We start from the raw sequence: 60,948 nt of genomic DNA on the forward strand, positions 1-60,948 counted from the left end.
ACAGTTAGTTCATTATTAATTTAGAGGATTCCTCAATTGCTAACACACAAAAGTTCCATATCGTAAACCAAGATGATAAATATTCATACATAACAATGATAACTCATAAAGTCATATTCACCATAAAACATACGTACATGAACAAGATCACACAGTTAGAACTTAACGTAAATATAATATTACTAACCAAGAAGCTTGTCTCGAACGAGATGATGTTGTCTCGAAGGAGATGTATCCTCTGCCGTCGTGACACAAGTAAGGGGTGGAGGTTATTTAGGGTTAGCAACTAATCACCACATAAGTTTACGTATACAATTAGAAAAGGGAGGTTGGGCTGGGCCAAATTATTTCTGTGCGGTGGCCCAAGATATCTATGACCAGTGTGGCAGCCCACATATGTAAGTATGTAACAATTTACAAGGTTAAGATGCATTTAGGTTTAAGCGCATCGGAGTGATACTGGCACAGGATATTCCGCAGTGATACTGGCACAGGATATTCAATGCACTCAAGAGGGATAATTAGAAGTTAAGATCACGAGGTAAAACATCACTAAACTTGAGAGTTCGGGTTGTCACATCATCCCCAACTTGAAAGAAATTTCGTCCCGAAATTTGACAAGTAATCACAGAGGAGTGAGGTGAAAAATCAAGATTGTTGTGAATTTTGCTCAGGTACCACATCATCCCCAACTTGAAAAGGGAATTTCGTCCCGAAATTCGCCAATGATAACAGACGTTGACACAATCGTTTAGATAACTGCGGATCCTAGAGTTTACTCCGACCATTGCGTCCCTACATGAACTCCGTTCTACGCCTTGAGTTCCAACCAACTCTCACAATTGGAATACGACTATGTTAATCGAACGTTGACTTCCTGGTCCATGTGTTCGATAATTTTCTCCAGTGAAGGTATCGCACGTGTTTCATCAGACGTCAGTTAAGCTCGCCACGCTTCCCGAACATCCCACACCCTCCCAGGTTGAGACTTTCAACACGATACGATAGCCTACAGCGATCTTCCAGCGTTTCCCAAGTTTATAAGCTTTCCTGACGGTCACGCGTTGCCGTGAATCGACTCCCGAACTAAACAACCTTCCCAAGAGTTTTGAGTACCAGTCCTGGACCAGTAATTAAGTTGTCCACCATCTCAATCTAACAAGAAGTTTGACATTATTGTCTAGGTAATGTCTCAACAGAGCTGTCTGGTTACCAAGATGATAACTGTCGCAGTAATACACAACCATATGTAAAAGTCCTTCCAACTTGCACCAAAGCCAGTCACACACATGCTCGCAGCATGTCTTCGAGTGCCAGGAGAGCTCGTTTTCCCTGATCGTTTGCCCAATGACGATAAGCAATGCTCTGGTCCTGACGTGAGCCAAGGGTGTTGTGTATTGCCTGACATAAATCATGCATAGATCAAATTCAGAGGTAACAGGAGTTGGTATCTTGTACCTAAAAGCCGCCTCTCTCAGAGGAACATTCACAACTGTGAAGACTCATCAGTCTTCTTGATTACAAGAAAGTGTGCCGGTAACTCGAGTCCATCAATGATCACCCAGGTGATAATGTTTCCGTTTCGAGTTGTAAGTAGACTAGTGACCAAATCCATGGCAGTCTGTTCTCATTTCCATACATGTGTTTCTGGTTGCTAATATCCCACCTTGACTTTCCCACAAGTCAAACATCGATCTCATGCGTTGCTATGTGGGCCTTCAGGCCCGGTCATCCGTACATGGTCTTCAGGTTTTAATTCATCCTATCAAAACTCAAATGAATGGGATATCCAAACCCGTGTGCTTCGCCTGCACCAGTTTCCCAAGGTTGCTGTATAGTGATGTTCATATTCGTTCCATGAAGTAACACATATCGTCCGACCTGCAAAGGTTGCTTCCCCATGCCCCGCATGGGTTAATCTTGAGAACTCTCTTCCCTCAGTTCCTCAGTTTGAGCAAGGCGAGTCTAATCAGGTATGTTAGAGTCGATAGCAGGCTTCAAAGCTCGTGCACGTCCAGGTTTCACGGTCGTATTCATTCAAAAGTTCCATCCAGCGGTGTCGTTACATGTTTAGCTCCTTCGAAACAAGGGTATACGGGAGGCCCTTGTGATCGGTCTAGGTAGTGTATTTGGTACCGTCCAAGTAATGCCTCCAACTTAAATCCAAAGACCAGGGCTTTCACCGCAGGTAGTGACTCGTGCAGTCCTTCCTGTAAGTCCATTACGTAAGTCATCACTTTCTCGTGTTACGTCGGTGTGTAAACATTGCAGAGTTGGGATTCGAAAGCTGGAAAGACGTCCTCCTGTTTTGTCTTTCACGAACACAGCACCCTACTGTGCTAAAGAGATTTAAGCTGCGCGATCTTCGAAAATCCTGTGGTGAATCTACGATAGAGTCTAGTGTGACCAAGAAATTGCTGCATCCTCGAAGGGATCTTTGGTGCCGAACAATATCTAACGAAATGGGTCTTTAGCGAGATCCACGTGTATTCCCACTTCGTTGATCATACGACCAAAAAGGTATCTCTTGAATCCAGAAGTTACCTTTAACAAGACTTCGCGCGGAGTGGCTCCTCCCTCAAGAGCTCTAAAATAAGATACAAATGCCGCCCATGATGTTCCTTCCTCTTGGAAAGGATCCAAAATGTCATCCACAAATACGGTCGATTCATGTGGTCCATAAAGCTGCTGGTGTGTTGATTAGCTCAATGGTCATGGTGTACAAAGTTGCAATGGCCGTACTGCGTTCGATATGCCGTTTCAGGAACATTCTCCTCTTGGTCTTCCGTCAATACATGGTCGAGGCAAACAATTCTTGATTGTCACCTTGCTGAGTTCTAGATAATTAGTACACATACGAAAAGGCTTTATCTTCCCGAATATAGCTGGGGCTCCCCAAAGCGAACAAAAACTATGTCCAACAAAACTCCTGTCCAACCGTTCCCGTAGATAGTCCTTGCAACCCTCCTGGTGCAAGACGGTATGTCGCCCGAGTAATCAGGGCTGCCCTTGTCATGAGATCAAACTGAGATTCTGCCTAACAGTGGTGAAAGTAAATCTGAAAGCTCCTTGGGTAGCACACTGAGAGGAATCACGAACAATTGGTGGATCCTCGATCCTCTTTTCCTTAGCCTCAACATCAATAACGGTTGCTACGTAACGGGGTGATCCTTCCGTAGACACTTCTGGGCCTTCATAGTTGATATGGCGCTAACCTTTGCACCACTCTGTTGCTTTAGAACAAATAAGGGTTCTCCACACAAAATTTTCTCCTCACAAGGTATGTCTGCGCGATTTCTGAATAACCAATCCACACTAACTACTGCATTGTAACCATCAGAGGTAGTAGAGGGAAGGTCGATGTCGAACACCTATCCCCCAAAGTCGAGTTTGCATCCCAGCGAACATATAAGGCTTCAATTGACTTGCATTAGCCGACTCCACAACAGGTTCGGTTTCAAGAAGCATCAGGGTTAAACAGAACAGCGACGAAGCGAATAGCTACCCATCCAAGCTATCGTGTTGCTATTATGCCTGGTATAGCCTATGCCAATACTAAATGTCCTTCCATGAGCTTCATTTTCAGTGCTGTTTTCGTCACGAGAATTTCCAGTACTGCCGTCGTTCCCTTGGTTGTCGTCACCTTGACTTAACACAGTCAATCCTGGTCGAGGTCACCTTCGTTTCCATATTGTAAGCTACGATCACGAGTACCCTAATGTTGCCGCGACTGTTGCCTCTAATATTGTTGCCTGTAACGGTGTCCTGCATCCTTTCACCAACAAGGTCCTTCTTTTCACATTCCGTGCCACATCCTAAGGCACTACTCATGGTGCGGGCGGTTACACAGTCCGCTCTACAGTCAGTCGTCATCGATTTTGTCCTGATTGGTTCGTAAAAGTCGACTCCCATGAGTCGTTGGCTGGGGTTAAGGATTCGATTGGAGTCAAATCGCTGTTGTTCGTTGCCGGTAACTAGGGTCGTTCAAATGCTGAAGTCGGTAAGGTACTACGTTTACCCTCTTGTCCATCATTCTTGCAAGTTGACTGAGTAATACACGGTATGTCGCGAGAGTGTTGCATAAGTGATCGCACTTCGGGGTCTAAGGCGTCAACACGCTAAGTTCCAACAAACAAAGATAAGTGAGGAAAGTATAGTCCAATCATTTGACGCTGAGCCATCCAACTCAGGGACATTCGTACTAGCACCTAATATTCTATGCAGTTCGCTAGGCGTTCAGATGTGTGATCGGGTGATACTCGATAGCATCGAGATTCGTAAGGATTCAGAAAGGGGTGAAAAGATCATGTTCGAGTAGGAGACAATCACTGCTATGACTCCTATAGACTGCAGAGTTCTAACATAACATCAATTAACAGAGTGGAACCCCTCTCACACTCGTTAAGCCTCACTGGGACTCACATGCACCCCACATTATTATTATGTGTGCACCCATAATAATAAGGCAATTTGCATGCTTATCTCAGTGCCTCTTAACTCGCGCTAAAAGGTTCCCCGAATTCGAGCAATAAGACAGATGACGCCACAACATAGATCATGAAAGTTCAAGAAGAGTCGCACTCTTAATACACGTTACATGGGTTGGTAACATAAAAGTTCATACTGCAGTGCTAAGTGTGCATTCACGTGTGATGTTATTCATAAGTAAACACTAGATATACTATGCAATAGTAAATAAGAAACGAACCTTGCAATCTGGAGCTGAGTGTCATGGTCGATTTCAGATCTGTTAGGTTATAGTCTGGTTTTATAAAAAAAACGTTTTAAAACCAAGTTCACTATAACCAGTGGCTCTGATACCAAACTGTCACACCCCCAAACTACCACCTAGGGAGTGTCCCTGATAGGCGTGTGACGTACCAACAATGAGCCACTAACTACATTGAACCCACACATGTTTCAAAATAAAGTTCTCAATTATTAATAAAAATACCATCATCCAGTTTAAGTGAAAACCAAAGTATTCAGCGGAAGCAAAGTTTAACAGTTTCAAAACCAATGTATAGTATCAAGCAAATCAATAACATGAATCCATCCAGTCGACCCATGACCACTCCAGCTACTCCAGACAGCAAGTTCCAATGCAAACAGCTTACGACCTACAAGCATGCAAACAAGTGTGTCAGACAACGCTGGTGAGTTCAAAGTTTTGTTACCGAGTTTAGTTTACCAGATGTATATACGAAACAGTTTACCAAGTTGATTTGATGTTGTTATTAACTCGATTACCGTATGTGGCGACTTAGATGTGAATGCCCAACCCCAATGCCTCCATTTAGGCATTGGTCATGATGCCAAGGTATCAAACAACCTTGGATAGATGTAAGGGGTCTTATATATATACGATGTGAATGCCCAACCCCAATGCCTCTAACTAGGCATTGGTCATGAAGTCCAGGTAATTAGTTCACGCCCGTCCTTTCGGCCCGGTGTGAGGGTGCCAAACCTAATAGCGCTATCAACTAAATACCTCGTTGCTTCTTCAGCAACACGGTAGATGTATGGGGTCTTACATGATTTATACTGTGTTCAATAACCAACATCCCAAATAAACAGTTTACCCAGTATTCCCTTCAGAAACGTTTACCAGATGTCCCAAACCACCGGGACGCATGCTTAGAAAAGTGCAGTGAACTCACCTTTGATTTGCTCGGTGTTTATTTATGTATTCAAGTTGGCCAATCACGTCCTAGCATGGTTAACAAGGCCAATCAGTTTCACATAGACTCATGTCACATAATTTCTTAGTTTTTCAACACAAACAGTACACAAGTATTTCACGTATTATCATACGAGTCACGTTAGCTAGCCATGCCACAAAACAGTCCACTAACTTCCACAAAAATCGAGTGCTCCTGACTTACATCAATCTATACATTTGACATACAGTATGCGGCCCAATCAGCCCACGACCCAACTCAAGGTGTGCGTGTGACCCGCCCCAAGTGTGCAACCAACACATAATATGCAAATATATTCTGTACATCCTACAACACATTTAATAACCACACACAGTGGGTCGGCCCAGCATGAAAGGAGCCTTCGGCCCATACACGGTGTAGTCCACTTGAAGCCCAGTCAAGTAAACTTTTGGGCCCGTTGTGCAGCCCGTTTCTATAAGACCCGCCAAGTGGAATGTGTAAGCCCAAGTACGGCCGGCCCTTACCAGGGTGTGCGCATGTGTGAGTAACCCATGAAAGCCCGGCCCACTCTAAGGGTGCCACTGTCCCAAGCAGCATGCGGCCCAAGTAAGCTGGGTACCTTTGCTGTTTGCACAGCCTAGTAATCATACGAGGCCTAATCCCAGGCAAGTACCCAGAACCCTCAACAATTGATTATTATTTTAATTATCATACTTTACTAATGTTCGACCCACTAACAATTAAGAAATTCCAACTATAAACTTAATAGATAAACACCAAACAGTTTCTAAAAGATGATTAATCATGCTTTCTTTCACAAAAATCCTCAAACCTCCCCATAGTCACGATCAGTATGCAATAAATAAAAAGACTCATGAATTCTACAATCTAATGGTTCATTAATCCCACTCTTGTTTAACAACCAATCACTTAATATAATTAACGATCAAATACTTAGACCCTTGTTATCATTTAATTCTCAATTCAATACTAACTAACCAATTAATTAACCACATAATTCTTAATTCATACATTTGCACAGAACTCTTATAAAAGATACCAAACATGGATTTATAGTTGCAAGTCTTGTTTGGTTCGAATACAACTACCCTAATGATTTTACCACAGTTAGTTCATTATTAATTTAGAGGATTCCTCAATTGCTAACACACAAAAGTTCCATATCGTAAACCAAGATGATAAATATTCATACATAACAATGATAACTCATAAAGTCATATTCACCATAAAACATACGTACATGAACAAGATCACACAGTTAGAACTTAACGTAAATATAATATTACTAACCAAGAAGCTTGTCTCGAACGAGATGATGTTGTCTCGAAGGAGATGTATCCTCTGCCGTCGTGACACAAGTAAGGGGTGGAGGTTATTTAGGGTTAGCAACTAATCACCACATAAGTTTACGTATACAATTAGAAAAGGGAGGTTGGGCTGGGCCAAATTATTTCTGTGCGGTGGCCCAAGATATCTATGACCAGTGTGGCAGCCCACATATGTAAGTATGTAACAATTTACAAGGTTAAGATGCATTTAGGTTTAAGCGCATCGGAGTGATACTGGCACAGGTGTAACAACTGTCACTAAAATCCCTAATTAGGATAGTAATTAGCTATTAAGGAAACCCTAATTGAGAAACCCAAGTGATTCTGCACAAACCCTAAAATTTTCAGAATTTTCAGAATCAGGATCAGGGCCCCTAAAACTCAGGGGGGGATAAACCCTAGCCAACGATTATCTTCATAACTAATTATAAAAATCGAATTTTAAGAAACTGACAACACAGCTAGCCTACACTCACGAAGGGCTACCCTATGAAAATAGGGTGGTCACTCGCGTAGCGCGACGGCTAAGGGGGTACCCCTCGCGCTACGCTAGTGTGACAAATTTTCAGTATAAATAGCAGGGGTTGGGACTTGAATTTTGGCACTTGAACGACGAAAAGCGGAGTTCCGTAGGTCGAGTTATAAGCAAAACAGTCCAACACACACACAATTATCGAATCGCTGCCGCAGAACAGGGTAATTACTCGATCGCTATTACGATTCAGTTTCCGGAATCAATACATTCAAAGAATGTCTAAAGTGCCGCCCACATTGGGCTATGCTTTATCGTTGTCGATAATTCGATAATGAGCCGAAGCATTGTACTTTGTCGTTGTCGATAATTCGATATACGAGTTGAAGTACTATACTTTATCGTTTGTCATTTTGATAAATGAGCCGAAGTATTGCACTTGGACATTCATTATCCAAAATTGATCTCGGGGAATTATCGTAACTGCTGTATTGATCACTAATCCTGTTTTGTGTGCATTATTGTTAAATTAGAAATAATCAAGGCTAATCAGTAGGCTTATACACTGCTCGTTAAATCTGCAATGTGAGTCATTCTTCTTTTTATCAACTGTTTTACAATACTCCAAATTATTTTCAAAGTGTTATAATTACAGGGACTAAGTCATGGATATCTTGATTTATTGGTTAGTGGGGTATTGTGCACATTACTATTTCTCCCAGTTAGGTTCATTGACCTACTAGGGAGAAACGTCACTATTAGAGTTCATTAACCTAATAGTGGTATGACCATCGTCACCATTGTGACTTGTCACCATTGTGACAGAAAGCCAGATAAAATATAAGATATGAACCATTGTAATCGCTCTTATGCTGTAATTTATAACTATGAGTCATTTCCTAAAAACTGAATGAACTCACTCAGTATTTCCCCGCTGACAAAACCTTTTTCAAACATGTTTCAGGTAATCTGTTGTGAGCAAAGAAAAGTGCCAGGAAGCACTACCAGCTTAGAAAAGTGGCTCAGTGTAAATAAATAAAGGAACATGTTTTAAAAACAAAGATTTCCATTGAAATCACATTATTGTAATTTACTGGGTTTTATCCCTAAATTATATAATGAGCAGTTTTACTACTAAAGATCCTGTTTTAAAAAGACTTCCGCTGTCGCCTAAATTAAATACCGCGGGATTTCTGTTCCGCGGCTCCTGAAACGGGTCAAACCGGGTCGGGGGCCGTGACAGAAATAAGGTGGTATCAGAGCCACTTCTCAAGCCACTGATTTAAGCCAATTAAGTATTTAGAAAATACTTAATTTCCATTAATTGCTATTTTGTGATTATTTGTTTATTTATCTGACTAATTGTGTACAGTATGAGCAGATCTTTATATGTTAGTCAAATAATTTGACTCAAGTATTAGTACCTTTATTATCTACAGTCTAGAAGTCTTATCAAGAAAATCATAAAATTTTCAAATAAAACCTCGTATGATGTAAATTTCAATAGTACCCAGTAGGAACTAATGTTTAAAAAAGTTTTCTATAAATTTTATGAATTCTGACTATGTCTATTTTTGTTAAACAGCATGAGTAACTTGTCTGAGGCCCTTCAGAATTTAAATCTCTATCCAGTAAGAGTAGAAGTTTCCAGAGATTTCAATAGGTATATACCAGATATAGAAGAACCTATAGAATTCGATGCTTTACCTCTCGAGAAACCCAAGCCCAAGGAAATAGAAATTGGGGAAAGTTCTAGGCAAATTGAAAAGTTACTATCTCAGGAAGAGTTAGATTCTATAATGGCAAGCCACAATACTATTAAGCCTGTTAATGAAAATATTTTTAATCGCTCTCTTGAAACACCACTACCAATGAACTTAGAACCAGCTATTCCAAACCCTTCAATCCACTCGCAAATAGACGAATGGTTGATTAACGAAATACAGTTACAAAATCATCACTATAAGCTTTTTCCTCAAGTTCCATCTAGAACCTTTACCAAATCCACCAATGAGTAACAAGAATAAGACTGAACTTCGCTTTGGGGAAGAACTAATGGATACTGGAATAGGATCCAAGAGATTGGGGGACAAATCTCCTGGAACTACGATAAGAGGGAACACAGTTACTAGAATATCGTTGACAAAAAGAATAGGGGATTTATGAAACTGTTATTATGTAATAATAATAGTAAAATCAGTATGTGTAAGATAAATAATAAAACGGTTGTATATAGAAGCATGAAATTTTAGAAAATTTATAAAATTTTGTTCATATACGTGATTATGTGCAATTAAGTATGATATTGGATTATTTCTTGTATACTAATTATTTATCTATAACATAGTTGTCAAATGGAAAACGCTAATAATGAACCAGTTAATGAGGCTAATGATTCTGAACAACAACCGGGGGATCAATATATGACTAGGCAGGATATAGAAAATATCGTTGCTCAAGGGATAGCCAACACTATTCCAACAATGATAGCTCAAGGGATAGCCAACGCTATTCCAGCCATTGTTGCTGCGGTTAAAAATCCAATAGAACAACAACAACCCGTTCCTAGCAAACGTATTTCTGAAGATAACTTCAGTAATAGCGTAAACGGAGGCAATGATCATATTAATCATGACAATGAACCACAACCAGCGCCGCTCCCTAAGAAAATGAAAGTTGCAACACCTGGTTGCACTTACAAGGAATTTCTTGCTTGTAAACCATCTGAGTTTGCAGGCAACGAAGGAGCGACTGCGGCACTACGTTGGTTAGAGAAAACTGAGGCAGTAATTGCCATAAGTAAATGTGCTCAGGATGATCAGGTCATGTACGCGTCAAATCTTTTCAAAGAAGGAGCGCTAGAATGGTGGAATACGGTGTTACAATCAAAAGGAAGAAGGATGGCGTATGCTATGAACTGGGAAGAATTTAAAAGCTTGGTAGAAAGAAAATTCTGTCCCGAATATGAAAAGGAACAAATGACAAACAAGTTTTTAACCCACCGAATGGTTGATGTAGATTGTCGAAAGTATACTACGACATTCTTCGAATATGCTCGAGTAGTACCAACCCTGGCTTCGCCAGAGCCAGTACTTATTTCTCGATATATTTGGGGATTGATTTCTGAAATCCGTAACATCGTCAAGGCTGCGAAACCTCGCACGATTGATGATGCGGTAGATTTAGCCAATACTCTGACTGACGAACTAGTACGGACAAGAGAAGAAAATAGAAGGAAGGAAGTAGCCCAAAAGATTACCCAGGTAATCCGTTCGGATAACCATAACGATTTTAAGAAAGGAGGGAATGGGCAATCTTCTACTAGTTCATTTTGTAATTTTTGCAAAAGAAAGCATTTTGGAAGATGCAAAGGATACTGCAATTTTTGCAAAATTCCAGGGCATCAGGAAGAAGACTGCAGGAGGAAGAAATTTTCAGTTTGTTACAACTGTGGAGAAACTGGACATCTTAGGCCAAATTGTCCAAAACTGAACAAACCATCTGACACTAAAGCCAAACCTGCAGAAGAAGCAAAAAGGAATGCAAGAGCCTTTCAATTGACTGCTCAGGAAACAGAGCTCATTCCAGATGTAATAGCCGGTACGTCCTAGGATACAACGTTTACACAAAAAGTATTAACTGACTCTGATGCACACCAAAAATTTTATAAATACTTCATTCTGTCAACTTAAGACAAATCTTTACAGTCAAAACATGCAAAAAAAAAAAGAAAAAAATATAACTCTCAGGTCAATATAATTCTTCGCTAACCCAATTCCTATGAAATTAGCCAAGTTTAACGTTGTGTTAGAAATAGATTGGTTAGTAGCCAACTCTACTCGAATTCTCTGTGATAAGAACTTTATAGAAAATCCAGGTAACCGTCGGAGAAGTATTTATGATTATAGGAAATAAACCATGTAAGGTCACATGATAAATCATGAAGATATTCACTTAGATCCTGCTAAGATAGCAATGGAAGAGTTCGCAATCTTTAAATGGAAAGTAAGTATTTTGTAAAATTTAGCCGGATACTATAGGCAGTTTATTAAGGATTCTTTTAAATAGATACATCCTTAACCAAGTTAACACAGTTAATTCTAAATAAGAACCCCAAACAAAAAGAAGCCTCTAGCTAGCCTTACCAGAAGGAATAGAAAATTTTAAAATATACGGTAATGCTTCGAAGTTAAAATTTGGATATATGGTAATGCGACACAAAAAGGTAATTGTGTATGCATCAAAGTAATTGCAAAAGCACGAAGAAAGCCTTACCACTTGTAAGCCTAAAAATTAGAAACCACAAGTTATCCTTAAGATTAGGAAACATTATCTAAGCAAGCTTACTATCCATATGGATCATAAGAATTTAAGATACATATTTGAACAACAAGAATTAAACATGAGGAAAAAGGAAATCCTCGGTGATTACGACTGTGATATTTAGTATCACGAAGGAAAGGCTGAAGACAGGTAGAAGAACTATACAAATAATAAACAAAAGCCATCGAAGTCCGAGTTGGAGACAAAATGCTATTGAAAGTATTTCCTTGGAAAGGAATTTATAAATTCGGTAAGAGAAGAAGCTAAGTTTCTTATACATAGGACCATTACCAGTAATCCAACACATAGGACCAGTAGCTTATCATTTACAACTACCAGAAGAATTAGCTGGAGTACATGATGTGTTTCATATATCCAATCTCAAGAAACGTCTATCAGACGAATCCTTGGTAGTACCTCTTCAAGATATAGAGATAAATGATAGAGAAACCCCTACAAATAGAAGATCGGAAGATTAAGTTTCTCAAAAACAAACGACTAGTGCTAGTGAAAGTCAAATGGGAATCCAGAAGAGAACCGGAATACACTTGGGAATTAGAGTCAGAAATGAAGCGCAAGTATCCTCATCTATTTCAGTGAATCTCGAGGACGAGATTTTTCTTAAGGTGGGGAGGATGTAACAACTGTCACTAAAATCCCTAATTAGGATAGTAATTAGCTATTAAGGAAACCCTAATTGAGAAACCCAAGTGATTCTGCACAAACCCTAAAATTTTCAGAATTTTCAGAATCAGGATCAGGGCCCCTAAAACTCAGGGGGGGATAAACCCTAGCCAACGATTATCTTCATAACTAATTATAAAAATCGAATTTTAAGAAACTGACAACACAGCTAGCCTACACGCACGAAGGGCTACCCTATGAAAATAGGGTGGTCACTCGCGTAGCGCGACGGCTAAGGGGGTACCCCTCGCGCTACGCTAGTGTGACAAATTTTCAGTATAAATAGCAGGGGTTGGGACTTGAATTTTGGCACTTGAACGACGAAAAGCGGAGTTCCGTAGGTCGAGTTATAAGCAAAACAGTCCAACACACACACAATTATCGAATCGCTGCCGCAGAACAGGGTAATTACTCGATCGCTATTACGATTCAGTTTCCGGAATCAATACATTCAAAGAATGTCTAAAGTGCCGCCCACATTGGGCTATGCTTTATCGTTGTCGATAATTCGATAATGAGCCGAAGCATTGTACTTTGTCGTTGTCGATAATTCGATATACGAGTTGAAGTACTATACTTTATCGTTTGTCATTTTGATAAATGAGCCGAAGTATTGCACTTGGACATTCATTATCCAAAATTGATCTCGGGGAATTATCGTAACTGCTGTATTGATCACTAATCCTGTTTTGTGTGCATTATTGTTAAATTAGAAATAATCAAGGCTAATCAGTAGGCTTATACACTGCTCGTTAAATCTGCAATGTGAGTCATTCTTCTTTTTATCAACTGTTTTACAATACTCCAAATTATTTTCAAAGTGTTATAATTACAGGGACTAAGTCATGGATATCTTGATTTATTGGTTAGTGGGGTATTGTGCACATTACTATTTCTCCCAGTTAGGTTCATTGACCTACTAGGGAGAAACGTCACTATTAGAGTTCATTAACCTAATAGTGGTATGACCATCGTCACCATTGTGACTTGTCACCATTGTGACAGAAAGCCAGATAAAATATAAGATATGAACCATTGTAATCGCTCTTATGCTGTAATTTATAACTATGAGTCATTTCCTAAAAACTGAATGAACTCACTCAGTATTTCCCCGCTGACAAAACCTTTTTCAAACATGTTTCAGGTAATCTGTTGTGAGCAAAGAAAAGTGCCAGGAAGCACTACCAGCTTAGAAAAGTGGCTCAGTGTAAATAAATAAAGGAACATGTTTTAAAAACAAAGATTTCCATTGAAATCACATTATTGTAATTTACTGGGTTTTATCCCTAAATTATATAATGAGCAGTTTTACTACTAAAGATCCTGTTTTAAAAAGACTTCCGCTGTCGCCTAAATTAAATACCGCGGGATTTCTGTTCCGCGGCTCCTGAAACGGGTCAAACCGGGTCGGGGGCCGTGACAACAGGATATTCCGCAGTGATACTGGCACAAGATATTCAATGCACTCGAGAGGGATAATTAGAAGTTAAGATCACGAGGTAAAACATCACTAAACTTGAGAGTTCGGGTTGTCACAATTTTTGTTATTTATACGAAAACCTTTAAAATAATAACAAGGGTGTTGCACAGTGGGACCAAGTGTGTAATTATTGAACCCTTAGGACCAAGTCTGTAATTTTCGTAAACCACAGGGACCAACCAGGCATTTAACTCTTTTGTTTTCTTACTTTGTTTTTCATATGTAGCATATATGGATTGAGCTTTTATTAAGTAACTTGAAATATGAGGATCGACATTTAAAAATATTTAGGATCAGTTGAAAACCTGTGATATATGTCACATCAATTATCTATTTCTATTTCTATTATTATATATAATAAATGAGAAATTTTGGGTTGATGTGGCATGTTTTTAGAGCTTCTCACAATTCGTTTTGGCGGGAAACTTCTCAGGTCGTTATATGGGACGCAGAGCATGTTTTGAGGAACCCGACCCAATGTTTTCGGATCTTATTTAAACAACACGCTCCTTCACTTCTTCAATGCTCTCAAACCCTACACCCACATCTTCTACTTCACGATTCTTCCTTCTGCTTGAAGCCTCAGCAATGCAATCCAATCGATTCAATCACTAGAGACACCATTGATAAGCTACTCATCCTTCATTTCTCTTCTGTTTGTTTACAACTCGATGATACCGTATGCACTAATTATCCTAATTCTAGGTTAGTTTTCAATTAATCGTTTTTTTACCGTTCATTGGATGTTGATTTTAGGGCTTTCAATCGATTGTCTCAAGGTATGATTTTGCTACCGATTATCTTTCTTTTTTTAGAATGAGGTTTAAATTGGTGAAATCTAATTGAATTTCATGTTATATTATGGATTAATGAATATGTTATCTCCATTGTGATGCTTGATTTGTAGATCTTAGGTTCTGGGATGTATCTGGGAGAAAACACTATTCATTTCTAAACCCTAACCTCTGTTCCCTTCATGGCTCTACTGGATCATTCATCGTCTTTTTCAAACGATTTAGAAATCAGGTACCAATTCTTCTATGGATTATCTTTTATTTTTGGATCTCGCCCATAAATCATACTTACGTATAAGTTTTGATTAAGATTCTCTTAAAAAATATGTTTTAACTGAACAATGATTTGATGACTTTTAAAGGTTGTGATGATCAATTTCAATGCGTCTGAGTGAAATTGGGCAAAGATGAGATTGTCCCCATCTTGGCAGGGCAACCTGGATGGTCATGTGGTTTCACATGGCAACCGTAAGTATGCAGCCATGGCGGATTTATCCACTCTGTTTGATTGTTTACAAATCTGAGCCTCATAATCGTTTTATAACATCGACAACAGTACTGGTATACATCTGTTATGTTTTTGGTTTTGGTACTTTCAATTACTGGTATACATCTGTTTGAAGAAGTCAATTTTTTAGGAAAAGTAGAAATTGGTTACAAGGTTGCTGAATTATTGAATTTTGGAATTGGAATTCAGGTCAACGTTTTGAAAGTCTATATGAAGAGGGACGTGTTGCATATGTTGACATAGCAAATATGTTTATTTATCGATTACACCTGCAATACGTTATTTTAAAGTATTTGATAAAAGGTTTATTGTGTTTACAATTATACCATGATATTGCTCATCCCTTGACTTCAATTTCACTTGTGCATACTCAGCTGCAACATTGACAAGCTGGCATCTGTTAGTCACATTTTGTTCATTACATGTGGCATTATGGATGAAGTTCTTTGAGCACAAGCCCTTTGATTCAAGAGCTGTCATGGGCTTTGGCATATTGAATGGGATTTCCATTGGGCTTCTTAACCTCAGCCTCGGTTTCAATTCTGTTGGTTTTTACCAGGTATTCTTACAGTACCAAAAAAGAGTTGCTCAAAACCATAATTACATTCATACTTTTATATTTGATTTTGTTGGTGTTAGTTGTTAGGTACTTGGTATGTAGAATTATATCTATCTCATCAGTATAATCTTATAAAAATTAATATCCTAATAAGCTTTTGTTGAGTAACTCAATGTTTATTAATGGTTCTATTGTAGATGACAAAACTAGCTATCATCCCTTGCACTGTGCTTTTGGAGACTCTTTTCTTCAGCAAGCAATTCAGGTTAACCTTTGATCTTATTCTTTCTGCATCTGCATAACAAGTATCGAATGTTGCCACTTTCCAACTCATATACTTACCATTTGTATTCATGTTATATTTCAAATCTGAATATTCAACATTATTTACTGGTTTTGTTGAGATCTATGATTTAGCAATTGGCAATGATGCCGCCACGTCATCGCCATGCTTGGATTTTTAGAAAAAGCAAGTGAAAGAAAAAATACGAAAGAAATTAAAAACAGAATCAATTTTTTATATATCTCTAAATTATCGTATTTACGGAAAACATTATCATTATTATAAATTCAAATAACCTATCAGAGTATAATAAAAATAAATAATTAACTTAATTTCTCAATTTAATCAATGTTAATAGCCTAGGCGTCAGTTTAAATTAAATAAAATGATTTTATCAAAAAGTTTCGGTAACTGTTGGATTACTTGCTGAATCCTAAAAAAAAAAAGAAACAGAAAAAGGAAAAGCCAAGACAGAAGCGGAGGGTATGTTGGGTGCAATCTTGATTGTTCGGTCGAATGAGTAGTGGGTCAAAAGTCGATTCGGGTCAACAGGGGTTAGCAGAAGTCTTGATTTTAGGCACATGTTTTTAGTGTTTTAGCAAGTTATTGTTAGTTTAGTGTTTTAGGCACATGTTCATGGACTTGGCATTAGTTTGTTAGAGAGTTTCCTATTGAATCAGTAAGGTAATAGCTAGGGGAGTCTTTTGAGTTTGTTATTTGGATGCTACCCTATTTAAGGCATGTTTGGTATGGAATAAAACAACCAGCAGTTTGATATTGTTTAGTTTCTGTTTGTAGAAACGATGAGTTTTTGAGTTTTGAGATGTTTGTGTTGTTGATTTTGATATTGTTTAGTTTCTATTTGTAGAAGTCTGTTGGATATGGATGTTGTTAGGTTATTCCAGAAATATAGATTTTTATGTGATTTTAACTGAATAATATGTTACGGATGTTATATAGTTAAGACATATAGAGAAATTGTTTAATTTGATTTCGTGTTGTGTTTATTTACTTTCATAAATACATCTGATATAGTCATAGATGACATCATCTATATAATTGAAAAATTGGAAGATTAGGATTTTGGATATAGTCATACATGACATAGTTCAAGAAGTCTACGAAGGTATCGAGCCAAAACCTCAGATAATTGCACCGTTTTTTTTTTTACGCCAACTGGCCACCACATATATAATATTGGCCCAAGTGTGTACATTTTTTTACAAAATTAATCAAAAATATTTGATTTCTAAAATACTGAATTTGTATCATTAAAGATACTAGATCCATCTTATCTTGATGGAGAGGCTGATACATTTAAGCAACTTAAGTATAATCTTGTCACCAATGCATTTGTGTTTAGTTTTTGGTAAGCAAGTGTAAAAAGACCAAAATACCCTTGGGGAAGAGAATAATTGTTATGAGATATTGATTTGGTGTAGATACTTAGACTGGCTATGAATGCAGTTTGATCTTTTTTACAACTTTTTTTGACAGTCAGCTGTGTGTCTATTGATGAGGATCCAAATCTCATTTATTTCACTTTTTGTTTGTTTGCAAGAGAGACTGAACCTTCTGGTGGTGGTTAGCCACCGTACTCTACGGCGATGCTACATACTCCGATGCTGAACTATCTAAGGTTGCAAATTGGAGAACAAGGACGCCTTTGGTGGTATCGGTTTGGTCAAAGGATGGGCACTGGTGTTGATATCGGTGGGAGCAGCCGTCAACTCCAGCGACTATAGAGATCCATGAAGCATAAACATTGGTTGTTTTGTGTATGTAGTATGCGAAACCCAACACGCAAGATAACATTAATTCATTTTAGTATTATTTTTGTAAGTTCATTGTAATTTAATTACATAAGTTATCCTTATGTGTGTTACGAGTCCGAGGTGTAAGTCAAGCCAAGTGTTGTGACTGTTGGAAAGAAATGAAGACGCTTTGATCTTTTTCAGAGACCCATTTCTTTGTTTTTTTTTTTTTTTTTTTTTTTTTGTCATTTAACATCTTTTGTGGGTTTTGCATAACAAAACCCTTACCGTCAAGTTTATGCATTAACAAAAAATAATAATAATATGACTAACATTCTTTAGCTCGGAAGCAATCACGGGTGATAACTTAGTATAATATAAAATAAAATAAAAGTGTGGGTTCCGTATGTGTATGCATACCTACATACACAAATAAATACACATGGACATACATTTAGGCATTCATACATATAAATGTGTCGACTATATGATGAATTGATAATAGATGAGAGTAACAAAGTTTATAAAGGGTTGTAAGTATGATTTAACATCATCTCACAAGATTAACACATCACCTTGTAAAAAATAGGGACGAACTTTAGAGTAACGGTAAGATTGATCATGTAACATGAAAATTATGAATTTAAATCTTGAAAACAACCTTTTACATAAATGTAGGATAAATATGCGTAAATCAAACTCAAGTTGCCTTTAAATGAGAATAAAATAAAATCATAGTGTCTAAAGTTAATGGATCCATAAGAAATAGACAAATCATACTATAGCAAACATATAACACAAAATATGGGTCAAAACAGGGAAAATAAATAATCATTTCCTTTCAAGCTTAACAATCATTTAATAAAGTTTTGGATTATACCATGTCTATATTTTTAATCTAAAGTTGATTAAAGTTGCATAAAAAAGCAGCCACTAGAACATTTGTACAGACTTTCAATTATTTAAGGACACCTTCTAGACACAATTAAAAAAAAAATTAGTGTTAAGTTATTGTACAAATGGGTCTTAACATAAAAAAGTAAAAAGAGATGATAGATTTTTTTTTCCTGTTTTATTAAGCACGTATTTTAGTCACAGAATTAAAAAATAAAAGATATCGTAATTTTACACTAGTAGAGTAATTATAATCACTTTACAAAATTGTAAAGTAATTATTGTAGAGTGATTATAATTACCCTACAATAATTACTCTACTACTGTAAATCATGATTGTTTTTTTATTTTGCAAATAAATATCATTTTTAAATAGTAGAAAAAACATTTAAAAAAAGAAACTCTAAAATTTTCTCCTTCATTTCTTAGGTTTTTTTTTTTTTTTTTTTTTTGAACGACATTCAATAACAAAAAAAAGAGCCAGAAGGCACCAGCGAAGAGCTAGATACAGAAGAAAAAAAAATAACAATAAAACAAGACTACATGATACACAAAGGATACAAGACCCACTCACTCCACCCTTTAATCTCAGTCTTAGACCTGTGACAAATCCAGTTGAAGAGGGACGAAATGATGTCTTCACGCGCTCTGTTGGCCGACTTCCTTAAGCGCCTAAATACCGAGTCGTTCCGCTCTTCCCATATCGTCCAGATAGTCATATACATAATACACAACAAAAAATTTTTAGAGTTCGCACTAGCATCCACAAAAATTTGATGATACATGTCCTCCAGGTTGTCAAAACATGTGAAGTCCCACCTCGCCCAAACGGAGACTTTCCTCCACACTTCCATAGCAAAAGGACATTCCAGAAAAGCATGAGCGACAGTCTCGAGTAAGTCAGACCAATCAACACAATAACTTGATGTGGAGAGAATTCCCCGAGCACATAGATTAACGGCAACCGGAACACTATTTTGAAGAAGTCTCCAAGTGAAACAATTGATCTTGATGAGAACCCAACTGAGCCACTCGCATATATCCTCCTCCTGCCCATGTAAAGTTTGCTCAATACATTTGCGAGCGGACTGAACCGAAAAACCTTTTATGATATCACACCTCCAGGTCCATTTATCAGTCTCCTCACCAAAGTGAAATAGATTAAGCAAGTCAAGCAATTCAAGAATCTCCTCCTTTTCCACCTCCATAATCTTCTTCCTCCTCCATTTCCACCTAGGCGTTATAATCTTGTCGTTCACGCACTCAATTCTATCCGAAACATGACAAAGCTTGTTTTCTCCTGATCCTTTCCATTTCCCGATAATCTTGATGGGAGCCTTGAACATGGATAAAAAGAACACAGGAAGAGAGCCCAGCACCGCCTTAACCAAGGGTAATCTCCCCCCAAACAAGAGATTTAAAGCTTTCCACGAGTTCAACCTGGATTTCAGGCTATCAATAACCGGAATCCAGTTTTTGGACAAGGACATGTTGGCACCAATTGGTAATCCAAGAAAAGAAAAGGGGAGGTTGGCCTTTTCACATTTTAAAATAGAGACCAGTTTTTTAACCTCAGAATCTGCCACACAAAGTCCAAAAACTTTATTTTAGTAAAGTTAACCTTGAGACCCAAAGCCAGATGAAAACATCTGAGAATACGCGCAAGATTCAACAAGTTATTTTCACTCCAGTCGCCGACAAACATGGCATCATCAGCATATAAAACATGCGTAATGGAAGGACCTTAATTTTGAAGTTGCACACCATAAAAGATATTGTTAGCCGAAACCTACTTCAAAATCAGATTTAGGCTCTCCATGGCAATGACGAAAAGATATGAAGCAAGCGGATCTCCTTGTTTAACGCCTTGTTTTTGAACTAAAATTCTTGAGCAGGCGAGCCGTTGACTAGAATAGAGGCTCTACCCGATTTAAGACAACTAAACACCCACATTCACCACTTCTCCCCAAAGCCCGTGTGTTCCAACACTGAATCAAGTTAGGACCACTTAACCGAGTCAAAAGCTTTGTAAAAATCAACTTTAAAGAGTATACATTTCTTTTTTCGTTTTTTCACCCAAGTTATTAACTCGTTCATAATGAGATGCCCATCAAGAATATTCCTACCTTGAATGTACGCCGATTGCTCAACTCCAACTAGCTTGTGAATCACCTGCTTCAGTCTAGTGGCAAGAAGTTTGGATACAAGCCTAGACATGCAACCGATTAGATTGATAGGCCTATATTCTTTAAGCGATATCGGATCTTTCACTTTGGGAATCAAGGAAATGGAGGACGAATTACACCCATGCAATAAGAGACCTTTGTTTTCAAAGTCCTTAATGAAAGCGATGAAGTCATCTTTCACAACTTCCCAAAAACACTTTAAAAACTTAAGTTGAAGCCATCTGGCCCAGGCGCCTTGTCTTTACCACAATTTCAAACGACGTATTTTTTATGTTACAACTCATTTGTATTTGATCTTTATACAAAAAAAAAATATATATTAACAACATAATTTTGCTATAAATATTAACCGTAGATGGATTAAAAACGGAAGAAGCTCGTCACTAGTTGAGACGGAAGTAAAGACAAGGAGCTATTGCAAGGATTTTTTTTTATGTCTTTCAAATGTTTGGTGGGACTTGAAACCATTGGTCTCAAAATTAATAATTATTCTTATATTCATGAATAGTGTACCACACAGGGGCGGATTTAGAGGTAAAGACCGGGTTCCCAGGAACCCAGTCTTTTCGGAAAAAAACGATTTTTTGTAGTGTAAATCTTGTATGATTTGGAAAAAAAACGTTTTTTGTAGTGTAAACCTTGTATGATTTGGAAAAAGGAACCCAGTGATTTCTCCGGCTGGATCCGCCACTGGTACCACATTACAAATTATGTGTATGTTGGAATATTTTAGTGTAAAAATAATTAATACAGCTTGTAAGAGAATACACTAGGATGTTTTTTTCTTGTTTTTAGCCTTCAAAAACGTCATATCATCAGGTTTTACTATTGTGGAGTTTGTTTTTTCACCCGTTTTTGAGTTGTAATTCTTAGCAAAAAAAAATGGATTAGAGTGGGAGTTGGTGTGTAAATAACTGAATTCCTTGATTGATTAAGAAGATTACAAACTTATATATAATTACAAAACTACGAGTGAAATTAGGAAATACCTATAGAAACTTTGGTGCTGTTTGTTTTTCGTGAAAAGCTCTTCTAGACCTCTTATGTCTGTCCCATGCAGACCACGCGCAAATGTTTAAGTCTGCAGTGTGTTTGTTTTCTTGAAGATCTTTCATTAAAAAAGGTCTGCGAGACCTCTTTTTGGTGCAGACATAAATCAAAGTCTTCTAACCTCTTCTCTTTTCTCTTATCTTTTGCCCTCATTTCAAACACACAGGTCTAACACACACAAACCCTAATTTCTTCTCCTTCAACATTTCCTCCTCGCAGCCGTCACCTCCATACCCGCCGCCCACCTCTGCCACCTCCTCATCTGCAGCCGCCCACTGCCCCATCCGCCGCCACCCACCTCCCCATCCGCAACCGTCACCTCCCCATCCGCAGCCGTCACCTCCATACGACGTTCTCCTCCTCCACCTCCATACCCACCCTTGCTGGCGACGTGCTCCCCCACCTCCACAGCCGGGTATGTTGATGTTGATTATGATTATTCTATTTTTTCGTGTTTAAATTCTAATTTTTGTTGTTTATATTCTGATTTTGATTATGATTATGTTAATTTTTGGGGTTTAAATGGAATATAGTGTTGATGTTGATAAATTGTTTGATTATAATATATGTTGATAAATTGTTTGATTATAATTGCACATCTTGATAAATTGTTTGATTATGTTTGTTATGGAATATAGATGTTGATGTTGATAAATTGTTTGATTATAATTGTTCATCTTGGTAAATTGTTTGATTATGTTTGTTATAATTGTTCATCTTGATAAACTATTTGTTTGATTGCAGAAGTTAAAAAACAAACAGTTTTCTTATTGCAGACTGCAGAGGTTTGGTCCACATCTTCAGCTGCAGATGTCTGCAGATGTGGTCCGCAGACTGCAGACGTTTTACCTCTGAAAAAACAAATAGCACCTATATCTTCTAAAACTAAATTACAATATATACAATACGCAAGCCAATAATACTTATTATCATGGTTGCAAAAGTCGCTAGGCGCTCCCTAGTCGGATTCGGGAGTACTCGGGAGGTACTCGGGAGTATTCGGGAGTACTCGGGGAGTAATTGGCCTGGGAGAAGAGTACTCGTGCCTCGGCAACCTACCTTGTAGCGAGTACTCGGGGAGTACTCGGAGCCTAGTCGGGACTTTTACAACCATGCTTATTATTGGCTAACACACCCCCGCAGTTTGAGTCGTAGGTAATCGAAGGCATAAACTAGATCGAAACCGCTAGAAGAGATACTTGGAATGCCCTTTGTAAAACTGCCTACATATTGATAACTGACAAGAACGTGCATAACTTTGACAGTGCCAAGTCGGACCTTTTCTCAGACGAAGTGAATATCCATTTCAATGGTGCATTAATGTCGTACCGAATTTTCAGCAAGATATACAGTTGACATATTGTCACAGCAAACGATGGTGTTATGCCTAATAGGGACATGAAGTTCAAGCAGGAGATTGCGAACCCATCTGAGTTCGGCTACAATGTTGGCAACTCCTCTGTATTCAAGGTAAAACCCTATACCCACTATAGCTGTGAATTTATATAATTATTTGAGTAGATTGTAACTAGATTGCTGGTGGGATAGTTTTATCCTTTTTTTGTATTTTATCACGCTTCCACATCGGAACTAAATAATAAATTGTTATTATTTTTATAAAATTGGATTTTATAAATTAAAACGCATACCCTGTATCCCAACGTGGGTAGGGGTAACAGCTTCTCTGGCGGCTAGGCGCCTTGCCTCAAATTGGAGTTGGTCAACACCAACTTCCCAAAATGGGAGAGATTGATTGAGAATAGATGCAATAGTATCATACTCTTTGGGGAGACCGTGAATAAGATGAAGAATATATAGGGTAGTCGACCCCAGCGAGTTGATCTGACAAATCACGAATCCATTGGCAATAAACTTCAAGGGTAGGCATGGAAGCAATTGTAAGGTTCTTGAGTTCATGTTGCAATGCTTGTGCCCGAGAACCCTTGTTGTTAACAAACAAACATTTGAACTGTTGCAATGCTTCTATGTAGTCGATTCATGGTTCAAAACACGCACAAGCAGATCATTGGAGAGTGTCCCATAGATCCACTTAAGAACAACTGCATCTATCTTTTCCCCTTTAAAAGTTTGCATTATGATTTTGTTAGGTCCACGTGACCTTTTACAACCATGACGAACACCGAAAACATTGCACTTGATCAAGACGTATAACACAAAACATAGAAGAAAGTGTAGAAGAAACTCTTTCATTAGATAGTCATCACAGATTACATACCGAAAGAGTACACGTCCTCTAGACAAGCTGGTTTAGTTCACACATATCTAAACCCTAGCTTTCTCTCTCTAAGCTAACATTTTTTCTCTCTAGATGTTCACTCAAAACTCACTCCAAAGTCTAACTAAAATATACATCATAAACCATATATATATATATATATATAGGCACACTTGGAAAATACGAAACAAACTAAAGTTCTGAATTTCCTATCATATACTACGGACTAACATCATTCCGAATTACACTAAGTAATTCGGACAAGCTATAATTCGGACCATTCAGTACTCCTGAATAATAACTCGGAACAACATAGTTCCGATGTACATCAAGTAATTCGGAACAACTTCACTTTTGATTTGGTTTAACGCTTTTGATTAGAACTGATAAGCCACAGTTACCCAACAGATTACCGCACTTACAGATTTATATTTTGGTTGTAGGTAGTGACGGATTCAAAATGTAAAGAGAGGGAAAAAGGCTCCTCGTGCCGCCAATGTATAGATGATTTAATATATATGATTATCTTGCATGATGAATGGGACTTGCTTCCTCTTTATCCCGTTCTCTTTCTCTCCCACAACAGGGGTGTGGCCACCTTCATGTCACCACCCCCGAACTCTTCCCCAACCTCCACAATGCACAAGCACACAACCTTTGGGTGGAGAGTATACATACTCTCCATGCTTTGTTTATCACATCATCTATTTTCTTACATCAACGTCACATCAGAATCCGTTAATTTTAAATTTTTTCTTACTACAAGTAGGGGAGCACATATGCCTATTTATCAACTTACTATAACCAGTTTTTTAATAAGCAAGTTAAACAACAATTATATTAAATCAATCTTTATGTATACCCAAACTTGCACCTTATACCTTTCGGTTTAAAAAACGTGATAATCAACCTTTTTACTATAATTTGGTTGACAGAATCAAGCTTTTGCACAAACTCCGTTTAATTTCTTGATTAAGTCACCTCACATGCATTCATCTAAGGGTATTTTGTTCTTTTTAAAGCCTTATTAAATTTTATTTATTTGTTAATACACCACAAAACCATTAACCACTAGGTAATACCACTTTCCACTTTTGACCAGTGGCTAGAGAGGGTCTCCGCCACAGGCAACCACCGTAACAACCCTTCATCGGCATTAACCACGATCACAGTCGTTACTTCCACCACCATCACCACCATTGTTTCACCATCATCAACATCCACTACCATTATAGTTAACCACCATACAACATCACCACAACATCATTAGCTACCATATTCCCCACCGTAAGCCACCACAACCACCGTTCACCACCATCTACCATTGTCTACCATAGTGACCATTGAGCACCGCTACAACACCCTAATGTTGTATGACCGGAGTAACAGTCACAAGCACCCCATCAATATCAAGCCTATCCTGAAAAGAAATAAATCATGGAATCGTAAAAATTATCAGTGGCCGGAGTTGCCTTATACGCGGGAAAAACCATCGTTATTGCAATTCTCCGCCGGAACGACATACCGTCACCATCATGACTAACTTGAACCTTAACCACCTCTGTTGTTGTTTTTTTTCAACCACAATCACTTTGATCATTGTTTCAGTCTTTTGTTTCACCTTCTGCTTTCTCTATTTATCTTTGTGTTCCATCTTTCTCGCTCTGCCTATCTCTCCATCTCTTTCCCTCTCTTACTATCTCTCTTTCTAACCTTCTTGAAAACGAAAAAATGGGAATGTGTGTGGATTCAAAAAGGTGACTCAAAATCATATATTAAATAGGGATTCAAAAAGATCAATATAACATCACATATGTTGTATTTGAGGTAACTAAACCAATAAACTAAATGGAGTTTGTGCAAAAGGTTGATTCTGACAACAAAAAATATAGTCAAAGGTTAATTATAATGTATTTCAGTTAGTATCCCACTATCCATGTTTAGCGTGTATCATCCTAACTCTTTCAGTTAGGTCGTCTAGTTTGTTATTTATTTGACGACCCAACTCTACAACGTTGTAGAGTCCTCGATGAACCAAGCTAGTTGTTCCGATACGTTTACATTATTGTTGGAAGTTGACATACTAATACAAAGGTTTTGATGTAACCATCTGATGTGCGTGAAGTGTGTTATATTTTTGATGAGTATTTAAGCCCCTTTTTACACTTTTAGCCAAGTTTTAAATTTATAAAACACGATATTTACTAACACTAAACACACATATGGGCAAGTGCACCCATCGTGGACGTAGTATAGTGTTGGTAAGATACCGAGGTCGTCCAAGGACACAAGAGCTTTTAATACCGGTTTATCCTCAACGTCTAATCAAATCAAAAAGGTTAGAGAAATGTTTTTAAACTAAGAAAATAAAAACTAACTAAATGCTGAAAAATAAAAATAAAATAAAAACAGATAGACAAGATGAATCACTTGGATCTGACATGTGTATTAGTATAACCGTTGATTATTTTTGCACTTTTGCACTTGTTTAAGAGATTATCTTAGTTATTGTAGTAGGCCCCTCTTTTGAAGGCGACGTTACCCTCAACCCAGTAGTTTGAGTCAGCAAGGATACAATCCTAAAGGGTCGGATTATTGAAAGATAATGAATTAAGTTATTAATGCAAATTGTGGTAGGCCCCGCTTTTGGCGGCGACGTTACCCTCGGCTAAGTAGTCTGAGTCAGCAGGGATACAGTCCTAAATAGCCGGGTTATAGTATTAATAGTAGTTAACTTATGAGGGGGTCAAAAAGTTTGGATCCCCGCCATCCAATACCTATGGGCATTGAAGGAGATCCTACTAAATTTGACCCAGGTCCCAAGCAGGACCTCTAAACGTTGAACAAGGGCAAGACCCTTACCAAACCGTTCCCTTAACCCCCGACCAGGTAGCCAACATACCTCCATATAGACCGTGGAGATATGAATGGTGAAAATCTTTTATTTTATATAGACAGTAAAATAATGCCAAGACACCACGGACAAACGATAAGGAAAGATCACCTTCAACATAAGTAACTAGTTATTAAAGTCATTAATACAAAACCAAATAAAAAGTGCAAAAGATTAAAAATAAAAAGTATTATACTAAACACTTGTCTTCACCAAGTGATGTAAGAGACTTAGGCAAACATGGCCTTGATTGTCAAGAACTCTTACGATCAATCTTGGATCCCGAGACGACTCACACACTCTACGATGGACAATGGATGATGGTGGTGGATGATGGTGTTATGGTGGTGGTGGGTGGTGGATGAAGTGTGAGAGAGGTGGTGTGCCAAGGGATGAGTTGAAATGAAGCCAAGCACTCCTATTTATAGGCTGAACAGAAGCCTGGGCACGGCCCCGTGTCCGCTGGACACGGCCCCGTGCCCGTCTGACACTCTCTCTCTTCATTAATTGTAATTCGCAATTACAATAAATGCACCTGCAGCACTCTGACCACGCCCCCGTGTCCGCTGGGCACGACCCCGTGGTGGGCAATAGAAGCTTCTACCACTTTGTCTTTTGTGCCAGGGCTGACCATCCTGGACACTGCCCCGTGCTCGCTGAGCACGGCCCCGTGTTGAGCTGGACACGCCCCGTGTCCGCTGGACACAGCCCCGTGTTCAGCTGGGCACAGCCCCATGTTCAGCTGGGCACAGCCCCATGCTCAGCTTTCTTCTTGTTTTTGCTTTGGGAGATGCTGTCGAGGAGTCGGGCATGCCACGTTTCTTCCTTTTCTTTGTATTTATGTTGGATTTGGCTGCATTTTTGCTTCTTTTGTTCATTTAAGCTCTTTTAACCCTGAAAATACAAAAGGAAGACAAAAGCACACTTTTTCCAACATTAGTACTTAAAAGGGTTAGTTTTATGCCTCATTTGATGTAATTTATATGTTGCATTTTACTCACATCAAATACCCCCGCACTTGAATCTTTGCTTGTCCTCAAGCAAAACTCTTTAATATGTGGCTTACACTCCCAAATGGAATGGGTAGAAGAGAAGGTTTTGGGCTTGTCTTGAGTGTCGGGAATCCAAGATCTTTATTGGGTTTTATTTTTATACTATTTACAATCCTATTCGTTATGATTTATTTAGAACATTTCATAAGATAAATTACTTATTTGGGCATAACATGCCTTTTTAAAATTTCATTTATATACAAGTTCACATACCTCACGGGGGATCACTCAACACTCGGCCGAAGGTGTATTTTTAGTGAATCACTCGAGAGCGGCATGGAACTTATTCCTACCATAAGCTTGCCAAGCAATCAATCCTCCTCCTTTTTAACTTTATACCTTTGTAAATATCAAGAGGACTTTTTGGGTGAAGGGTTAGGCTTGGGCTAAAGGTGGGTGGTTGGGTTAGTGGTTAGTAAAAGGGCGAAAAGCGTAAAAAGCGTCGGTTTTCGTAAAACACTTTGTTTTTTTTTTTCTTCTTTTTTTTTTCTTCACTTTTTTTTTATTCTAATGAAGCATTTTTCAAACAAGTTTTCTTTTGATGAGCTTGTTTGTTTATTGCTAACTTCATCTTTTTTTTTCTTTTTTTTTTTTGTGTGTCACAAGAAAACCGAGCTTTGTTACTAAAATAAATGGTTTAAAATGAAAAAGGTTTTGGTGGGTAAAGGGTGTTTGTTTTGGGGAAAGAAACGAAAAGGTTTAGGCTCAAAGGGGTTAACTAGGGGGATTTTTGGGTAGGTGGAAAAAAAAAGGAAAATTAATGGTGTAGAAATAAAAAGGGGTTAGTCCTAATGCCTCCATCATTTACTTACTCGGGTTTAAGTTGGTAAGGACCGGGAATGTATCGTCGTGGCAAGTTCTAGAGTCGTAAGAACCAAGCGGCTATTCACACAAGAAACGAAAAATGAGCATTTAGTTTAAAGATGTATATTTGTATGCTCAATAAAGGCTCAAAACTCACTTTTGTGGGAATGGGTTTTTATGTGATCAAGTATATATAATCAAATTTTAACTAAGATTGTCATGCCGTTTCATAATCTTCTTATTTGGTTCTTTTTATCACGACGCTATCGGTTGTAAATTTATAAAAATATAACCTTTTTAGAACTTGTTATTCCCAAATTAAACCAAGACAAGTAAAAAAGATGAAAAGTTTTTGAAAAAAATTTGGGGTGATTAGCGGTTCCAATAGAGTTTTGTGTAAGGCTTGTTATTAGGACTTGCAAAATTCAAGGTTTTAGCACCCCCCCCCCCCACTTAAATTACACATTGTCCTCAATGTGTCCCAAAAATAAGTTTTTCGGTTGATTAAAATGTGTAAAAGTGGGTTAAAAACAAGATTTTATGGTACTGGGTAGCTGAACACGGGGTGGTGTTGGCTGAACACGGCCCCATGTCCAGACTGCCAGTACCAAAAGTAAACAGAAGGCTGGGCACGGGGGCGTGTTCAGTGAGCACGGCCCCGTGTCCAGGTACCTGAACTGGGCATTTCTGCAGATTTTTGGGCACGGGGGCGTGTTGGGTGAGCACAGCCCCGTGCTGAACTTGCAGTAATGAAGAAAAATTGTCGAGAGGCTCTATTTTTGCGCATGGGGTGTTGGTTCAAGCTTCCCTTAGTATCCTTCACCATCCCGAGTGTGTTTTATTCCTGCAAATTAAAACTAAACTAGAAAGCATAAAAGTTAAACTAATCTAAAACTAAGGATAGTTCCGCGGAATGCCTCCGTGGTGCGCCACGTTTATAAGGGTCCTTGGCTAGACCCTCCTTATCGGGTGGTTCAGGCTCATCTTCAATTAGGGGGTCATTATTGCCAAAAGGATATTTCATTGAGCGCTCAAGATCTATGCTCCTTTTGAATGCCCCTAATTGAAGAGGTAGATTATTAAACTTCCGGTTTTTCAAAGCTTCATGAGTTTTTACAAAAGGTTTTCCCAAGACTAGAGGAGCGTCATCGAGGATGACAAAGTCGGTTGGAATAACCATTTGATTTGTTTGAACCAAGAAATCCTCAACTACACCGATTGATTTTATTACTTTCCGATCGGATAGAAAAATGGGTATTTGAAGTGGAGAAAAATCACTAATACTTAATTTTTCGAAAATGTAGTTAGGCATTATGTTAACACAAAGATCTTTATCAATGGTGATATTACTAATAAAGGAATTTTGAAAGAAACATGGAACCGGTGTGATGTTAATTTCAAAAGGATCTTCTTTTATTAGCGAGGTTTGATCATTAGTTAACTTAACACTTACTAAGTCTTTGATTTTAGCACTAGTGTTTAACTCTTTTAAAAACTTGGCATGAGGGGTTATTAAACAATGATTTTCGAAAGTAGGTGACAAGAGATTAATTTCTTCAAAATTAGACTCTTCTTGAATTTTAACATTATTGGACTCACCTTTTTCGTTGTTTAACTCATGTGTCGGTTTTTCACTTTCTTGTTCTTCCATTTTTATACTTTCAACTATCTCTACGTTATTATCATTTTTTAGTTCTTCTCTTGCGCGGGATTCCTCTTCCCTTGCGCGAGATTCTTTTATATAACGTTCGATAGTTTTAAGTTTTTCCAATATCCTATTAGTTACTTCGGTGAGAGAAAAAGAATTTGGATCCTCAAAGCTTGAATCCGGTTGTTCGATCCTTGGTTCCTCATAATACTCATATGAAGTGGATGGTTCACACCATTGTTCTTCATTGTAAGTATATGATGGATAAGGGTCGAAACTTTGTTCTTCATAGTACTCATATGAGGTGGGTTGTTCACGCCATGGTTCCTCATAATAAGAGTATGAAGGTGGTGGCTCATATCTTGAATCTTCAAAGTATGAGTATGAAGGCTCATACCTTGGTTCATCAAAATATGAGTATGAGGGAGTAGGTTCATACCTTTGGTCTTCATAGGATGTGTATGAAGTTGATGGCTCGTACCTGGGCTCCTCATAATGGTTGTATGAATTGGATGGTTGATATGAGTTATTATATTGAACCGAGCGTGCGTTACGACAATTAGTGCAATAATTACCCCTATAATCATCCTCATCATAGGTGTAGTTGTAACCTCTTGAGTATTGATCCATAAGAATCACTCAACAGACCACAACTGAGTCTCGGGACCAGAAAACAAAAATAAGACGGAAACAGAAGCTGGACACGGCCCCGTGTTGGGTGAACACGGCCCCGTGTTCAGGGTCTGTATCTGGGCGTTTTAATTAAAGTTACTGGTCACGTTGAGCACGGGGGCGTGTTCAGTGAGCACGGCCCCGTGTTCAGACTCTGTATCTGGGTATCTAACTAAAAATATGCAGCACGGGGGCGTGTTCAGTGAGCACGGCCCCGTGTTCAGGCTACTGTAAATGCAAAATAAACTAAAATGCAGAAAAATTTGCGCGCGTTTTGAAAAGGTTTTGAAAAACTGATTAGGCCGTCGATTTTAAGCTTTCTTAAAATCCTTGTGTCCCCGGCAACGGCGCCAAAAACTTGATGTGCGTGAAGTGTGTTATATTTTTTATGAGTATTTAAGCCCCTTTTTACACTTTTAGCCAAGTTTTAAATTTATAAAACACGATATTTACTAACACTAAACACACATATGGGCAAGTGCACCCATCGTGGATGTAGTATAGTGTTGGTAAGATACCGAGGTCGTCCAAGGACACAAGAGCTTTTAATACCGGTTTATCCTCAACGTCTAATCAAATCAAAAAGGTTAGAGAAATGTTTTTAAACTAAGAAAATAAAAACTAACTAAATGCTGAAAAATAAAAATAAAATAAAAACAGATAGACAAGATGAATCACTTGGATCCGACATGTGTATTAGTATAACCTTTGATTATTTTTGCACTTTTGCACTTGTTTAAGAGATTATCTTAGTTATTGTAGTAGGCCCCTCTTTTGAAGGCGACGTTACCCTCAACCCAGTAGTTTGAGTCAGCAAGGATACAATCCTAAAGGGTCGGATTATTGAAAGATAATGAATTAAGTTATTAATGCAAATTGTGGTAGGCCCCGCTTTTGGCGGCGACGTTACCCTCGGCTAAGTAGTCTGAGTCAGCAGGGATACAGTCCTAAATAGCCGGGTTATAGTATTAATAGTAGTTAACTTATGAGGGGGTCAAAGAGTTTGGATCCCCGCCATCCAATACCTATGGGCATTGAAGGAGATCCTACTAAATTTGACCCAGGTCCCAAGCAGGACCTCTAAACGTTGAACAAGGGCAAGACCCTTACCAAACCGTTCCCTTAACCCCCGACCAGGTAGCCAACATACCTCCATATAGACCGTGGAGATATGAATGGTGAAAATCTTTTATTTTATATAGACAGTAAAATAATGCCAAGACACCACGGACAAACGATAAGGAAAGATCACCTTCAACATAAGTAACTAGTTATTAAAGTCATTAATACAAAACCAAATAAAAAGTGCAAAAGATTAAAAATAAAAAGTATTATACTAAACACTTGTCTTCACCAAGTGATGTAAGAGACTTAGGCAAACATGGCCTTGATTGTCAAGAATTCTTACGATCAATCTTGGATCCCGAGACGACTCACACACTCTACGATGGACAATGGATGATGGTGGTGGATGATGGTGTTATGGTGGTGGTGGGTGGTGGATGAAGTGTGAGAGAGGTGGTGTGCCAAGGGATGAGTTGAAATGAAGCCAAGCACTCCTATTTATAGGCTGAACAGAAGCCTGGGCACGGCCCCGTGTCCGCTGGACACGGCCCCGTGCCCGTCTGACACTCTCTCTCTTCATTAATTGTAATTCGCAATTACAATAAATGCACCTGCAGCACTCTGACCACGCCCCCGTGTCCGCTGGGCACGACCCCGTGGTGGGCAATAGAAGCTTCTACCACTTTGTCTTTTGTGCCAGGGCTGACCATCCTGGACACTGCCCCGTGCTCGCTGAGCACGGCCCCGTGTTGAGCTGGACACGCCCCGTGTCCGCTGGACACAGCCCCGTGTTCAGCTGGGCACAGCCCCATGTTCAGCTGGGCACAGCCCCATGCTCAGTTTTCTTCTTGTTTTTGCTTTGGGAGATGCTGTCGAGGAGTCGGGCATGCCACGTTTCTTCCTTTTCTTTGTATTTATGTTGGATTTGGCTGCATTTTTGCTTCTTTTGTTCATTTAAGCTCTTTTAACCCTGAAAATACAAAAGGAAGACAAAAGCACACTTTTTCCAACATTAGTACTTAAAAAGGGTTAGTTTTATGCCTCATTTGATGTAATTTATATGTTGCATTTTACTCACATCACCATCCATATTTTTATACTTTTTACTTTTAGTAAATTGTATTCGTATTTCATTTCAATACTTGTAATCTCGAGACTTTGATCATAATGGAAATACAATTTTATTCACACTTGTTTATTCATACATATACGATGTTAATCAATCACAAATACGCATTTCACGTGCAAGAACCGAGTCAAACTTGGCATTTTATATACGAACTGAATCACACTTGGTATATATATATATATATATATATATATATTACGTCCGGAATATTATTCATACACATCATACGTACATCATGCTCATCACAAGCCTATGTATGCCCTAAAATGCCCTAAAAACACTTAACACCCTAAGGAAATTGCATAATTGAACACATGACCAAGCATTGATAACAACTTTCTATATATGCTTTTTTTAACAGCTATATCACCCGGTTAGGCCTTTGGCCTTTGATCACCCAGGTCACGAGTAGTAATCCCGCGGTTGGCATATTATTGCCAGTTTGAACCGGTGCCACAGTTCGCCCCCGCAAGATTCGACCCCGAGACCTCCCAGGGAGGAACCCCACATAAGTGGGTAAACCTTCCCACCTCCCCCCAAACCAATTGGTCTGCGGATCATTGGCAACTTTTATATCTATGCTAGTAGCTAAAACTTGTATGCTCACCAATGCTTTATGTGTTGACATTTATTTTAATATATATTGCAAGAAATTGATGATGTGACGTTTTGAGAATCTAGTAGGATGGAATTAGAAACACATTTTAATTTTATGTACTTATCTTTTTGTCGTATTTTTCTATGTTTATTTCTATTTCAAGACAATGTACCATTTAGTTACCAATGAAACCGAGTTTAATTAAATATTGCCACATTTAGCAAGTTGTGATGTCTCGAGCAATCTATTTTGTCCTACCCCGATGTTTCCGCCATCGGTTGGGGTGTGACAATTAAAATGTCAGTTACATTATAACATAACCAAATAAAACATAATATAAAAAAGAATTTAAACTTATTCGTGCGTTGTTACAAATAGGTTGTAGCAATGTTGTTTTGTTAACGTGATGGTAGCCATAAAGACCATGGAAAACTGCGTACTCATCATCGCTAGTAAGATTTAGCGTTAACACATAGACGAAAAGATCCAAAAAAATATAAAATCAAAATGTGAGAGTTTATTTTTGAAGTATGAAAAAGAATAACTGGGCTCAGTAATCTGGGTATGTTGGTTGCTTTCATTAAGCCTTCATAGATTTTGTGAAACGAGATTCAAAACATCATAGCCAATATGGGTGTGCTGGTTGCTTTCATTAAGCCTTCATAGACTTGTCTTAAAAATGTATCAAAGACACCTTCTCAAGAAATACAACATACATGAAATCAGTGGCGGATCCAGGAATTTTCTTCTATGGGTTCACTTTTGTGGTGCTCAAAGTTTTCACAACCATACATTAGAAATTTCTGTCGGGTCGGGTCACGGAACTAACAAATTAGGACTTGGAACCATCCGTTGAACCTTTATTATTTATATATATTTCCTTTTTAAACCATGAAGTTTTGTGAATGTATCATACCAATGAAGTCTCTTCTATCATTTTAATACATACTAACAATTTTAAACAAAAATAAAAAATCGTTTTTAAGGGTCAGCCCACTCAGCTTGGTTCGTTATTATATGAAATCGTACGCCGAACTTTACGCTGAACACCCCTAACAAAAAAGAACATTTTAGTGACGGATGTTCAGCCTTAACAATCAAGCACCCCCTAACAAGAAAGGAACATTTTCGCCAAACTTTACATGAATACGAATGTTTAACCTAAACAATCAAATAAAGTAAGTTCTACAAGAAGATTAGGAAGAGGTATTTATTTTTACTACAAAACACAAGGCTTAAAAGTCATAAGTTCCACTTGATTACAGCTGTGAAGCTTCTTTCCTGCATCTTAATGTCTTTTTTTTTAACAGAAAACTTCATTAAACCAAAGAAACCGCTCGAAACCGAGCGGCCAACCCCAACCAACACCACAACTACGTAATCACATATTTACACCAATCCATCCAAGAAATACCTCTATCCTTCAATCTATTTCTATACAGCACATAACCGAAAGATCTAATGTCGTTGAAGACCTCGATAACTCTAAAAGGCTTCCCCGAAAAAACCAGATTGTTCCTAGCTTTCCATATCGACCAGCAGGTGAGAATGGCAATACCTTGGAAAACATCCTTCCTTCGACCATCTAAGCCGACCCACTTGTGCATCTCAAGAATATCCCGGAACGAAAAGACAAACAGATTGGACGTCTTGCACCAAGCCTGGATCTTCTGCATCTTAATGTCTTGATTACAGTTGTTTTAGGTGATGTATTTTGTTTGCAATTTGTTTTATGTTTAATCCTTGATCACCTTACTCAGGTTCATGTACTTCTTTTTTCAATGATATCGCCTTCCTCAAAAAAAAATTATTATCCAACAGTTCCCTATCTACATCTTAATGTTCCATTTATTATCCAACAATTCCCTATGCAACTAAATTTGTTTTATCCACTCCATAATAATGTGTACAATTGGACTTTTATTAGATATCATGTTTACCAAAAAAAAAAAAAAAAACAGAAACGCGGTAGAAGGTAGACTTGAACACGCGACCTATAAAGACCCAACTCATAACTTTTACCTACTGGAACAGTCCAACGGTTTGTTCTATGGGTGCACTTCCAATTTATTTATGGGTTCCATCATATTTTTTAATCTATACTCTATTAAAAATTCGAAACTCAATGGGTTCCCGGGAACCCGTAGGTTACTACGTAGATCCGCCCCTGCATGAAATGAAGAAAGCTTACATTGCTCGTGAAGTAGAAAAGCAGCTGAAAATCTTGAAATACCTAGAAAGTTGAAGAAGGAGGTGGATAAAATGATTTGGCGAAAACCCTTACATAAGCTCCACGTATCACCCTAAATTAGCATGCAAATCAGCTAGACAACGACCTGCAATCAAACCCAATAATCAACGAAGACTACATAGTACGTACAATCGATCAAAAACCTGTAAAGATCAAATATTTACAGCAGTAGAATCAATAGAAGAAGGAGGAAGGAAGAACCCGAAGGAGGAGGAGAGCGAGGGGTTAAATGGGAACGACAATTAGGGTTCTTAGATATTGAAATCGAGTAATAACATGTTTATAGGATCCAAGAAGATATTGGATCCGCAAAAACAATAAAATGGGTAGAAAAACCATGTGGACGGTAAAGTATTATTGAGGAAGAATATCAGACTAACAAGTGACAAGTGTACACATAATGTTTTCTTATATAATAAGGTATGGATAATACCAATACCAATCCAAAAAAATAAATATATATATATATATAGAAACGGGATCAGGAGAAAACGCTCAAAAGTGTCAGAACGATTAGAACGCATCCTGGCCCAATACGTGTCACGCGGCATAGAGAAGGGCGGATGGGCTTTTTTGTCCTTTCGTCTTCTGCTTTTCCAGTTCCTTTTTCCCAATATTGTTTTAATTTTGGGGGTTTAAGATTTTTGGCGTTAACCAAATTCAATAATTAATGGCGTTTAATGGTTTCATCGTATTAACATTTTGGCGTTTATGGCGTTGATGGCGCTTATTCAAATCGTATGCCATTGGAACCCAGGGGGTCAGGAAATCTATCTGAATGGCGTTTTTCAAGGTGTTTTAAACAAGATGGCCCATTGTTCTATTATTTTTTATATACATTTTGGCGTTTGTGGTATCTTAGCGTTTTACAATTGTTAGATTATATTTCAGCCACAGGAAAAAAATACAAGCGAAGAAAATAAATTAAAAATCCTAGTCGGATCTCTCTTCAGAATCTTCACAGTCATCGGTCTCTCTCTTCTTTAATAGTACAAGAACTGTCACAAAAATATGGTGTTTTATGTAAAACTTAGCAAACCCATCGGTTTGATTATTTTTCCTGCTCGTCTGTTGAAGTGGCTTTTTTGTGGATGTTTGGGGACATAGATCTATGGCGTGTGGGTGGGTTTTTCGCTTTTTCTTCATCTTGATCTTCATCTTTATAATCATCCCACTCTTCAGTGTCATTGATCTCTTCTCCTCATCCAAGCCTTTTTCAAGAACAAAAAATACAAAATGCCATATGACTGGCATCAGTATCTTTTTCTTGATTTTTTATCCATCTCATGCAGCAAAATCTTATTGAGTTACTCGCCTGTGCTAACAATTCATTCAGTGAAACTTCACGAATAACAGTACTGAATATCCAAGAAAGCATATTAGCCATCTTTGATCTTTTTATTTTTTGGCGTTTTACAGTGAGTGGTATTTAGTAGTATTGGCGTTTGTTTTTTTTTGTTTGATCAAATGGAAGTTGCTGAGACGTATCATTTTATAGGATGTCTTTTTGACGCCTAAGTTAGGCGGTGCATTATTATAATAAAATATTCGTCTTTTCAGTTACTGTTTGTAATTATTGTTTTTAACAAGCTTTATCTCTGAAGTCTGTAACACGTCCCATCTTTCAATTTTGGCGTTTTAGATTCAAATATAATAAATTTTCCCTATCTTCAGTATTACTGATTTGTAGTTATTGTTTCTAGTTACATTTTCAAGTTTGTTTTTTATTTATTTTATTTTATTTTTTTGGTTTTTTATAATACTTGTCCAAAGTAATTTTATTATGGTTTGGTAATTTTTGTGGCGTTTTATGGCATGTTGGCGTTTTGACAAGCATTTAGCTTTTTGGCGTTTTTATTAGATATGGCGTTGTTATTACATAACAATCAACTGAAAAAGAAAATTAAACAAAATAAATATTGATCTTCCAAATCTTCACTGTCACCAGTCTCTTTCTTCTTTTAAAGCATCTTCACTGGCTGTTTCGACTTTCGTATGATTTTTTTTTATTTTGGTTTTTTGAAGTAGTTTTTTTATCGCCGTTTGGAAGCACAAAGTCTGAAATCAGCCTCTTTTTCTATAATATTTATCCATCTCATGCAGCAAAATGTTATTGAGTTTACACCCTTTCAGCTAAAATGTTATCTTTTTTGGCGTTTTACCGATAAAAAGAACGCCACCAAATAAAAGCACCTTAAACCTCAAAATTTGATCATGCTAAAATCAATAAAGTGTTGTTGTATGGTGATGGACAACATTGTTAATCCTCAGTTAAGAAAGATAACTAACAAAGTTGTCCACCCCATAAAGCTAAACTTTATTGACAACAAACCTCAGTAATGTTTTTGTATGGTTTGGCGTTATAAATTGGATGGAAGTTGAGGATAAGTCAATAAGATTTTACTCAATGAAATGGACAATATCCTCACTTAAGGATTTTGTCCATTTCATTGAGCGAAATCTTACAGACAACCAAACTGAATTTCAAAAAAATGTTTTGGGTTAGAAGATATTTGATGTTTGGGTTTTTTGACGTTTCTAAGGCGAATGGGATATATTAAATATGGTGTTTGGGTTTTTGTGTGTGTTTTTAATTAAAGGTCTGAGATGTTGTATATATAGGATTTTTTTGGCGGTTTTTTTAGGCGGGATTTTACTATAATTAAGTTTGGCGTTTTATATCTAATGGCGTTTTTACTAGAATGGTGTGTGATTTTTGTTTTTGTCGTTTTATTTCATGAAATGGCGTTTTGTTTGGAGTAGTCAAAAGACCCTTTTACCCTTAATGAAGCGCGTCCACGTAATAAAATTGATGTTATTTACGAAAACGCCACCGCGCCAATCTAGTCCATAGATTGTTTTGATCGGACGATCCATAAGCGTTCTCACCGTTCTCACACTTTCTACCATTTTCTCTAAATCCCGACCCTATATATATATATATATATATATATATATATATATATATATAGTGTGAGGTTCATTGGGGAACACTAAAAAAGTGGGGAACCGACTCAAACAAACTCCGATTTGACTCATTCCAGCGGCGTTGGAACCGGCTCGTCGAACCCTAACTGGGATCTCTTAACCCTAAACCCTAATTAATAACCCCTAAACCCTAAATATATTAGGGTTTGGCTTTTAGGGTTTAACTTTAGGGTTTAGCTTTAGAGTTTAGCTTTAGGATTTAGGGTTTAGCTTTAGTGTTTAGGGTTTAGCTTTAGGGTTTAGCTTTAGGTTTAGCCTTTAGGGTTTAGCTTTTAGGGTTTATAGTTTAGATTTTACGGTTTAGCTTAGGTTTTACCCTTATTTTTTTAGCTTTAGGGTTTATAGTTTAGGAGCTAGGATTTAGGGTTTCGGGTTAAGAGATCCTAGTTAGGGTTCGACGAGTCGGTTCCAACGCCGCTGGAATGAGTCCAATCGGAGTTCGTTTAAGTCGGTTCCCCGTTGTTCCCCACTTTTTTAGTGTCCATCCCCAATGAACCTTCCCCTATATATATAAATAACAATAATAGAAAAAAAAACATAACCTACTATTATATATATATTGTTCGCGAAGGCTCATGAATAGTAACTTTACTTTTATAATAATATATAACTTTTTATTATTCTATTATTTAATATTATATAGTATATTGAATTTTAATTTAACATATTTTTATATTATTATTTTAATTTTGCAAAACCATATTTTCTTTTTCATTTATTATTTATTTTTTGTTTTATTTTTTTCTACTTTTATAATAATATATAGCATTTTAATATTCTATTATTTGATATTATAATAGTATATTCACTTTTAAGTTTAACATATTTTTATATTATTATGTTACTTTTGTAAAACCATTGTTTCTCTCATTTATTATTTGTTTATTTAGGTTATTTTTTCTCCTTAAATCATATTTCCGTTTTTGATTAGTTTAATATTTCTTTAATAACTTGTGTTCGATAATTTTTCCTAATACCATAAACAATGATTTCATTTTATAATAATATATAGTTTTCTAATATTTTATTATTTAATATTATAATAGTTTATTATTATATTTACTTTTAAGTATTAACATGCCTTTTGTTTTATTTTACTTTTTTAAAACTATATTTCTTTTATTTTTATTTTTTGCTTTTAGTAATTCATTTTCTTTTTAAATCATATTTTTATTATCAATTAATTTTAAATTTCTCTAATAATTTACGTTTGTTAATTTTTTTCTAAAAACTTAGGTACGAGTTGTGTTTAATTATTTCCCTCTACATTTTGGTATAAGTTTTGTTAAAATGAAATTGTATTCAAAATAGAGAATTTATTTGATGTCGTAAAAGGGTATGATGATAAACTAAACCGATTCTGACGGTTTGTCTTTCTAAACAACATGCTTCAATTTCAAATAACGTTTGTTTTGCATTGTCATTTGCTTCGTTTCGCTGCAACGCGTGACGTCAACGAACCTAGTAACGATAACAACACATTTTGTTTGCCTAGCACCAGTAGTTGACTCTTAACTTAACTTGTTAAACACTGACGATATCATATCCATTCTATAATATAATTGGTCATTTTTTTAATTACGAGCATACAAAAACAACACGATTTACAAAACCAAAATTAAATTACCAGCATACAAAAACAGCACAATTTAGGGGTTGTTTGGTAACTTCTGAATGGTTAAATGCTGAACTAATAAGAGGTCTGAACCATTAAATGGTAGACCGGTAAGAGGTCTGAACCATTAAGAGCCAGAATAATGCTTAGCCGTTAACAGACAAATGTCTGACCAATTCAGATTAGAGGTCTTAACTATTTAGACTCAGTATAATATTTAACCATTCAGAGACCCTGAACCATTCAGACATATGCTAACAAACAAACAGCCTGAATGTCACACCCCCAAAATACCACCTAGGGAGTGTCCCTGCTAGGCGTGTGACAAACCAATAACGAGCCACCAATCATATTGAACTCATAATAAGTTTGTAAATAAAATACCAATCATTAAAGAATTGTACCAATAATAAGTTTAGTAAATCCCAACAAGTTCAGCGGAAGCAAAATACATAACTAAAGTTAAACAGTATCAAAACCAAGTTACAATATCAAGAACCATCTCATGAATCTCTTCTGTCGACCCATGACCACTCCAGCTATTAAGGCATTCGGTCCAAACAAGAATCCCAATCATGCTTTCATTGTTCAAACAGTGATCTAAAATCACTCAAATCATGCCATCTAAGGAGTAATCAAATCATCATGCATCATTTACTCTTTTATTCCAGATTCATGTTCTAACTAATTTAAAAACATACCATTCACGTTTATCAATTTCATCACATAATATTTGTAACCCAATTATCATGTATCAATCCACTAAACAAATACTCATTCAATGTTTTTATAACCTATCGAAATAGCAGGATAACAACTAATTTTTATCATAGTCATCACCTATGTAGCACGGGAATGGGTACGGGACTGGGGTACGGGGAACGGCAAAAATTAAAAATCCAAGATACGGGTACGGCAAAGATATGGCAAAAAAAAATTATAAAAAATAAAAATATATTAAACAAAGACCCAAATAGATATATATTGATGTATACAATATATAAAAAATAATGTTATTTTTAAAATATACATAAAATAAACAAATATTTAGAAGTTGAAATTTATTTTAATGTTTATGATGTTAAAGTTATACAAAACAATTCGATGATGTTATCATGTTTTTCAAGGAGTGTTCAAATAGATTTTTTTTATTAGGATTTTAAGTGGGCCATAGACCAAAACATAAAAGGCCCACCAATAGAAAAATAGGGCTTCACTTTCGTTCATCATCAGTGCATCTTCCAAACCTAACAGAACAGCACAATGAGCAAGCGCTGCAAACCACCGGAGAAGAATATCATGGCCAGCTTACCTTCTTCTCTTCTATTTTCTTTCTTCTATGGTGAAAATCAGAGGAAGCGTCCCCGAAACGTCAAACAGGCGTCCCCACTTTCCGGAATCGTTTCGATGCCGTCTCCATTTTCCTGGAAACGTTTGGGGGACGTTCCCATGGTGTCCCCATGGCGTTTCCGTCCCCAAACCGTCCCCGGGACGGGTACTCAATGATCCAAGCCGTCCCCGTGCTTCATAGGTCATCACCATCAAGAAGTCATGTAACCAATTACATCTAACCAGTAATTCGATTAACATCATAAACAATCATAAACAAGTTCGATTGACACATCTAACCAGTAACAACATCATAAACAAACATAACTATCAACAAGTCGTTCACACATGCATGAAATCTTATACGCCTAATCCATACGTATCACAATCAGGTAGTTGAAAATTTAGCAAACATGAACTGAACTCACTAACCGGAAGTCTTGATTGATCAAGATGATATTGCGGATGGGGGGGGGGGGGGGTTCTCCAGTTGCCGCACGTAATTATGAAGGGAGTAGGGTTTGTTTTTAGTTTAGAGTTTTATCAAATCAATTATCCATATTACGTACATATAGACCTGGCAAACGGGTCGGGTTGGGTCGGGTCGGGTCATGGGTCAAAATGGGTTCGGGTCAAAACGGGTTCGGGTCAAAACGGGTCAATTAAAAAAGGGGTTGTTTTGGTTCGGGTCAAAACGGGTTCGGGTCGAAACGGGTTCGGGTCAGAATGGGTTCGGGTCAGAACGGGTTTCGGGTCGGAACGGGTTTCGGGTCGGGTTGGTTAAAAATGTTTTTTAAAGAGATTGTACATCAAGGGGCAATTTTGTTCGGTTCGAAACGGTTCGCGTCTAAACGATTCGACTCGAAACGGTTCGGGTCGAAACGGTTAAGTTCGAAACGGTACTGGTCGAAACGGTTCGATTTCAACCCTGAAGTACGATGATTACCTTCCGCGTATACATACTTATCTTTAGCTTATGAATTATATTCTTTTTACAGTAATTTCTCTATGCTCACAAGAGAAGAGATATAGCACACCTGCTATTGAATCAAGTAACTTACGACAGTAATAAATTTTGATTATTATGTGAACTACGGTGTATGGGTAAAAGATTAAAGATCCTTAAGTTAATTTTGAGGTAATGCAGTCTTCTATGTAGCAGTAATATTTATATAAGTGTATAACTATATGATAACTCAGAGTTTATCATATAGAAATAACTTTAACGCAGTAATATTTAGAAATAACTATTTGTTTCCAAGTTGATTTGTCAGCTAGTAGGTTTATTATATGTTGTGTAAACTAACTGTCATGTACTTGAGCGGCTCATCAGCATGCGATATTTTTTCTAATTATCCGTCCCCAATCGTATTACGATTATGTGATCACTTATACACTTTAAACACACACAATCATTGTCCCTTAATCTGATTTCACTGGTCGAAACGGTACGGGTTGAAATGGTTCGCGTCGAAACGGTTCGCGTCGAAACGGTTCGCGTCGAAACGGTTCGATTCGAAACCGTAATGGTCGAAACGGTACGGGTCTAAACAGTTCGATTAGAAACGGTACTGGTCGAAATGGTACGGGTGGTTCGCGTCGAAATGGTTTGATTCAAAACGGTACTGGTCCAAACGATACGGGTAGAAACGGTACGCGTCGAAACGGTTCGCGTTGAAACGGTACGCGTCGAAACGGTTCACGTCGAAACGGTTTGCGTCGAAACGGTACGGGTCGAAATGGTACGAAACTCGTCCCGACCCGAAAAACGTCTCGTGTGGAAACTCGTGTCGGCCCAAAACCCGTTACGATCCGAAACCCGTTCCCGTGCAGAAACACGTGTCGGCCTGAAACCCGACCCGAACCGACCACGTTCCGATCCAACACCTGCGTCATGCCGAAACCCGTCTCAGCCCGAAACTCAATTTGAACTGAACCCGTTCCGATCCAAAGCCTGTTTCATGTCGTAACCCAACTCGTGCGGATACTTGTGCAGTTGTGCTGGCTCGAAACCCATTCCGATCCGAAACTTGCCATGTTTCTTTAAGACACTAACCCACATCGACCCATTTCTTTAATGTTGTCGACCCGTTTTGACCCGAAAATAAAAAGATGGAATTTCAAGTGACCCATTGTGACCCATTTAGTTAAAATATCTTACCCAAACCAACCCATATAATTTTAAAAGCAACCCAAACTAACCCACTTGGAATGCTTTGGGTCAAGATTGCCCCCTCTACGTACATATATAACATGAAGGTTTGGGGCGGTTTGGGCTTTGACCGACTGGTGGGTTTGTAAAATAACAAGGAAGTCATAAATGATTAGAAGTTTGGTTATTTAAGTGGGCCGGACACAATAACTACACACACAATGCATAGTGTATTGGGCTGAGGTTAAATTGAATTAAATGGGCTGCCAAGATTAAATTAAAATAAATGGTGTATTTGGGCTCGGGTGTGAAGATGCGGCCCAGTTAATGTGCGGAAGTTATTATACCAATCAATCTAACAAGGTTATACGAATAGAACGTCTTAACATATTAAAGAAAGATAACGAGAAGTAAGGATCAAAAGATGGAACGTTACCGACCTTGAAAGTTCGGGTTGTCACACTGAACCAGTAAGAAGTCTGAACCATTAAGAAGCTTATTAAGAGGTAAACAAACAACCCCTTACAAAACCAAAATTAAAAAACACACCATTATATACTAATAAAAACAAAACTCAATGAACAGTAATTGAGTAAATTATATATATATATATTAATTAAATAAATAGTTATTTCAATTAATTAAAACAAACTAAATCAATAGTGATCTAGGAAATATAAGAATATGGGGTATGAGGCGGGGTTGTGAAGTGGGTTGAGTACAAACGCTCAAGTCACCATCCCGGGTGGGCTTGGGTTTCGGCGTAGCCCTTTGGGCAGGGGTTTCAGCCGGGGCGATGGGCGGGGCTATCAAGATGACATGACGGGATCTCATTGGCCAAGACAAGACAAGTAGCCGTTTGGGCTAGCCATTGGCCAACGGCTATGTGTTAAAAAAAAGATCTAGGAAATATTATAATATGGGGTATGGGGCGGAGGTTGTGGCATGGGTTGGGTACAAATGCCCAAGTCACCACCCCGGGTGGGCTTGGGTTTCGGCGTGGCCCTTGGGCGGGGGTTTCAGCCCGGGCGTTGGGCGGGGCTATCAAGATGACATGGCGGGATCTCATTGGCCAAGACAAGTAGCCGTTTGGGCTAGCCGTTGGCCAACGGCTATGTGTTAAAAAAGATCTAAGAATTATTAGAATATGGGGTATGGGGCGGGGGTTGTGGCGTGGGTTGGGTATAAACGTCCAAATAACCACCCCGGGTGGGCTTGGGTTTCGGCGTGGCCTCTTGGGCGGGGGTTTTAGCCCGGGCGTTGGGCGAGGCTATCAAGATGACATGACGGGATCTCATTGGCCAAGACAAGTAGCCGTTTGGGCTAGCCGTTGGCCAACGGCTATGTGTTAAAAAAAAGATCTAGGAAATATTAGAATATGGGGTATGGGGCGGGGGTTGTGGCGTGGGTTGGGTACAAACGCCCAAATCACCACCCCGGGTGGGCTTGGGTTTCGGCGTGGCCTCTTGGGCGGGGTTTTCAGCCCGGGCGTTGGGCGGGGCTATCAAGATGACATGGTGGGATCTCATTGGCCAAGACAAGTAGCCGTTTGGGCTAGCCGTTGGCCAACGACTATGTGTTTAAAAAAATATCTATTCACTATAAATACTTACACTTCTATTCATTTTTTACCACAACTACTCCACCTCTTCTATAATGATCTCTATCTTATTTTTAAAAAAAATTCTCATCCAACCACAATACGAAAAAATGAATCCTCATAATCGAGGTTTTGACCCGAAAAATCCGTGGGCATTCCAAGAAACACCTAGCCCAGCATCCAATCGTCCAATTGCTCCCTTTTTAATGCACTCCACGATGCCGGATATGACTGGTTACGCATCGTTTATCTCGAATCGTTTGAAGAATGATGTCAGTCAGTTTACTTACTGTGTGTATAAAAGGTAATCTAAACTGTGCAATTACTTGTATTGCTACGTTGTTACAGGATTTTATGAGCTCGGTACCAATCGGTACCGAAAATACCGTTACCGAAATCCCCAAAAGTATGTATCGGTACCGAATATACCTGGTACGGTACGGTACGGTTCGGTACCGGTTGGTACTGGTACAACACCGGTATTTGAGGGTAAAAATCGGTGAACACCGGTACCGAAAATACGTTACGTTTTAGTTCGAGCTACTCTTTGCTATTTGACATGTTTTGTCATTTTTATAGAACAATTTGGTTTAGCGCGCCGCAACGCGCGCGCATGATAAACAACTAGTTAGCAAAAAAAAAAAAAAAGACTTAAATGTCATTTTAGTCCCTCTGGTTTGAGTCATTTTAGCAGTTTAATCCAAAGGTTTCATTTTTCGTGTTTGGGTCCAATAGTCCCTCTGGTTTGGTTTGAGTCATTTTGACAGTTTAGTCCAAAGGTTTCATGTTTCACATGTGGGTCCAAAAAGGTTTCACCGTTGCCATTTTAGTCCACTGGTTTAACTTCATTAATTTTTTCTGTTAACGATCGAATTGCCATTATCGTTAACAGAAAAATAGATAAAGTTAACCCAGTGGACTAAAATGGCAACGATGAAACCTTTATGGACCCACAAACGAACATTGAAACCTTTAAACTAAACTGACAAAATAACCCAAACCAAAACCACGAAAACTAAAATCACATTTAACTTTTTTTTAATTAACGAAGGGTATTACTTTTTTAGGCAAAAGATCAAATACAAATAATCTTAACATACTAAACATACAAATTGAAGGAAAACCCAAAAAGACAAGGTGACATTTTTGTAATTACCACCAACTATCAAAGTTTCAACCAAAAATACCTAAAAAAACACAAATTTTTTTTAACATTTTTTATTAAAAAATCGCTACACTTCGTTAGCAAAAAAAAAAAAAAATTTTTTTTTGGCTGCTACTAAAAGTAGCGATTTTTTAATAAAAAATGTTAAAAAAATAAAATAAAATAATTTGTGTGTTTTTTTTTTAATTTTGTTTTTTTTTTTATTTTTTTAGATTTTTTTAGGTTTTTTTGGGGGTTTAGTTTTTATCATTTTAGCTTGGGTGGGGGGGTGGGGGGGGGGGTTAGGTTTTTTTTAGGTTTTTGGGGGTGGGGGGTGGAGGGGGGGGGGTTAGGTTTTTGGGGGTGGGGGGGGGTAGGTTTTTTTTAGGTTTTTGGAGGGTGGGGGGTTTAGGTTTTTTTTGGGGGTGGGGGAAGTGGTTAGGTATATTTGTAGAGTAACTTTGATAGTTATTGATAATTACAAAAATGCCAACTTGTCTTTTTGAGTTTTCCTTCAATTTGTATGTTTAGTATGTTAAGATTATTTGTACAAGAACTTTACCCTACTTTTTTATTTTGATTTTGTTATTACGCGCACAAAGTGAAATGAAAGCCTCACTTACCATATTACCAGCACACAAAACCCACACGATTTACAAAACCAAAATTAAAAAAGCACACCATGAACCAAAACAAAAAAACCCATATATGGATCTCAATCCGCGTCATTTCTTCACCAACCGTCAGATCCCACTCCAATCCAACGCTCCACCTCATTCCCAAACCCACTTCAAACCCCCAAAACTTCAAAACTTTCCCGCTCACCACAAAACCCAACCCTATAAAACCCATTCATCCCCAATTCACATCCATCAAAACCCTTACATTTCATTCTCAACAACAAATTCCTTCCAAATGGCTCGTACCAAACAAACCGCAAGAAAATCAACTGGCGGAAAAGCCCCAAGAAAACAGCTTGCAACCAAAGCCGCAAGAAAATCCGCCCCAGCAACAGGTGGAGTGAAAAAGCCGCATCGGTTCAGGCCCGGGACGGTGGCGTTGAGGGAGATTAGGAAGTACCAGAAGAGTACCGAGTTGTTGATCCGGAAGCTTCCGTTTCAAAGGTTGGTAAGGGAAATTGCTCAGGATTTTAAGACGGATTTACGGTTTCAGAGTTCGGCTGTTGCCGCGCTTCAGGAGGCGGCTGAGGCGTACCTCGTTGGGTTGTTTGAGGATACGAATTTGTGTGCGATTCATGCGAAGAGGGTTACGATTATGCCTAAGGATATGCAGCTTGCGAGGAGGATTCGGGGTGAAAGAGCTTAGAGTTAATGCAAGGATTGTGTGTTTACAGTATGGCTTTAGATCTGTGTTAGGGTTTTGTGTTTTGATGCTTATGTAAACAGATATTGTTCTTCTATTGATATGAAGGAAATTAAATTAAAACTAAAATTAAATTAAAATTAAAACTACTATAAAGAAGCAACAAAAACATGCAATAGAATTTGTACATTGTGTTTTATGAGTTTTTCAAAAAAAAAAAAACTTGATTTTTACTTTTTAGTCTAAAGATTTTTGTCTTTTGCACATTTAACCCTACACAATTTGCTTTTTTAACTTTAACACAAAACTTTCATTATTTGCAATTTATAATTTCACAACTTTTGTCGCTTTTAGTTTTCATCTTTCGCAAATTTTCGTTTTACGTATAGTTCTAAATTTTCGAGTTAATACGACGCAACGTACGACTGTGGTTCAACTTTTTATGTTTTGTTTCAAATTTTGCAAGTTAACACGTCGCAACGTGCATGTGTGGTTGAACGTTTTTACCTCTATTTTTTCATGCTGACAGGTTCGTCGCAGCACGCATATCCTGGGTCGAGTCAGTGTTGGTGGTCGATGACAGTTGTGTGGCATTAGTACTATTTGACACCGTTTTACACCCTGCCGCAACGCGGGGTGTGCTTTGGGGGTTTTCAAAGAAAAAATAGTTATGCATAAGGTTGTTGTAACCTTGGCTTTGAGGGTTTTCCAAAAAAAAATGATTTTTTTTTACATTCCACCCAAAGGTAGTTCATAAATTATTTTTAACCCAAAACTATTTGTTTCTTACTTTTAACCCAAAATTTTTTTATCTTTTGCAATCTATCCTCATAACTTTTTTTTACTTTCAACTTTAGTCTTTTATAGTAGCCTTCATTTTCCGCAAAATTTTCGCTTTATGCTTGGTTCTGAATTTTGTGACTTAACACATCGTAACGTGCGTCTTTGGTTTAACGTTTTTACGTTTCGTTCTAAATTTTGCGAGTTAACACGACGCAACGTGCGTGTGTGGGTGAACGTTTTTACATCGTGTATTTTTTCCCCGTTTGACAGATTTAACATAACGTACGGGTCCTAGATCGACTTAGTTATAACTAAAGAATCTCCGCCGCATTGCGGCGGATCGGAATCCTAGTTTAAATTATTAAGCACTTGCAATTTTTTTTATTCTAGGTTTCTAGAATAAAAGTAGTATGCCGTCATATTGATTATATTTAAAAAGTTTAAAAATTTATATTATGAGGGATAATTAAATAGAAAGTTTATTTTGACTAGTAATGATAGAAAATAATAGGTGGTTGAAGATGAAGTAGGTGGTTGACAGTGGAGGCTGAAGATAAATAAGTGGTGGGTGGGTCCCACAAATAAATAAAAAAAAATTATTGTTTTTCTTGAGTAAGGGCATTTTAGTAACTTTACATGGATTTAACGGCGAAAGCTAACGGCTATCCACTCTAGGGACTATCCGAGCAACAACTTGACAAACCAAGGGGAGCACGGGTATAATTTCCAAAAGTTGGGGACTAAAGATGAAATTTCACCAAACCATAGGGCCTATGCGGGCATTTTACTCATGTAATTAACTATTATTAGAGCATCTTAGGGTTGTTCATGAGTCGAGCCGAGCCTGGGCAAGCTTGGTCTCGACTCGATTATAAACTGAGCTACAAATCTAAGCTCAGGCCGGCTTGGTTTGGCTCGATTTTAAAAAGAAAAATTAATATGTAGCCCTCATAATTTAGTAGTTTAAACTTTATAATATTATTAAATAATTTAAAAGAATATATCCAAATAAAGTTCAACTTAAAGCTAAAATCAAATTCAACGATACAAAATAAGTTTTAAATTCTAGCAAAATACAATACTAGTTAATTAGCATGATAATCAACCTTAAATAATTTGAGCTAAGACTAGCCAAGCTACCAAGCAAGCAAATCCACTTGATGATCCAATAAAGAAGCTAAATGTATGTATATTTATTCCATTACTCAAAAAACAACTCTCTTGATTGTTTGGTATAAGCAAACACTTACTTTAGCAGTTCTATTTCTCATAAACATTAAAAGTCTTGTTGCTCTTGGAACATTGAATTCATCTATGACAATACAACTACTTCTCGAAACATTTTATCTTAAGAATGACATACAAATAGTCGTCAAATTCATTTCACGGGACTGTACTCAACTGCTCACCACATGGTTTCAATATTTTTTGTTCATTCTATATTATTTCTGTCACATATATTTTACGTATCATCTATATATTATAAAAACAACACTTTGCTATTTTTTCATGAATTAATAGGATAATTATAAGACTCACTCACCTGTGAACAAAATTTTGCTAATCGGTATTGTTGTAAGGGCCCAAAATTAAAAAGAAAAACAAAAATTGAATACGGAATTCTGTAATTTCAGTTACACAAAATGCAGATTGCAGAGTATAAAGGGTTTTTTGTTTCAGCTCTTAATGGTTCAGACCTCTTACTCTTATTAGTTCAGCTTCAGCACTTAGTGGTTCAGAATATCTGTTTCGTGAGTAGTCTGAATGGTTCAGACATTTGCCTCTGAATGATTAAACATTATACTGAGTCTGAATGGTTAAGACCTCTTATTTGAACTGGTCAAACATTTGCCTCTCAATGTTTAAGCATTATACTGGTTCTTAATGGCACAGACCTCTTACTGGTTTAATACTTAATGATTCAGAAATTTTACTGGTTCAACACTTATCTATTTAGAAGTTGCCAAATAGCTCGATTACTATGGGTATGTTTGGCAAAAGTAGCTGGTAGCTGGTTGCTGTAGCTAGTAGCTAGTAGCTGTAGCTTTTTAGATATATTTGATGTTTGGTAAAGTAGCTGGAGCTTTTAATAAAATGTATAAAATGACCAAAATGGACATAACTAAAAATGGAGAAAGTTAGTGCATTAAAAAGTTCCTTATTTTTAGTGGTTAAAATAGTCATTTTTCCCTAAAAGCTTGTAGCTCCTTCTAAACGCTACTAGTAGTAGCGTTCAACCAAAAACTTAAAGCTCCTAACCTAACACTGTGTTCCAGAGTTTACTAACGGAAGGAAAGGAAAAGAAACAAAAAGAAAGTAAAAATATTTTGTGTTCCAGAGTTTCATTTAAGGAAGAAAAAGAAAGGAAAATAAAACATGTTGTGTTCCCGAGTTTCATTTAAGGAAGGAAAAGAAAGGAAATGACAGGAAAACTAGACTAAATTCTTTAATTTTTCATTCCTTCCGATTTGGGAGGAAACGGTGGGAAATACATTTATTTTTTTCCTTTCTCATCCTTTCCTTTCTCACTTTTGCTTTCTTTTCTTATCCCTCGTTAAGTTAACTCAGGAACAGAGCTTTAAAAACTTAAAGCTCCTTCAACCAAACAAAACCTATGTCTTTAACTCTACTTTTATATTAGGAATTCAGTAGCACAAAAACACTAGCCCAATACTAACTTTGTTCCACTTGACCCGAAACACTTTGGTATCTTGAATCTTCCCAAATAATACCAAACCTACTATACGACTTCAGTTTTCTGGCCCAATAATCGACCCACCGCCGGCACTCCAACATCGCCACCGCCTCTATTCCGGTCGTCTGAAATCGGAACGCCAATCGCTTTGCAGTACCATCGTCGTTCAGTCACCTTTTATTAGCTGCAAGTAAGTATTTCGACATATTATTGAAAATACATGATTGTTGCACAATTAAACTTTATTATTATTATGTTAGAGCTAAAACAATTGTAATAACAACTAGGGTTTAGGGTTTGCAGCAATCTTTGATTCAAGATGATGGACCACTCAGATGAATGGAAATCTTTATGGCCAATCTCCTCCGTCCATTCGCCACCCCTCCTCCTCCCCCAAACCACCATCACCACCACAATCGGACCCTTGTTCTTCACCCCACAAACCCACCATCACATCTTCACTTTACCATCAACCCCAACTCAAATCCCTCCTTACCCGTCACTTACTCCCTCTAGATTCCTTCATAAATCATCATCTTCCATTCTCCCTTCAACCGCCACTTCCCTTTCCCCGCAGCTCCTCTCGTCGGTTTCGTCTAACCCCGAACAAATGCTCGCGCATAATTGTCTCCAGTTGTTGAGGTGTCCTGGCACGGATTCCACTCTCGCGTTCTTTCCCACCGGTCCCAACTCGGATCGAGTTGGGTTTGTTGTGTTGTCGGTTGAGGATTCGCGGTTGACTGTGGTAGGAGATTATGGTGAGACTGAGGTTTGTAGCTTCAAAGATGGATTAGTGCATCGGATTGTCAAGATTTCCGTTAGCCCGCTTGCGGATTATGGATATGGTTCAGGTATTTGTTATAGTTTGTTTTTTTTATAGAATATGCTTGTTGGTCTAGTCTTTCACAGCATAGTTGTCAATAGCGAGCGTAGTGATCGCTATACCGCGCCACGTAGCGTATAGGTCTAGGCTTGCTATCAGGGTTGTAGCGATAGATAGCGATAATGGCGGCAGTTTTTTTAATTGTTTTTTTAATATAAATAGCAATTAAATGTAGCTATAAAATAACTGGATTTTAGGTTTTTGTTAAATATACATGTAAAATAGCTTATATACCAGGGTATTTTGATGTAATATACATATAAATTTTTAAATTTTTTTTTCTAGTGTATCGCTATTTATAAAATAGACTCCCGCTATTTATCGCTATTCACTATGTATGCTTAGGTTACATAATTTTTTCCTATATGCTTGGGTTACATAATCTCATTTAGGGATGGTTATTGGTAATCCAGTCTCATACGTGATTGTAAAACCGTGTTCCATACCCAACACAGTACCTGTCAGGTATCGGGTATTTCTGTTAGATTTTCGGATAAACGGGTATGTATGTTTTGGGTAATCAGGTTGGGTATCGCCTAAAACCATACCCGCGGAATAATTTAAAACTATTGCCTTACTCGAATACCTGTCGTGATGTTTATTGGTTTAGCTTTTGACTTTGACAATTGGTCAACCTACTTGCTTATATGTTTCAGGTGAATATTTTGATTCTATCATTATTGGGTACTTGTTAGTTTCCACTACGAATTCAGTTCATTACTACAACGTTAGAATCCGAATGGAACATTCTGGAAAAATTACGCCTGGGTTAGAATTAGTCGATCATAAATCGTTCAAAAGTTCTGTACTTGTTCATGCTTGTTGGAGCCCACACATACCTGAAGAAAGTTTGGTCTTGCTAGATAACGGGGATTTATATTTGTTTGATCTGGATTCTTTCTCCGGACCCACAATGCCATCTCAAAGGTTGACCGGGAAGAAAGTCAACGTTTTATGGGAAGAGTATGTTGGTGTTGAAAAAGGTAGTTGGTTGAGTTGTGATTTCAGTTGGCATCCAAGAATTTTTGTTGTTGTTCGCTCGAGTGCCGTTTTTCTCATAGATGCGAGATCTGAAACTTACAGTATCATACCTTTGTTAAAACACAGTACCGAAGATGCAACAAATGATAGATTTCTTGTGTTCTCCGTTGTGGGGCCCGATCGATTCTACTTCACTTTAGCTTCAAATCACATGCTTTTCCTTTGTGATATTAGAAAACCGATGATGCCAGTTCTACGTTGGGCTCATAATGTCGCTAACCCGAGTTACATTTTTGTTTCGAGTTTGTCAGAATTAAGGTCACTATGTGAGGATGATACTTATAATTGGGCTTCTGAAGCAGGTTACGGGATCTTATTGGGCTCTTTTTGGAACTGTGAGTATAGTCTTTTCTGCTACGGCCCACCAGGACCCGATTCGTCAACTTTTTATGCATGGGGACTTCCTTCTGATCTTTCATTGGGTACCCATGAATGCCGTTGCGGTAGTTGTCTTGTAAAAGAAGATTTTTCTAAAGATCAGCTTCCCGTATGGATTAATTGGCAACAGAAGAAAGATTTTGTTTTGGGTTTCGGCATTCTTGATGAAGAAATATCGTCTAAATTGTTTGAGCCCGATAATTTCGGTGGGTTTGCGGTTATTACATTAATGGCTTCGGGGAATCTTGAATTACAGAGATATCATGCTTCGTGGGATTATTCACAAACGTCAGAAAAATGCCACGTTGACCAATCTTTTGACCTCGAAGATTATGTTTTGTTTGAAACCGGTGAAGAGGGATATAAGTATAGAAAGGTTTTTCAGTACTTGAAACTTGACTGGCTTGATGGGTACTTGAACTCGGATCTTAACCGAATCTTGAGTATAAATTTATATAAAAACAGTGACAATGACGTCCCGAGAAACGCTTCTTTTAGCCAAGAATTTCATGAGTGTATATGCAGAAGTTTGAAGGAGTACAGTTCCGGTGGGGCCCACATAAATATTATTGATATGTTTAAAGACGTTTACTTGCCAACAAGTATACATGAAATTGCTTTAAGAAGTGTGTGGGCAAATCTGCCTAAAAAGGTTCTACGGCTTGCATTCTCGACGTATTCAGATCTGCCAAATGTCCCCGCAAAGTTGAAGAACATACCGTTCGAGTTCTTGGAAGTGCCATGCGAACAACCTTCGTTACCCCCTTTTTTCTTTCGTGTTCCCTCATCACGTAGCGGAAAGTGGTCGGAAAAACATAAGCCGAGTGATCATCTAGTGGGACCCATTACTCCAGTCCCGTTCTTGATGGCTTATCATAAAACTCTCATGTTAAAAGCAGATAACCGACCCGCTGACTCAGAAATAAATCTTGAATGTGATAAAGTAACGAGGGTGGCTAATGAATTTATTGGATCAGAATCTCAAAGTTTTAATGATCATACGGTATCTCTTGCTGACGATAATGAAGACGCGCTTCATAGTTCTAATAATTTACAGCATTTTTCTTCGTACAAGACGCGTGCAACAATGGATGGTTCTGATTTTGAGGATGAGAAACATAGAAATATACTTTTTAGAGTTGGTCAAAAGGACGAGAAAGAGATTTTTGACTCGGGTTGTCTTTTACAGTTTAAATTTAAGGAACAAAACACGAGTTTTGGGGAAAAAGAAAAGAAGTTTTATAAAATATATAAGCGGCAATTTTCTGATTTTAAACAAAAATTTGATCGCTACCAGGCATACTTAACCGAGTCTAACATTGCAAGTAAGTCTTCCTTCTTAATATGATTTTGGTTTAACATTCTTGAATTATATTAGTTTATTAATTCTTTATTTCTAGGGACAATTGCATATTTCCCCTTAAAAAACTGCTTAATTGCGTATTTACCCAACTTAAAATTAAAATTGCATATATCCCCTTTTTTAACTAATAAAATTGCAAATTTATCCATTTTGATTTATTTCATTAAAAACAAGTTATATAATGATTTTTTACCCTTATTTTTACTAAAACTTAAAAAAATACATATTTATTCATTTTTACTAGTTTTTGTAGATTTTTACTAGTTTAGCAGTTTATTTCAGTGTTTAAGTTTTAGTAAAAATAGTAAAAATAGTAAAAATGAATAAATACGTATTTTTTTAAAGAATTGTTAAAAATCCACAAAGACTAGTAAAAATGAATAAATTTGTATTTTTTTTAAGTTTCAGTAAAAATAAGGGTAAAAAAGTCATTATATAACTTGTTTTTAATAAAATAAATCACAATGGGTAAATTTGAAAATATATTAGTTAAGGAAGGGGATATATGCAATTTTAATTGAATACGCAAATAGGCAGTTTTTTAAGGGGAAATATGCAATTGTCCCTTATTTCTACTGTTAATTTTGTGTTATATGGTTTACCTCATACTACCACCAGGTCATGAATAGGTCACTTGCATATCATTCATGGAAGCAAGGTCAGCCGTTGACTCGGGTACATTTATAATGATATATATGTGTGTTTGTTATATGTATATATGTATGTGTGTGTAAACTGTAATATATACGGTATTATTTATTATTTTTGAGGTTGAAATAATTTGTATGGTGAAAAGATGTAGAAAAAGGTGAGTTCTTGAAGCGAAGCCGCTTGACGTGTTGGTATTTTTTTCAAGGAAATGCAATCTGTTCTTGAGCTCTTGAAGGTAAGTTCTTCAAGTCAAATTGTTTGACTAAAACGTACACAAGAACACCTAAAACATGAGTGATTTTGGGGCCAAATTTTGCGTTATTATTGTTTTACAATATTATTGTTTTTCCGTTACCATTTTCAAAATCTGAATAAAATCTTAAAATTTTGCATAGCAGTCAGCTGTCGTCATGCCTGTTTGAAGTTGTAGATTGCTTCATGTTCATTGATTTGGGCCTGCTCATCTTGTTGAAAAGTCATATGGGTCGTCAGTAATTGGGGTGTTCTTAAACCGTCGAAACCCACCAACCCGTCTCAACGCAAGAACGTCGGCTGGTTCAAAATACTTTAAATTGTTTGGTTTGGATTTGACAGATCTGTAAGTTGGCTGAGATAAGGAAAGGGGAAGATTCTGAAGCCAGTAAAAGTGGTACATGACATATTTTTTGTTTGAAATTAACATAGCAAGCAGTAAAGGCGGAGGTGGTAGGGTGTAGATCAAATCAAGTGGGTCAAAAAATGTAAACAGTTAATGCTATTCAAAACAGGTCGGGTTGGGTCGGATTGAATGATTAAGTTATTAAATGCTATTAAGTTATCAAATGTTTATGTTAGTTTTCTCAAACAAATAATGCATTATGTTGTGGTGGTGGGTCGAGTTTCATGTTGTTGCATTTTTGGAAAGGGCGCGATGACAAGCAGATGTTCCTTGTGGATATCAGGTCCATTATTTATGGGTTAGGGATAGATTGGTCAAAATGGGTTGCTTTCGACTTTCTAATATGTGTTAGTGTAGCCATGTGTCCGTATAGCCAAGTGGTGAAATGTTTACATTTCTCTTGGGAGATGCATGTTCAACTCTCACTTGGTGCATAGTGAGGCACTGGTGGGCAATGATAGGAGACCCAGGGAAACCTGGGTTCAATGCTTGAGCCAAACGAGTTTTACCGGTAGTTTCACCGTCGTGCCTACGGGCGGGTGAGTTACTTGGTTTTCCTCGGAATTGGTGGTGGACTCGGGTTACTCTCGGAGTACTCCGTTTGGTCTAGTGTGTGCCCCGAGAGTACTCGGGATTGATATTGTTGGCCGTTCAAAAAAAAAATATGTGTTCGTATAAATTCGACTTTGTCTACGCTTTACGTCACGCGAGTTACTGGGTGTTAAAAATTTGTGTTTTTATTTTACGTCTTTTCCCGGTTTTAGTCGTCGTTTGGTTACTACTTAGCATAGTTTTATGCGCCTCGCACCGAAATGCGGGTTTTCATATCTAGCAAGTGTTACGTTCATAAAAAAATCTCTTGGTAAGTATTCAAAAACCTAGATTCATTCTATTTTAACTTAGGTAAGTGTGATCTAAATATAAAAATGGCATGGGTTATGGCAGATTGTAATTTCGTCGTGGGAACAAGGCGTATTGGGGTTGGGGTCGTTATTTGATACTAATAGAAGTCTGTTATCCAAATGGCGTTGGAGATTCAAATCGGAGCCGAACAAGTTATGGAGCCGAACAAGTTACGGGCCTAGAGTGTCGACAAAATAATGCTGTTGTCAAATGGCTATATTTAAAAAAAAATTCGATTCCCCACTTTTTAAACGGCTACTTTTATAAAAAAAAATTTTTTTACCTATAAATACACATCTTTCACCCCATTTTTTACACACTACAACCAATCTCAACTTTCTAAAATTCTTTAACTTTTATAACTTTTGCCATGGATCCATACAACCCAAACCGAAACCCAAACCCGAAAGTTTTCTGGGTACCCGGCTACTATCCTACGATGGATCCGAGTTGGTCATCCTTGCAATTTTCTCTCAACGCTTTCTCAGGTTTCCAACAAACCCCCAACGCTTTCTCTCAAATGAGCCAAATCCAATCCGTGCAACAAATGCGATCATAGCAACAAATGATCATGCCAAACTTGTTCAACTTGCAATTTCAATCGCAACCACAACCTTCGCCAACACCGGTAGAATCGTCTCCCCAACTACAACTCTTAAGATGACATTTGTCACACCCCCAAAATACCACATGCGGGAACCCCCGCGAGGCGTGTGACGTACCAGGATCTAGCCACCAATCACATTGAACTCATAACAAGATTTCAAGTAAAAGTTTCATTTATTAAAATAAATCGTACAAAACATTTCCTTGTTCAGCGGAAGCATAATAGAATAGTTAAGAATTTCATAACCAAGTGAATAAAAACCCATTAGACTCGTCTCACGATTCCATGTAACTCGACCCATGACCACTCTAGCATCCCAGACAGCAAGTTCCAATGATATGCATCTATAGACCTGCAAGCATGCAGAAAAGTGTATTAGACAACGCTGGTGAGTTCACAGTTTTGATTACCGAGAATCGTGTTACACGTTTTACTGTCAAAAGTTTAGTTGAGTTCAAAAGCAATTCCGAAATCAATGTTGATAATAACTCGATACCGTACAAGATGGCTCCAGATTATTTTGCCCTTTCCCTAATGCCCCTATCAAAGCATTGGGCATGACTTAAGGTAACTAGTTCACGCTCGTCCTCCCCGGTACGGTGTGAGGGTGCCAAACCTAATAGCGCTATCAACTAAATACCCCGTTGCCTCCCTGGCAACTAATTCGGTAGATGATGGGACTTAAGGTGATAGGAGTGAGTGTATTATCCAACATTCCGGTTTAACATTCCAGTCAAACCCATATATTCCTCCCTGGAATATTTACCAGATGTCCCTTCCCAGGACGCATGCTTGAAAAGAGCAGTGAACTCATCTTAGATTTGCTCGATATGTTACGTTACATTACCCGTTCCAAGTTGGTCAACCAAACCCTACAGTGGTTACCAAAGATGATTAGTTCGTTTGCACATAAATCACGTATTCCACATTCATGTTGTGTGCGAGAAGCACTCATTTAGCACATGTCATAATAGTTAACATCACATCCCGTTCTCATCAAGTAATCACATAACATGTATTCAGTTCTCATATACGTTCGTGCTTACATCTTTACACTCATTCTAGCAAATATAGTTAAGCATACACACTTCAGTTATTCAATCCGGGCCTATGACGTTTACAAGTTCTCAACCAGTTTGTATATGACTCGCTTATTCATGCATGTGTTCCACCACTAAACCAAATAATCATGTAACAAGTTCAGCATTGCTTTGCAAGACAAACAGTATATTGGTCCAACAAGACATGAGGCCTGAACCGGTGTGTGTGTGCGACCCAAAGTGAAGGTTGGCCCAAGAGTGGTCTAACAGCCTTCGGCCCATCTTACTGTTGTGCGATTGCTCACAAGGATTTGGGCCCAACTATATCTAAGTTCCTCTAAAACTCGTGCAGCCCGGTTACTACGCAAGGCCCAGTAGCGGCATCTCCACGAAGAACCATACTTCATAGAGTGCTCTCATGACGAAGGTTCCCACGGCGAAGAACCATTCTTCGTCTGGAAATGGTTCCGACGAAGAACCACAGTGGTTCACCAAAGGCCAGTCGACGAAGAATGATGTTCGTCAAAAGCCTAGTTGACGAAGAATGATGTTCGTCATCCTAGATTCTTTATCGCTGCATTACACAGATGATCTTGATTCCCTAAACTCTAATGATTCAGACGGTTATGCAATCGAACACTTTCCCTAATCATCAATTAATCAAACAAATAAATTAATCAGTCAACCAATTCAGACCGAATCAAACAATGCAAACATGCGTAACAGTAAATCATTCATTATGCATATCCCCAATCACCAATCTTTTAAGATAGATTTAAAATATGATTCATCGATTGACATGAACCCTAGTTTGTTCATTAACATTTGGTAATATCATGTGCCCTAACAACCTTAATCAAATCGATCGGTTCCCCTAACAAGTTCATCCATGTTTCTATCATGCATTCCTAATTATCATTCATGTTGTCACACAATCTCATGATCATTGCCACAATCCACAACAAAATCACATAGAACAGAGAGTGATTAACAGAAATTAAAATAGATATGAACACTAACCAAGAAATCATGAATGATGTGATAGAGCAGAAGAGAAGAATGCTCCGAAAGGGAAGCTTCATCGAGTTCGAATGGCCGCACATGGTTGCCGTCGTGCATGCAAAAGAGGAGAGGAAGCTAGGGTTTAGGATTGTATTTTGTGTTTGCAATGATATGAGCACCACACACTTGGCCGTGTGTGTGTATGCATCCATACTAAGCAAGCCGGCCCAGTTGGGCTTAGAGTTTTGGGCCGAGAGTCCAATTGTCCGAACAAGGAGAAGGATGTGCGGTTCAATAAATGATGCGCGACTCGGAAACTTATGCGATTAAACATTGTAGATCCTGACCCCAAAGTAACTTTCATTCACTCACAACATACACAACATTAACCAACTTTATCAATTCACATAACGAGCATGAAATTATAATGCACGACGAGATGTAAT

At 37.8% G+C, this 60,948-nt stretch overlaps 3 protein-coding genes across 20 annotated transcripts; all 3 read left to right on the forward strand.

Moving 5' to 3' along the window:
• Positions 1-14,445: 14,445 nt before the first annotated feature.
• LOC110868481 (UDP-xylose transporter 3) lies at positions 14,446-18,088 on the forward strand. Of its 10 annotated transcripts, none has more exons than XR_002552481.1 (7): positions 14,448-14,750; positions 14,879-14,997; positions 15,128-15,326; positions 15,463-15,576; positions 15,648-15,832; positions 16,030-16,097; positions 17,677-18,088. XR_002552481.1 is itself a non-coding variant. In XM_022117645.2 (6 exons), exons 3-6 carry the CDS (start codon positions 15,173-15,175, stop codon positions 17,629-17,631), a joined length of 333 nt encoding a protein of 110 aa, XP_021973337.1. In that variant the 5' UTR covers positions 14,446-14,750; positions 14,879-14,997; positions 15,128-15,172; the 3' UTR covers positions 17,632-18,088. The 10 variants fall into 10 exon arrangements, 3 of the variants coding, with proteins under 3 accessions (XP_021973337.1, XP_021973335.1, XP_035831135.1); XR_004862647.1 differs by having other exon boundaries at positions 15,463-15,562; XR_004862645.1 differs by having other exon boundaries at positions 14,446-14,750; positions 15,128-15,576.
• Positions 18,089-48,038: 29,950 nt separating this feature from the next.
• On the forward strand, positions 48,039-48,627 carry LOC110868482 (histone H3.2). Its single transcript, XM_022117646.2, has one exon. It carries the CDS (start codon positions 48,091-48,093, stop codon positions 48,499-48,501), a length of 411 nt encoding a protein of 136 aa, XP_021973338.1. The 5' UTR covers positions 48,039-48,090; the 3' UTR covers positions 48,502-48,627.
• Positions 48,628-51,957: 3,330 nt separating this feature from the next.
• LOC110868483 lies at positions 51,958-57,136 on the forward strand. 9 transcript variants are annotated; one of them, XM_022117650.2, is made up of 6 exons: positions 51,958-52,166; positions 52,264-52,827; positions 53,516-55,603; positions 56,260-56,316; positions 56,438-56,527; positions 56,688-57,136. In XM_022117650.2, exons 2-4 carry the CDS (start codon positions 52,296-52,298, stop codon positions 56,268-56,270), a joined length of 2,631 nt encoding a protein of 876 aa, XP_021973342.1. In that variant the 5' UTR covers positions 51,958-52,166; positions 52,264-52,295; the 3' UTR covers positions 56,271-56,316; positions 56,438-56,527; positions 56,688-57,136. The 9 variants fall into 9 exon arrangements, with proteins under 9 accessions (XP_021973342.1, XP_021973339.1, XP_021973347.1 ...); XM_022117647.2 differs by having other exon boundaries at positions 56,691-57,136; XM_022117655.2 differs by having other exon boundaries at positions 56,444-56,527.
• Positions 57,137-60,948: the final 3,812 nt, after the last annotated feature.

This window comes from Helianthus annuus, chromosome 7 (genome assembly GCF_002127325.2).
Source record: "Helianthus annuus cultivar XRQ/B chromosome 7, HanXRQr2.0-SUNRISE, whole genome shotgun sequence".
Classification (NCBI taxonomy): Eukaryota; Viridiplantae; Streptophyta; class Magnoliopsida; order Asterales; family Asteraceae; genus Helianthus; species Helianthus annuus.

Coding starts and splice junctions, on each gene's coding strand:
- LOC110868482 (XM_022117646.2), top strand. CDS start 48,091: ATGGCTCGTACCAAACAAACCGCAAGAAAATCAACTGGCGGAAAAGCC.
- LOC110868481 (XM_022117643.2), top strand. CDS start 15,173: ATGAGATTGTCCCCATCTTGGCAGGGCAACCTGGATGGTCATGTGGTT. Junction 15,234..15,647: donor TGTGGTTTCACATGGCAACC/GTAAGTATGCAG, acceptor GTGCATACTCAG/CTGCAACATTGACAAGCTGG. Junction 16,098..17,676: donor TTCTTCAGCAAGCAATTCAG/GTTAACCTTTGA, acceptor TTTGTTTGCAAG/AGAGACTGAACCTTCTGGTG.
- LOC110868483 (XM_022117650.2), top strand. CDS start 52,296: ATGATGGACCACTCAGATGAATGGAAATCTTTATGGCCAATCTCCTCC. Junction 52,828..53,515: donor GGATTATGGATATGGTTCAG/GTATTTGTTATA, acceptor TATATGTTTCAG/GTGAATATTTTGATTCTATC.